The sequence below is a fragment of the Stegostoma tigrinum genome, chromosome 21 (assembly GCF_030684315.1).
Source record: "Stegostoma tigrinum isolate sSteTig4 chromosome 21, sSteTig4.hap1, whole genome shotgun sequence".
Lineage (NCBI taxonomy): Eukaryota > Metazoa > Chordata > Chondrichthyes > Orectolobiformes > Stegostomatidae > Stegostoma > Stegostoma tigrinum.
In genome coordinates this window covers 44,668,273-44,729,220 of record NC_081374.1, presented here as the reverse complement: position 1 = coordinate 44,729,220, position 60,948 = coordinate 44,668,273, and the positions used below count along the sequence as shown (strand labels likewise).

The following is a 60,948-nucleotide window of genomic DNA, read 5'->3' as shown; positions in this document are numbered from 1 at the left end:
TGTTTTGAAAACCTATTTGTGCGCGAGCTAGTTTCTATAATTTGCATGCAGTTCTTTATACTGTACTGTCTAAACTGCCATCTATTTGTCTAATTTTCATTATCCCCAAGAAATATGCGGGAGTTCACATGACTTAGTGTCTAGTGAATATCTGCTTTCAGTGCGATTTTCTTTCCGGCAAGCCAGCAAGTACAAGCGAATCAAAACTTTAAGATTAGACTGTTAAAGTAACTTTCCAAATAGTGTAAGGTTTCAACCCAGGTGTGTCGCCCTGAGCAGCTGTGAAACACAACAAATTTCACGGCCCTCCCTCCTGATTACGTAAAATCAGTTCTGATCCTATGGCTCCCTCTCTCGCACCCAGTCACAGCCTCTGGGGAATGAGAACAATGAAATGCCCCGGAAATGACAAGAAGGCAGAGCATGTTAGTACTCTCGCAGGGCAAGCCGACCAGGTGGTGCAGTTTATAGTCAAGTGGTGGGTACGCTGATCTTCTCAATACCCCACGAAATCCCTAAAATCGGGCACCAGAGGATTGTCTGAAACTCTGCCAACTTTACAATTAAGGTGAGCTTGGTTTGGAATTTATTTCAAACTAGAACTCTAGTCTGTATTTGGATTAACAGGAAATTAAGGGCAACTATTGGCTGCCTATCTACTTTTTAAAGGTGTGACCGTAAGAACTCAGTACACTGTTTAATAATCTGTGGGATATAAGAATAAAGGACTTTCAGGTTTTAAAAATCAGCGGCTTAGAGCGTTCAACTGTGCAGCATTGACTTTTTTTTGGTTTGTTCCTTGGCAGATCTGGTGAATCCAAGTGGGGAGGAGGGAGTAGGAAATATTTTCAAATAATGTGCTGATCGGTCTTGTCGAAAGCTTTGACGGCCATTCTGTAAATAGATTTTACTGAAAGTTTCCAGGATTTCCCATCGACACTGTTGGAATATTATCCAGGCCACGCACTTCCACTCCATAGAGTTTGCTGTAATGTACCCTTCAATACAAGCAGTTATCGTTAACGCAGAAATCAGTTAATGATTTACACGAAAAACAAAACACCAGGCTTTCACATTGAGCTGCAAGTAAAGTCGATTATTAAATGAAAATCCAAAACACAATGATGGAATATGTAGTGCAATCATAGCCGCTGATTTTTGCTGCCATTCAATTTTTTTTAAAGGAATTTCATCTTAGAAAAGCATTATGTTCTGTTAACAAATTTTATTACAAGCATGCTGAACTGTGGATCGATGTATAATTGAATCATCTATGTACTTTGAAATTGTATCTTGCTATTGAAATAATTTTGTACGTGAGTTTAAACTCTCTTAACCCGCAATCTGTGTGGCCAATGATTTTGATAGGTTTCTCATATAAGGAAACTGTATTTCAGGAGTGCCATGAAGTGGCTTAATGCCGAGTATCGGTGAAGGTAGTTTAGTTTCTTGAACCTGTAATATGAGTGGCATTATTGCAAACAATTGGGCTTGTCTTCAAACCACGGTTACCCAGAGCCAGTTAGAGCATGACATGTCAGAAACAAATGTGAGTTACCGTGACAACTACTTTAGAATTCACAAGCCGTTTTATCTCAATTGATCTATTCTTCAGCAAACAAAGTAAATGAACTTTACATAGCGTAGAAAAATTATTCTGCATTTGTTGTTGCAAGCCATGCTTCAGAACTGTGCACAAAGTGTGCAGCACAGATTAGTAACTGGTTTTATTTGAATACTGCTTGTGATTTTTCTGACTGCCCTATTTCTTTCCAAAGCAACTGTTACTTGTTGCCTGTGGGATTCTTGCAGTTGGTGCTGGGTTACCCCTTTCCACTATCCTTTAACAATATAAGAGTTTATAGTTGGAATTTTTTAAATAAATCATACTATCTTTAACATAGTTTACCTGTGAAATATCTTGCAATGTTTTTGTATTACAAATAGCAGCACCACTGCTAGAAAGAAATAAATTAGTATGGATGACCAAAAGCTTAGCAAAAGAAATATGGGGTAGATTGCAGCTTACCCAAGACCTGATGTCAGATATGCAGCTTAACAACATCGGAGCAGTGGAAAGATGGAGAGCAATGACTGAAGTTGAACTGGATGTCACCAGTGTACATACAGGACACAGTTTTACAGAGTGACACAGGCTCTGGCAAGATGTGATGCAGAATTGTACATCAAGTGCTGAAAAACCCATCTCCGTGTGAGATCATTTCATTTGACCTTTTCTGCTTTTCACAAGAAGTGTGGAAAGATTCTCGCTGGGTGATGGTGAGATGCCTATTGATGAGTATTGAGCACTTGTTTAACAACTTGTTAAAGCTACAGTCACCTCATTAATTTTTGGTGTCTCATCTTACCAAACTTGCCCAACAAGTTAGGTGTCAGGAAGATCTGACAAGGGAAACCGGGTTATGTGCCCAATGGATTCAGCTCCATGCTTGCCCAGATCACCTCCACGCTGTTTGCTGGTTGGCAAGGTCTCAGCGTGATATCAATGGGCATCAGCCTCTCAGACCCTTGCTCCATGGGGGAAAAAAAACTGACGATGCTGGAAATCTGAAACAAAATCAGAAATTGCTAGAAAAACTCAGCAGGTCTGGCAGCGTCTGTGGAGAGAAAAAGAGACCCAAAACTTCAGGTCCAGTGACCCTTCTTTTGGAATAGCTTTCTCTCCACAGATGCTACCAAACCTGATTTTTTTTTTCCAGCAATTTCTGATTTTTGTCTCTCCATAGACACTGGCATCTGGCACCCCATCAAAATCAGCCTGGTACTTCTACTCTGCACAGGAGTGCACTTTGGAAGCACAGACGTACGTTACAGTGTGTAGCAACAAGTCTGCAGCGGGGACACTCAGCACAAGGACAGGCTCAAAGCTCACAGACTGAACCAGGCTGCATCTCAGAGCTAATGGGAGCTGCAGACGCTGGAGAATCCAAGATAACACAGTATGGAGCTGGATGAACACAGCAGGCCAAGCAGCATCCCAGGAGCACAAAAGCTGACGTTTCGGCCCTAGGGTCTAGGCCCAAAATGTCAGCTTTTGTGCTCCTGAGATGCTGCTGGGCCTGCTGTGTTCATCCAGCCCCACACTTTGTTATCTTGCATCTCAGGGCTGTTCACTCGCTGTCCTAATGCTCACTCGCTTAGTGTCTACAAAGAAAAAGAACAAAGAACAAAGAAAATTACAGCACAAGAATAGGCCCTTCAGCCCAACAAGCCTGTGCTGATCTGGATCCTCTATCTAAGCCTGTCACCTATTTTCCAAGGATCTGTATCCCTCTGCTCCCTGCTCATTCACGTGTCTGTCTAGATACATCTGAAATGATGCTATCATACCCTCCTCTACCACCTCCGCTGGCCATGCGTTCCTGGCACCCATTACCCTCTGCGTAAAGAACTTTCCACGCATGTCTCCCTTAAACATTTGTCCCCTCACCTTGAAATCGTGACCCCTAGTAATTGAGTCCCCCATTCTGGGAAAAAGCTTCTTGCTATCCACCCTGTCTATACCTCTCATGATTTTGTAGACCTCAATCAGGTCCCCTCTCAACCTTCACTTTCTAATGTAAATAATCCTAATCTACTCAACCTCTCTTCATAGCTAGCACCCTCCATACCAGGCAACATCCTGGTGAACCTCCTCTGCACCCTCTCCTTTTGGTAATGTGGCGACCAGAACTGTACACAGAACTCCAAATGTGGCCGAACCAAAGTCCTATACAACTGTAACATGACCTGCCAACTCTTGTACTCAATACCCCGCCCAATGAAGGAAAGCATGCCATATGCCTTCTTGACCATTTTATCAACCTGCGTTGTCACCTTCAGGGTACGATGGACGTGCACACCCAGATCTCTCCGTTCACCAATTTTCCCCAGGGCTTTTCCATTTACTACATAGTTCCCTCTTGAACTGGATCTTCCAAAATGCATCACCTCACATTTGCCTGGATTGAACCCCATCTGCCATTTCTCTGCCCGACTCTCCAATCTATCTACGTACTGCTGCATTCTCCAACAGGCCACTTCACTGTGCTACTCCACCAATCTTAGTGTCATCTGCAAACTTGCTAATCAGACCATCTAGACCTTCCTCCAGATCATTTATGTATATCACAAACAGTGGTCCCAACACAGATCCCTGGTCACTTCTCCATTTTGAGAAACTTCCTTCCACTACAACTCTCTGTCTCCTGTTGTCTAGCCAGTTTTCTTTCCATCCAGCTAGCACAACCTGGACCCTGTCTGCTCACAGCATCCCTGCTTTGTCTTGCTGTGTCTGTTAGTGAAATCACACAATCAGGCAGCTTGCCTTGCTGGTGGGTGTCCTCAGTCTAGGCGGTGGACATTCTGTAGTACGGCAGTGTGCTGCATCAATCTCTCGCCAGCCCTGTTTGCCAGCAGCTTACACAGCAAACGCACTGTGTAGACAGTCAGCAGGCAGCCATGTCTTAAAGTCTTGGGGAGTAAACACCAAAGACCTTGTTTTTGCAGTTCAGAGTGTGAGCCATGGTCAGTCCATTGACTTTGTATTAGTGAGTCTCAGGGCTAGGGCTAACACAGTTGGAGAGATGTTTCGGCATCAGACAAGGGACTGGGTACATCTTGCCTGAAGCTTGTGTCATGTTGGCTGAGGAGGTGAGTCTGTCCAATTAAACTAAGCAAAGGTTGGAGTGGGGCACAGAAGGCCAGATCAAACCTGAGCCAGTCTACCTTCAGATGAATAGGGAGGAGGATGGCGGTGGAGAGTGCAGGCTTTGGGTAAGGGTGCAGTCAAATTATGAGGGGGCAGCAGAATTTGTGGGAGAGAGGTGATGCAGTAAAACATGGCAGGGAAGGGGTTAGGCCTGTGGGGCACTGTCACCTAGAGCCAGAAACGCACTGGCTTCAAGAGTGGGGCAGTGGGAAACACCTAGGACGGTCACCACATATGCTAGAGCTGGGTGGGGATGGTGGGACAGGCGCAGGCTTATATACGTAGGTTAGATGGGGACTTGGGGAAGTGTGAATGTTGTGGTGATTATGGGATGGGCTATAAGGAAGGGGTGGGATTTTTGAGGACTCTGGTACATTCAGGTTGAGGCTGGAAGTGCCTGCCTGAGGAGCACTTGCTGTCACCTTCTATCATGCTGGATAGTGCACATGCTCAATGGGGGATGTGGCGGTACGTGGCCTGACCTGTGAGGGAGGGCTGTAGTAAATACTGACCAGTGGACTTTCACAGGAAAGGAACATTGGCCCCAAGACACTACAATGTATGGCACTACAATGTATGGCACACAGGTGTCATGCTGCCCAGTCCCTGGCCATTCTACATCATTGACCCTCTCAGGATATGGCATCTCCCTGGTATCACCACTGCTAGACACCTCTTTGACAGCTTTATCCATTGAGCACAGACAAACATTAAGGATATTGAATGTGGAGGACAAATGTATCACTATGATCTATGGAGGTTAGGTGGAGCAACGCCAGGCATGTTTGTATCTGGAGGGGCTAGCCATGCTGAGGGGGTCTTCTTGGGAGATTCAAGTTGATCCTCTGTGGTGTGAACTCCCAAGGGTTGGAGGAAGGCCAGCAGGTTGGAGGTGGAGGGCCCTGCCACTTTTGCTGTTTCTCCTGTTCCTCCCTGTCCCTCACTGTGCCTGTGGTGAAGTCCCTGATTTCTGAAACCACAGGATCCTCTCCTACCTGGAGTTGAGCAGGACCATGGCCTTCAGCAGTCCTTCATGTACCAGCTCCTGGGGCATTTCTTCCTCAGCCAGCTGTGAAGCTATGGCGGGGCGGTGCTCAGTAGATTGTGTCCCTAGTCTGTATGGTATCTGTGTTTTTGCTGGAAGAGGTGCAGGATGCAGTCTTGTCAATGCTTCCTCCGAGGTGTCTGTACTCTCATCCTTCGAGGTTGAAGAGGTGGCTTCTCGGGGAGTTGGAAATTTCCCCACAGAGATAGTTGAGACATTGACAGTCCTGGCAAGACAGAGAGAAAGGTGTTACATCTAGTGTTTTGAAGTGTTGTGCAGTGGTTGAGACCAAGGGCAGTGTTTATTAGAGCGGCAGTGAAATGAAGAGCATTACATAATTACTTGGCGGGAGATGGATATTACTACAACACCACTCCTACGAGGACCAGGATTCTCTCCTCGTATGGAGTGAGGACATGGACTTGAGGCCACCCCCCAATCACAGAGGTGATTGCTGTGGTCAACCATTTGAAGATTGTACACATACCAAGAGGGTTGAAAGGGAATGGCCTCAGAATGGTCACTGTTAATCACATCAACAGTCACAAACAAAGAAGTTGTCATCTTTGACATTGATTAGGGTTTTCTGGTGTTGGAAACTGAATTGTTCGGAGTGAATCACAAGAAGACGGGGGGGAAAAGGCTGCAGAAATGTTCAGAACAGAGGAATTTTGGAGTCATCATCCACGATGGCTCAGTGGATAGCACTGCTGCCAGGGACATGGGCTACTGTCTGTGCGGAGTTTCCACGTTGGGATATTGTTCAGACGGTTGGCCTACTTCCACGCTGTAAGAATTCTATGAATCACAAAAAGCCAGCATTCAGGTTCAGCAAATAACAAGGAAGGCAAATGGAATGTATGCCTTTATCTGAAAGGGAATGGAGTATAAAATAAAGGAAGTCTTGTTAAAACTTTACAAGGCATAGGTCAGACCACACCTAGTATTGGTGGCAGCCCAGAAACCAGTCACTAGGCTGGTATGGAGGGGTTGCCTTATGATGATGTGTTGAATATAGAGTCATAGAATTAGACAGCACAGAAGACACTCTTCGGCCCATTGAGTCTACGCTAACATATCTACACTAGCCCCACCTTGCAGCACTTGTTGCATAGCCTTGAATATTATGATATTTCAAAAGACCATCCATATACTTTATACTTTTTAAGGTTATGGGGTTTCCTGCTTCCACTTATCCTCTCTGGCAGTGCATTCCAATTTCCCACCCCCCTCTGGGTGGAAATGTTTTTCCTCAAATTCCCTTTAAACCTCCTGCCCTTCACCTTAAAATTATGGCCCCTCATGCTGACTCTTCAACTAAGGAGAACAGCTGCTTTCTATTCACCCTGTCCCTACTGCTTAATCTTACCCACCTCTATGAAGTTCCTCCATCAACCTTCATTGCTTTAAAGAGTGCTACCTAAGCTTGCCCAGCTTCTCTTCAAAGCTTAAATGCTCCATCCAGGCAACATCCTGGTGAATCTCCTCTACACCCCCACCAGGGCAATCACATCCTTCCTATAATGTGCTGACCAAAACAGTACACAGTACTCCACCTGCGGCCGAGCCAAAGTTCTGTACAGAACTTCCTGCTGTTATAATCTATGTCAAGAGTGATAAAGGTATGTGGCCCATTTACCTTCTTAACCACCCTATTAACCTGACCAGCTTTTAGGGATCCCTGAAAAATGTCCCTAGATCCCACTGTTCCTGTGAGCTTCTTGGTATCCTACCATTCATGGAGTATTTTCTTGTCATGTTGCTTCTTCCAAAGTGTTTTCTCACAGCTTTCAGGGTTAAATTCTATCTGCCACAGATCAGTGTGTCTGACCAACCTGTCTATATCTTCCTGTAACCTGAGACCTTTTCCTCAATGTCAACTACACAGCCAATCTTTGTGCCATCCGCAAATGTACTTACTGTCAACCCTGCATTCTCATCAACCTTGTCCATATATACTGCAAGTGATAAAGGGACCCGGCATCAAATACTGTGGTATGCCACCATGCACCAGACTCCAGTCACCCAAATAGCCTTGCACCACCACCCTCTGTCTCCTGTCACTAAGCCAAATTTGGATCCAACTTGCCAAGCTACTGTGCATCTCACGTGTTTTTACCTTCTTTATAATTCTCAAAGGCTAAAGTCCATCTATATCAAATCACCACCCTCATCTCTGCACCTCATTACCTCCTCATGAAATTGAACCAAATTTGGTAGGCATGAGCCACATTGACTATTCCTGATCAAACCTTCCCTAACCTCATCCCGCCTCCTTGACCTGTCCATCCTCCCTGGACTGACCTATCCCCTCCCTACCTCCCCACCTATACTCTCCTCTCCACCTATCTTCTTTTCTCTCCATCTTCGGTCCGCCTCCCCCTCTCTCCCTATTTATTGCAGAACCCTCTCACCATCCCCCTTTTCTGATGAAGGGTCTAGGCCAGAAATGTCAGCTTTTGTGCTCCTCTGATGCTGCTTGGCCTGCTGTGTTCATCCAGCTCCACACTTTGTTATCAAAAATTCTACTGAGTTCATTTCAAGAAATCCTCTAAATCCTTTGACTACCGTAATTAATGTTAGGAAGTTGAAATTCCCTAAGTTTATTATTCCTACACATGTCAATGAATTGACTACATATCTGCTGGTGTCTTACCCACTGGCTTGGGCCTGAACTCAGGGAATTTAGAAGAAAGAATCATGAAGGATTCTTAAGGGACTTAGCTGTAGGTATGCAATAAAACTTGTTTTCCCTTGAGGAAGACTCCAGGAATAGAGGACATAATCTCAAATAAGGGGTCACTCTTTCAAGACAAAGATAAGGAATAAATTTGTGGTATGCATTCCTAATAAGCACAGCTCTGCGCAAGAACTACTTGAAATTATATTTGGTTAGTCTCATATTTGGTTGACGACACTAAGCCGATCACTCATCCGGAAGACAACAAGAATCTGTGGCTCCAAAATAATAATGAAAACAGAAATAGCTGGAGAAATTCAGCAGTTTTGGCAGTGTTTGTGGAGAGAAAGCAGAGCTAATGTTTTTAGTCCACTGACCCTCCTTCGGAACTGGAATAAATGTCACCAGATCTGCTGAGTTTCTGCATGATTTTTTGTTTTTGTTTCAGATTTCCAGCATCTGCAGTTATTTGTTTTATTTTAGCTCCAAAATACTACCTGCTTTAACACCAGAATGATGTTTATATTTGGTGTTTAACAAATTACAGTTCTTTCATTTTACACTGAACAGTAATTACTGTATAATGATCTGTTACACTTAATGTAAAATACTTTAGCTGTTGACTTTAAAATTAACAGAGTATGAAAGAATACATCTTTCAAATTTAAGATCACCTGATGGTTGGAACTTTTAATGATTTTCTTTAATTAACACCTGGGGTTCTCAATATTTACTTCGAGGAGGTCGGGCGTAATCAAGTTGCTGAATCCAGGTGATTTTAGGTTAGTTTATCAAACTTCCATTGATTCTGAACCTAGTTCATGTTTACAGCTTTGAAAAGCAAAATAGAAAGTTGTCATGGACTAGCTCAGCTTGCTGTGTTTCCAGCACTAGAATATTACTTTATCGTGATATGGATAGATATTAGAAAGCAGTTTTCAGTGCAGCGCCACTTTCTCCAGTTTTTTTTCCCAAATCCCCAAAATGTTCTCCCAGTATTATTGCCATTGAATGGAATCTTATTTAATATCAGATGCTTTGCATTAGAATCTCAATTTCTATCAACTGATCTCAATGAAACAAGTTAACCAGACCTTAAAAATAAAATGCTTGCTCAGTGTCTAGCAAAAATATTCAGTCTCACTTGCCCATTCTGACATCCAGAAAACAAACTCATAAAAAGGAAAATACTTCCACTCACTGAAACTGATAAAATATAATTTTTTGGGCAAAGTAAGCCAGAGGTAACATGTGGTAACATTGTTTTACACAGGGAGTTGTTGTGATGTGAAATGTACTGCCTTAAAGATCTATTTCTACTATCCTAAGTATAACATTCAAAGATGTACTGGATAAACACTCAAAGGAAAATCTAGGGCTTTAGAGAAAGAGAAGGGGGAAAGGAACCAGTTGAAGAGCTATATCAGAGATGGCAGAGGCACAGTGAACAAGGATTAGTCATCTGCTGTGTCTGTGTAAGTGGCTACGATCATTTTACTTCAGTGCAGTATTCTTGGTTGGGAATGTAGTGTATAGCAAAATCTGAGCATTTTGTTCATATTATCCCCGTGTGCTCTCTACTGTGAGATGTAAATTAAATCAGTAATGGCTGCTTGCAGCTGAGCATGTTTGTTTAACTCAAGTAATATACCACAGGGAGCATAGTCATTGCCCTAGCAGATTGTATTCTCAGTTTTGAGAATCTTTTCAAAGGTTTGTCCCAGGTCCAGTATTAATGGTTTCTGTGTAAAATAAGGTGACCAGAGCCCGTGTAGTGGGACTAGGAATGGTGTGGTCCCAGGCTTTAATTCAATACGAATAACTCCCTGTCAAACAATGGCATACTGTCGTGGTAGGGGAGAAGAATAACCTGTTTCTAGGTGTCCAGGAAACCTCCAACCATTTAATTTTAATTACATTTCCATCATTTGCTTTCTGTCCAATGTAAAGATTGCCTCAACAGCATACAGTATTATCACTGGATCAAGTTATAGAAATCAATTATTAAACATACATGTAGGGCTGAGGTTGGCATTAAACATGCTGCATATTTTACTTTGAGACTGACCTCAAGACAGCACCTCACCACCTACTGATTTATAAGACTACAAGAAATAGGAACAAGAGTAGACTGTTCAGTCCCTCAAGCCTGCTGCACCATTCAATAGAATCATGGCTAATGCAGTCTTCCTGACGTCCAATGTACTGCTCTTTCATCATAACCCTTGACTCTCTTGTTGATCAGAAAACTATCTCTGCCTTAAATGTACATGAGGACTCCACAACTCTCTGTGGAAAGGAATTCCAAAGGTACTCAGCCCTCTGAGAAAAGAGATTCCTCCTCATCCTAGTCTTGAAGATGGCACCCCTTTGTTCTGAGACTATGCCATTTGGTTCTAGACGCTGTCATGAGGGGAAGCATCCTGTCAACATTTACTGTGTCAAGGTCCTCAAGCCATAAGAAAATCCATCCACACCTGAGACCATAGCATATCATTCCTTGAATAAGGGGACCAGAATTGCTCGCAGTATTTCATATATGGCCTCACCTGAACCTTGTACAGTTGCAGGAAGACACCCCTACTCTTATACTTCAACCCTGTTAAAATCAGGGCCAACATTCCATTCACCTTCCTGGTCACCTGCTGCACCTGTGTGCTAGATTTCTGTGTTTTGTACATAACCTTCCCCGAGCCCCTTTTGTGTTGCAGCTATATACAGTTTCTGTCCATTTAAATAATAGTCTGTTCTCTCTTTCAAAATGAACTACTTCATATTTTTCCAAATTACGCTCCATTTGCCAACTTTTTGCTGACTTACTTACCCGATCAATATCTCTCTGAAACTCTGTCTCTCATGCAACTTTCCACCTATCTTTGTGTCATCTAAAAATTTGGTTACAGTATATTACCTTCCTTCCTCCGAGTCATTATTGTATGGGACATGAGCGAATATGTTAGTGTTTAGACTGTATTTTAAGTGGATTTGGTTAGTGCAACTGCATAACCGCACTTCCTTCTCCACCCACCTCCCCATTATCCCTGTTTTGCTCTTCCCAAATCTGTGGCTTCTAAACTGGTCAGGTAGTATCTGTGGCAACAGAAATGAAATGAATAGGTCAATGACTATTTATGAAAACTAGAGAAATCAAGATGTACTAGGTTTTAGGCAAAACAGAGGCAGAAAAGAGTGGGCTGGGGTTGGAGGGAGATTTGGTGGATGCAGTGAGGAACAAAAGCTTGTGATAGGGTGGAAGGCAGGAGATATTAAATGACGAAGCCTTCGCGGTGCAAAGCAATGGGGCATGACATAGAAAAATGAGTGTAGAGGTGATGAAATGAAAACAAAATCTTCTTTCAATTTTTACCCCTAAATGTAAAGCAATAAATAACTACAAACCATACTGTTGCACAAAAAATTGCTGGAAATAATTAGGTCATCGTATCAATTGAGCACATAGGAAAACCAGACTTTCACTCTCATTGTTCTCAGATTGAGGATAACCACACCAATTAAAAAGCCTCAGCACTGACTCAGCTTATTCTTCGGTTTCCTGGCAATGACTGATATAGGTTGGGCTTGAATGTTGGATGTTGCAAAACTAGCCTTAAATTAATTGAAACCAACACTTCTACTCTCTCCTATGATTTGGAGCAAAATGTTGCTCACGTCAAGATGCCCCTTACAGCTTGTATCACTCCTAAGGCTAGAGAATGTTGCATTAGAAAATCATTCCATACAGGTTAAAATGACTGCTCTGATTCATTTCAGGCAAAATATCCAAAAGCAGAAATGCTTCTAAGATAATGTTTTAATACCATGGCTAAGTGGTAGTAATCATGCCTCTGGGTCAGAACGTCAAATGTTCACACTTTGACACAGAGACTTCAGCACAATACTAATAGAACGTCTCACTGTTGGAGAGAGATTCCGTGCCTATACTAGCTACTCAATTAGTCACATTCTGCCTGAGAATACAGCAACATTTCAAGTATTTATCTAATTACCTTTTAAATCTGTTTCAACCATTCTTTCAGGCAATGCAGTCTATATCAACATAACTGATTGCAGAAGCATTTTTTTCCTTGTGTCACCTCCTAGCTCTTGTGAAAATTACATTAAATTCAAGTCTGCTGGTCAATAATCGTTCATCCTCTCAAAATAAATTTTCATTTGTTACATAACGAAAAACTTTCTGAGATTTTGAGAACTAAAGTCGCATTAATTTCTTTGTTTCCAAAGAACCATTCCAGTTTCTATATTTTCTTGGGGTTGGGGTTGGTTAGTTCTCTGGTGTTGCTCATGTGGGCCTCCATCTTAACATCACCCCATGCTTGTGAATGGTATTCCTAACCAATAGGCTTTCTCTAATAGAGAGGTGATTATGACTCCATACTTTCTTAGGGGAACAAATCATTTGTCAGCTGTAATATTTTAGTGAATTTCCTGTTAGCACTTTCTTGCTCTGTGATATCTAACCTGTTATTAAGTTGGTCAACAAAATGTGAGGCTGGATGAACACAGCAGGCCAAGCAGCATCTCAGGAGCACAAAAGCTGATGTTTCGGGCCTAGACCCTTCATCAGTAAGTTGGTCACTTTTTTTATTTATGTGTTTGTGGGATGTGGGTGAAGCTGCCTGGCCAGCATTGATTATTCACCCCTAGTTGCCCTTGAGAAGCTGGTGGTGAGCTGCCTTCTTGAACCGCTACAATTCACATGCTGTGGGTTGATCCACAATTCTCTCAGGGATGGAATTCCAGGATTTTGACCTGGCGACAGTGAAGGAATAGCGATATATTTCAAAGTTAAGATGGTGAGCAGTTTGGAGGCGATCGTGAATGTGGTGGTGTTCCCATATATCTGCTGCACTTGTTGTGGACAAAGTGGTCATGGGTTTGGAAGATGCTATCTGAGGATGTTTTGTGAATTTCTGCAGTGTGTACCGCTGACTGTTGGCGGTGGAGGGATTGTATTCTTGTGGACGTAGTTTCAATCAAGCGGGCTGCTTTATCCTGGATGGTGTCAAGCTTGTTGCGTGTTGTTGGGGCTGCACTCATCCAGGCAAGTGAAAGGTATACCATCACACTCCTGACTTGTACCTTGTAGATATTGGATAGGCTTTGAGGGGTCAGTGGGTGAGTTGCTCACTGCAGTGTTCCTATCCTCTGACCTGTTGTAACCACTGTGTTCATGTACTAGGTCCAGTTGCATTGGTCAATGATAACCTGTAGGATTTTGACAGTGGGGGGGATTCAGTGATGGCAACGCCATTGAATGTCAAGGGTTGGTGTTTAGATTGTCTCTTATTGGTGATGGTCATAGCCTGGCATTTATGTGGTGCACATGTTACTTGCCGCTTGTCAATCCAAGCCTGGATATTGTCCAGATCTTGTTGCATTTGAACACGAACTGCTTCAGTATATGAGGAATCATGAATGGTGCTGAGCTATACGCAAGTATCATCAAACATTCCCTCTTCTGACCTTTAATGATGGAGGGATGGTTATTGATGAAGTAGCTGAAGATGATTGGGCCTAGGGCACTACCCTGAGGTACTCTTGCAGAGATGTCCTGGAACTGAGATGACTGGCCTGCAGCAACCACAAAAATCTTTGTGTGTCGGTTGTGACTCCATTCCTGAGACCCATTGATAGCAGTTTTGTTAGGGCTGTTTGATGCTGCACTCAGTCAAATGCAGTCTTGACATCAAGGACTGTCACTGCCATCTCACCTCTGGAATTCAGCTCTTTTGTCCAAGGCTGTAATGAGGTCAGGAGCTGAGTTCCACCAGGGCCACCCAAACTGGGCGTCACTGAGCAGGTTATTTCTGAGCAGGTGCTGCTTGATAGTGCTGTTACTGACCCCTTACATCACTTTAGATGATCGAGGGTAGTTTGATGGGGCAGTAATTAGCCAGGTTGGATTTGTCCTACCTTTTACATACAGGACATACCTGGACAATTTTCCATATTGTTGGTAGATACCTGTGTTGTGTTGTGACTGTGCTGGAACAGCTTGCCTAGGGGAGCAGCAAGTTCTGAAGCGCAGGTCAGCAGTACTATTGCCAGAATGTTGTGAAGAGCTCATAGCCTTTGCAGTATCCAGAGTCTCCAGCCGTTTCTTGATATCTCGTGGAGTGAATCAAATTGGCTGAGGACTGGGATCTGTAATGCTGTGGACCACTGGAGGAGGCCAAAGTGGATCATCCACTTGACACATCTGGCTGAAGATTGCTGCGCATGCTTCAGCGTTATCTTTTGCGCTGATGTGTTGGCCTCCACCATCGTTGACGTTGGGGATATTTGTGAAGCTACCTCCTCCAGTGAGTTGTTTAATTTTCCCCTTCATTCATGTCTAGATGGTGGCAGGACTGCAGAGCTTAGATCTGATCCATTAGTGTGTGGGATCGCTTAGCTCTGTCTATCACTTGCTGTTTGGCGTGCAAGTGGTCCTGTTTGGCTTCACTAGGTTGACACCGCATCTTCAGGCATACCTGATGCTGCTCCTGGCATGCCCTCCTGCACTCTCCACCGAACCAGCACTGTTCCCTTGGCCTGGTGGTAATGGTTGAGTGGGGGATATGCCGGGCCATGAGTTTACAGATTGTGCTGGAGTACAATTCTGCTGCTGTCGATGGCCCACAGCGCCTCATGGATGCCCAGTATTAAGTTGCTACATCTGTGCAAAATCTGTCTCATTTAACACTGTGATAGTGCCACACAACACGAAGAAGGGTATTCTCAACGTGAAGGTGGGACTTTGTCTCCATGAGAACTGTGCGGGTGGCCACTTTTACTGATACTGCAGCTGGCAGATTAGTAACGATGAGGTCAAGTATGTTGTTCCCTCTTGTTGGTTCCCTCACCAGCTGCCGCAGACCCAGTCTAGCAGCTTTGTCCTTTAGGACCCGACCAGCTCGATCAGTAGCACTGCTGCCAAGCCACTCTTGGTTGTGGACATTGAAATACCCCACCCAGAGTATATTTTGTGCCCTTGCCATCCTCTGTGAATCTGCTAAGTGTTGTTCAGCATGGCGAAGTACCCGTTCATCAGCTGAGGGAGGATGGTATGTGGCAATCGGCAGGAGGTTTCCATGCCCGCTGACCTGAAGCCGCAAGACTTCGTGGGGTCTGGATCCCATGTTGAGGACTCCCAGGACATCTCCGTCCTGACTGTATACCACTGTGCCCCTGCCTCTATTTGGTGTGTCCTGCAGGTAGGACAGGAGATATGCACGGATGGTGATTATGGTGCCTGGGACATTGTAAGGTATGGTTCTGTGAGTATGACTGTGTCAGGCTGTTGCTTGACTAGTCTGTGAGACAGCTCTCCCAATTTTGGCCCTAGACCCCAGATGTTAGTGAGGAGGACTTTGCAGGGTCAACAGGGTTGTTTCTGCTGTTGTCATTTCCGGTGTCTAGATTGATGCCTGGTTTCATTTCTTTGAGAGTTTGGAGTGATTGGTACAACAGAAAATCGCTTGGTAGGCCATTTCAGAGGGCAACTGAGAGTCAATCCTATTCTGTGGGTATGGAGTCACATGTAGTTCATACCAGGTGAGGGTGGCAGTTTTCCTTCCCTGAAGAACATTAGTGAACCAGATGGGTTTTCCCAACAATGGTCATCGGTAAATTCTTATTTAAATTAAAATTCCACCATCTGTGTCAAGTTCCAAACCCAGGTCCTCAGATTACTGGTTGAATTTCTGGATTAATAGTCAATTGATAGCACCACTCGGCTATCACCTTCCTGTAATGAGGGTACAATTTTTAACTAAAACAAGAAAAAGGGTGTGTTTGGTCTCAGTGGGAGATTTCAATGTCGACTTGGGGAACCTGAGGTGAGGACACATTGTCACAGGATTGTGAAGGCTATTCAGGTCCTTAAGCCTGCCTTGTTGTTCAACACCATGATTGATTATCTTCTCAATGCCATTTTCCCAAGCGCTCTCTGAATCCTTTGATGTTATTAATATCTGGAAATCTACTGATCTTTGTCTTAAATGCTCTCAGTGTCTGGGGTAGAGCCTTCTGGGATAGAGAATTTCAAAGACTCACTAGCCTGTGAGTAAAGAAATTCCTCCAGAACTCAGTCCTGGTCAGGACACAGTGGATTTAGGAGGTAAATGCCATCACAGGTACCGTTTGAATCCTGGGGGAGATGTGGCATTGTGACAATGGTCACGATCCAGGGACCTGACTAATACCAACAATTCTATTTTGTGACATTTTAGCAAACGGTGTTTGAAAATTCACATATGCAATCATGCTTTACTCCTCCAACCTTTCCATTATTTCAAAGAACTCAATTAGGCTAGACAAAATTTAAATTACCCTGAACAAGTCTGTGCTGAATTTCATGTGTTAACCTGGAATTTCATTCAAAGGCAGTTAATTTTGATCTGGTTTATTGTCTTTAGAGATTTAGCCAGCGAGTTTTGAGAAGATTTGTAGCTCGGGTTGAGTTCCTGGGTTCCTGGATGTGAGTTTGCTCGCTGAGCTGGAAGGTTAGTTTTCAGACGTTTCGTTTATTCATAAGATGTACAAAAAATAAAACATTGATACACCTACCCAGTCATGCAAGCCGCTCTGGGTTACCCAGGGGGTACGTACACCAACTAAAGGAAAGAAACAAACAAACAAAGAACAAAAAAAAGCAAAGAAAATACCCCGGCAGTCGTCACCCGGCACAGTCTCCGTTGGCCCCCTGACCAGTTGGGGAAGGCGCCAGCTGGGCCCAGTTACCAGATTGGGTTCTTTTTTCTATTCTAGACAAGGGGTTTCATGTGGTGGTCTTTCCCCACTGCGCCTTGGCGGCGGCTGCCCCAGGCTTTAGTGTGTCCCTCAGCACGTAGTCCTGGATCTTGGAGTGCGCCAGTCTGCAACACTCGGTTGGGGTCAGTTCTTTCAGCTGGCAGACCAGCAAGTTGTGGGCAGACCAAAGAGCACCTTTCACTGCATTGATGGTCCTCCAGGTGCAGTTGATGTTGGTCTCAGTGTGCGTCCCGGGAAACAGCCCGTAGGGCACGGAGTCCCGCGTCACGGAGCTGCTCGGGATGAACCTCGACAAGTACCACTGCATCCCCCTCCAGACCTCCTGCGCATAGGCACACTCCAGAAGGAGGTGATTGACAGTCTCGTCCCCCCCGCAGCCACCTCGAGGGCAGCGTGCGGTGGCGCAGAGATTCCGGGCATGCATAAAGGATCTCACTGGCAGAGCCCCTCTCACCGCCAGCCAAGCAATGTCCTTGTGCTTGTTTGAAAGTTCTGGCAATGAGGCTTTCTGGCAAACGAATTTGGCAGTCTGCGTGGGGAACCACACGACGGGATCCACCCTCTCCTTTTCCCGAAGGGTCCTGAGGATACTACGTGCTGACCACTGCCTGATGGCCTTGTGATCAAAGGTGTTTCCCTTCAAAAATTTCTGCACGAAGGACAGGTGGTACGGGACGGTCCAACTACTCGGAGTGTTCCACGGCAACGAGGCCAGGCCCATCCTTCGCAACACCAGGGACAGGTAGAACCTCAGGAAGCAGTGACACTTGGTGTTTGCATACTGAGGATCTACGCACAGCTTGATGCAGCCGCACACAAAGGTAGCCGTCAGGGCGAGGGTGGCGTTCGGTACGCCCTATCCTCCGTTTTCCAGGTCTTTGTACATGGTGTCCCTGCGGACCCGGTCCATCCTCGACCCCCAAATGAAGTGGAAGATGGCCTGGGTGACCGCAGCGGCGCAGGTCCAGGGAATAGGCCAAGCCTGCGCCCCATGCAACAGTACCGAAAGCCCCTCGCACCTGACAACCAGGTTCTTGCCCGCGATGGAGAGGGACCGGAGCGTCCACCTGCCCAGCTTCTGCTTCAGTTTGGTGGTATGCTCCTCCCAAGTCTTAGTGCACACCCCAGCTCCACCAAACCAAACACCCAGCACCTTCAGGTAGTCTGTCCTGACGGCGAAGGGGATGAAGGAGCGGTCGTCCCAGATCCCGAAGAACATGACCCCGCTCTTACCCCTATTGACTTTGGCACCCAAGGCCAGTTCAATCTGGCTGCAGATGTCCAACAGCCTACTCACCGACCGACGATCGGTGCAGAAGACGGTGACGTCGTCTATGTACAGGGAGGTCTTGACCTGAAGGCCTCCGCTGCCTGGGATAGTCACACCCTTCAGGCTCACATCCTTCCTGATGGATACGGCGAAGGGCTCCACACAGCACACGAACAAGGCAGGAGAGAGCGGGCAGCCCTGCCTGACTCCAGGTCTAACAGGAAAACTGTCCGATTCCCACCCGTTGATCGAGACTGCGCTAACGATGTTGGTGTAGAGCAGCCGGATCCAATTGCGGATGCCCTCCCCGAACCCCAGTTTGGAGAGGACGTCCCTCATGTAAGCATGAGAGACCCTGTCGAAGGCCTTCTCCTGGTCCAGGCTGACGAGGCAGGTGTCCACCCGCCTGTCCTGCACGTAGGCGATCGTATCCCTGATGAACGCGAGGCTCTCAGCGATCTTCCTGCCCGGCACAGCACAGGTTTGGTCAGGGTGAATCACCGACTCCAGGACAGACCTGACCCAGTTGGCTATGACCTTGGCCAGGATTTTGTAGTCCATGTTCAATAGTGAAATGGGACGCCAATTCTTAATTTCTTCCCTCTCCCCCTTCCTCTTGTAAATGAGGGTGATGATGCCCTTCCTCATGGACTTGCACATTTCCCCTGCCCGAAGCGCACTATCGTACACCTCCAGCAGGTCCTGGCCGACCAGGTCCCACAGAGCGGAATACAGCTCGACCGGTAAGCCGTCGCTCCCGGGAGTCCTATTCCTCTCCAAGGACTGGAGGGCTCTGGTCAGCTCGTCCAGGGATATCGGCCGGTCCAGCCACTCCCTCGTGCCGTCATCTAAGACCTCTGTGATAGACGACAGGAACGACTCGGAGGCCGTGCTGTCCGTGGGCTTCATGTCGTACAGTCCGGCATAGAAGGATCTGCTGATCCTCAAAATGTCGGGCCGAAACGACGTCACCGAGCCGTCGTCCTCCTTCAGCTGGCTAAGCACAGAGCTCTCTTTGTGCACCTTCTGAAAGAAGAAAGGCGAGCACGTCTCGTCCTGCTCCACGGAGCGGTCCCTGGACCGGAAGATTATCCTGGAGGCCTCCGCGGCGAAGAGCGAGGCTTGCTGGCCCCTCACCTTGCGGAGGTCCTCCATGACATTGACCCCCATCAACTGCAGAAGGAGCAGGTTCTGCACCCTTTTCTGGAGTCGCGACAGCTTTCCCCGCCTCTCTCTTGCCTTCCAAACACCCTTGAGGACAAAGAACCTCTTGATGTTCTCCTTCACCGTCTCCCACCAGTCGCCCGGAGACTCAAAGAGGGGTTTCACGGTTCTCCAGCCGGCGTACTCCCTCTTAAGCTCCTCGACGTTCTCTGGGGTCAACAGAGTCGTGCTGAGCTTCCATGTCCCCTTGCCGGCCGACTGGTCGTCCTGTAAGTGACAGTCAGCCAGCAGGAGGCAGTGGTCTGAGAAGAACACCGGCTCGACGCCGGTGGACCTGACCGAGAACGCCCGTGACACAAACAGGAAGTCTATACTTGAGTGAATAAACCCGTCTGGCCGCAACCAGGTGTACCTCAGCTGCGCTCTGTCTGCAGGGGTGCTGAAGACATCGAGCAGCTTGGCGTCCTTTACCGTGCCCATCAGGAATCTGGACGTGACGTCCAGTTGACTCCCCCCCCCACCCGCTGTCCCCACGCCAGATCTTCCGTCTGCATCGATGATGCAGTTGAAGTTTCTGCCTAGGATGACCGGCCTGGACGTAGCCAGCAGGGGTGGAAGCCGCTGCAGGACGGCCAACTGCTCACTCTGTACCGCTGGGGCGTACACGTTGATCAGCCTCAGGGGACCGTTCCTGTAGGTGACGTCAGCCACTAGGAGGCGCCCCCCCCACCACCTCCTGAACTTGAGAGATGGTGAAGTTGCGCCCCCGCAGCAGAATAGCCAGGCCTGAGGAGCGACAGTCGTTACCCCCTGACCAGATCAAAGACCCACAGGCCCAGGTGCTGGACCATTTACCATACCTGCTGAGGTGCGGTATTCCGCACTCCTGCAGAAACAGGAGGTCTGCCTTGATGGTGGTCAGGTAGGCCAACGTGGACACACATCTCGCGGTTGACTTGACGCTGCGCACATTAATGCTCGCAACTCGTACCCCCATTGTGGGCAGTGACCGCAGTACCCTCCCCAAGTCCAAGGTCCAGCCCCTCCATCTGTCCCTTCATGCCCATTGCCCGAGCTAACTGCTGGACGCTCTCCGGGCTGAGGAAACCGTCCGTGCTGCCTTCCGGGTGGCATCCCCCCGTCAGGGGTGTGGAGGCAGGAGGGTCCGGCTCTGGGTCAGGCTGGGGACACGCTGTTTCCTCCTTCCCGCCTGGAAGTTCCGGGGTCCCTCCAGGGCCCCAGTGGCGTGTGGCTGGGTGTCGGAGGGAGCCTCAGAACACCTCCCGTCACCTGGAAGCGGGCTGCTGCTTTCCTTCTCCCTGGAGATCTTTAACTTCTGCTTCGGGTGGGCCCTCTCTGAATCCCTCTCGTCAGGGGAGCTCTTGTAGCCCCCCTGTAGCTGCCTCTTCCTGCCTGATGGTTGCGGTTCCTGGGCCCGCCGACGCACCTTCCTCCTCACTTTCCGGACCGTCGTCCACTCCCCTGGGTCGCCTGTCACCGCCTCCATCGACTCCGGGTTGTCGGTGGGGGGTGCGGAGCCTGCAGGGGTGCTTTGCTGGCCTCGAGCCCATCCTGCAGGGCTGGGCCCTCCTGCACGACCTGGCCCTCCTGCACATTAGTGGGGTCCTTGCTGGGCCCTGGTGCCTTCCTCTCCTCCGGGGGTGCTGGCCCCGCATTACCCCTGCCGGCGACCTGGGCGTAGGTGGCACCCCGCTGCGAGCATGCCCTATAGAGGTGGCCCGCTTCCCCGCAAAGGTTGCAGCTTCTCTCTTGTGGGCAATCCTTTGCAAGGTGTCCCTCCTCCCTGCAGATGGTGGCTTTGCAGTCGGCCGCCACGTGACCTGACCTACCACAGGCGTGGCAGACTTTAGGTTGCCCTGCATAGGTCAGGTAGCCCCTGCTCCCGCCGATCGCGAAGCTGGACGGTGGGTGTGCGACATTCCCGTCTGCGCCCACCCTCAGCGTCACCTTGACCTGCCTCTTACTGGTCCAGATGCCAAAGGGGTCCACGATGTCAGTTCAGTCCCCTTCCACCTTCGCGTACCTTCCGAGGAAGGTCAGGACATCAACTGCTGGCACATGTGGGTTGTACGTGTGTACAGTCACCATACGGCTCCTCTGCGCTGGCATCACAAACAGTGGGACAGCGGTCAATACAGAGAGGGGGCCCTCACCTCCTTTCTCCTTGAAAACTTCCAGGAAGTGCTCACAAAGCTTGGCACTCCTGAAGGTCACATCGTAAAAACCTCCTCCGGGGAAATCCTGCAGGCAGTAAATGTCCACAGCAGCGAACCCGCAACAGTCCAACAGGACCCTCTTCACGAAGAAGGTGTGGTCCACAGGTGCACCTTCATCCACCTTCTTTACGGAAACACGGATGGTGTTCCGGACCCCCTGACCTGGGGCACGAGCACTTGCCGCAGCCATCGTTGCGGGTTGGCTGCTCCCCTGAACCAGCGTTAGGCCGAAGCCAGCATTAAGATCCACCGGTCGCAAGGGTGCACATCCAACCTGACGTCCTCCTTTCACCTCCAAGTCAGCGCTCTCCTCCTCTCGTTCCACGAGAGAGTGGGTCTTTATTTTGTTCCAGATGTAAGCTGGTTCACTGAGCTTGAAGGTTTGTTCCCAGATGTTTCGTCACCATTCTAGGTAACATCATCAGTGAGCCTCTGACGAAGCGCTGGTGTTATGTCCCGCTTTCTATTTATCTGGTTAGTTTTCCTTGGGTTGGTGATGTCATTTCCTGTTCTTTTTCTCAGGGGATGGTAGATTGGCTCCAAATCAATGTGTTTGTTGATGGAATTCCGGTTGGAATGCTATGCTTCTAGGAATTCTCGTGCGTGTCTGTGTTTGGCTTGTCCTAGGATGGATGTGTTGTCCCAATCAAAGTGGTGTCCTTCCTCATCTGTACGTAAGGTTACGAGTGATATTTAGGCCGATGGGCATGTAATTGCTGTCTCCTTTTCACCAATAGGGATATAATATTTGCAACCCTGCAACTCTGACAGCACTCCTATATCTAAAGGATGACCAGCAGATCATCATCATTACTATTTCCAGAGAGTTCACTGGAAAGGATGATACTGGAGCCAATTTTTAACTTAATATTACAGCCATTCGCAGACTGAAACGATGAGATTGCACTTCACAACTCCATCACACCAACTTAAAAGTGTCTGATTTTTTTTGTGTGTTTAAGATATCTTCATATCAACCTGTTTAGAGATGTTATGATACACCTCTGAAAAAGGTAGACTGGAACCCAAGTCTCCTGGCTGTGAGGTAGGGGCACTATCGCTGTGCCACAAGAACCCATTGTGCATTTAAATATTCTAAAATTTGGATTTAAAATCTCACTATTTACAGTGGTGGGATTTGAATCCACCTCTCTCGACGTTAGTCTGAGGTTCTGAATTACTTATCCAGTGATTGTACTGCTATGTCACCTCCTCTTTTTTGTGTGTTGGGCGGGGTGGGGGGGTGGTTGCGAGGTCGGGTCACCCTTTCAAACACGCTTGTTGCCTGATTGAAAGATGCAGCTTATTGCTAACACCGTTGCCTTTCCTATCATCTCCATTTACTCACTTCCTCTCTGGGTCCGTCCCACACTCACTCATTGATGCCTTGGTCCCTTGCTGATCCTGGGCTTCTGGTGTGTGCACTGCCATTCCCCTGGTAATGCTGCTTGCAATGGACAGCTGCTGACCTTTAACATGCATTGCTTCCCTTTGGGAAGACTATGTGGTATTCTTGCCAGTTCCCCCACCAATGGACACAAACCCCATCAGCTGTCTAAAATACCACTCAACATGTGTCCACATCTCCCCTAAGTCAAGTCTGTGTTATGACCATTTTATGATAATCCTAAATGGCGTTTTGTACCTTCGTCTTACCAACTTGATACCATCCTTGGACCACAAATTGGACTTTGTTGTTTCAGCAAAATGGTACCAAACTCTCACCTGTGCTATGCAAGAAGGAAATATTCAGAGTAGGTTGGGTGTGCTGCCAGCCCATTAATGCTGACCCAACTCCAACACTGCCATTTTCAGACCCATTGCTCCAGTATGTAGCCTGTCTTTGTTACGTGCTGAAGATACATTCAGAAGCAGGAAGACCCACTCCCTCCCACCTCCCTAAACTGCTAGTTAAGGGATGATCATGCAGTTTAGTTGTTGATGTCTCTGTCTGTTTGAGTTTGTGGAAGTGAGTGATGGCTTAAAGAGTACCTTTGAACTTCAGGAAATTTACAGGAAGTGGTGCAGGAGGTGGAAAAAGCCTTGGTTGTGACAGTAAGCGAATGAATTATAGCAAGATACTCCTCTGCTTATAGTCCTTAGAGTCTTCCTGCAGATATCTCTTCACCTTTCAGTTTGGAATAATGTGAACAGAAGGAGCTGCTAGCAAAACTCTAGTCACTTCTCAAATCCAGACCTGAACATCAGATCAGGGTGATCCTTCCAGAATGAAGCTGTGATATCTCTACCGTCTCTCAGTCTGCCATCCAGATCAGAGACAACGGATGTTCTTCATGCAAGGACATACAAACTGTGATCCATTTGACAAGGGAAGCACTCTGTCAGGAAATTGGGTGGTGGACATTAACCATGAATTCATTGAGAGTTCCTATATAGAGGAACAGACTGAAACTGTGATTTTTGGATTTGGTGCATATGTTTAGTGTTTATCTTTGTAAATAAAAGTATACAAAGTGTGTAAGTAATTCACCATCAGTTTTCTGTCGTATTGCCTTAGTTACTAGAATAGTTTAAAAAAACAAAGGCCTCCCCCATCTGGGATTGAGAAGAGGAAAATTTTTTCCAAAGGTTGTTGGTCTGTAGAATTCTTTCCGTTCCTGAAGGTGAGGTAATTTAGTTTTGTTTAGGCTGACCAAGATAGATTCTTGATTGACAGGGGAGTTAGAGTAGAGAAGGTCGTAGAAGGGAAAATGGAATTGAGGCTAAAAGGACTCTTGGTCCTGTTACTAAACTGGATATTCATCGAACGCTGGTTCCCCATTCCTTAGCTGCTGCTCTCTCTTTGTTTATAAGAGCAAGGAAAATGCACCTGGGTCTATGATGCAATATATTTTGGGGATATGTCTGTCATAGTTCAGTAGCTGATAGTGAGGACAAACTGTGAAATGTGTGAGTATATCTTACATACTTAGCATTGCTGAAAGAGAGAGATTATGAATAAAATGGTGAATTTTAATTGGCAGAATTTTGGTGGGTGAATAAAGATGGTGGGGTGATTTGAACAATGCGAAGTAAGGACATATCATAAAATGATACATTCACTGGCTTTAGCTATTCAAATGGGGCTGTTGAACTGTTTGCAATACTACATTCTGGTGCTTGGAATTACATTGCTGGCATTAACAGCCCTGGAAGGTCTGTCCTCTGTTCACTTCTGGCACAATCTTTGCCTTTCTCAGCAATATGCACCCCATGTCCTATTCAAACTCTTCCTCAAACAGCCCAGCACCAGTTGCTGTTAGGAAGTATATCTTACAGTTAAGAGGTGCAGACTGAGTTTAAGTTTTAAGTAGGATGTGAGGCCCCTGTTGAGGTGTGCAGTCTCTTAGTCAGGTACTTAGCTCTCTGGTTGACTCCTCTTAATTCTGAATTGTCTCTCAGCAACCATCTGTCTCCTTACTAATCTGGTGCCCTCCCATTGTGAACTTAATTTAAACCGACAGCCCCTACTTTATCCATTTCCTTTTGACATAATTGGTTCCTCACTCTGGATGGTGAATAAAAACCAAAGGATCTACGGATGCTGTAAATCAGAAACAAAAATGGAAGTTGCTGGAAAAACTCAGCAGATCTGGCAGCATCAGTGAAGTAAAGAATCAGAGTTAATGCTTCGGATCTGGTGATCCTTCCTGTGTTCTGAGGAAGGGTCTAGGCCTGAAACGTCAGCTTTTGTGCTCCTGAGATGCTGCTGGGCCTGCTGTGTTCATTCAGCCTCACATTTCATTATCTACAGGTCATCCCTTCGCTGTTTAGTAAGCTTTTGACACTTTACACACTGCCTGACACTACTGGTCACCTGCAGAAACTTATCATCTGACACTCCACTCACACCAGTTCTATGACTTTTGATCTCTGTGTCTGCCTCCCTCTCACTGAACCTGACGAAGGAGCTGTGCTCCAAAAGCTTGTGATTTCAAGTAAACTAGGTGGACGAGAGCCTGGTGTCATGTGGCTTCTAACTTTGCTGGTACGGGAATGAGTCAGTGTGTCATTACAGGTATTTCTTGGCATCCAGTGTTAGTGTGCCATCAGTGCAAGTAACACTCTGATGACCTGAAGGTGTGTGAAAGCAACAAAGAGAAGTAAGCACCAAAAGATCTTGGTGCTAGAACACAATTCTGTTTGACCTGACTACAAATCTCAAAGGGTTCTGATGAAACATAGAAATGTAGAAGATAGAAGCAGGAGGAGGCCATTCGGCCCTAGAGTGTGCTCCACCATTCTTCATTATTATGGCTGATTGTCCATCTCAATAGCTTAATCTTGCTTCCTCCCCATAACCTTTGACCCCATTCACCCCAAATGCTACACATGGTCACCTCTTGAATACATTCAATGTTTTGACATCAGCTACTTCCTGTGGTAATGAATTCCACAGGCTCGGTGCTCTTTGGATGAAGAAATATCTCCTCATCTCTGCCCTAAATCATCTACCCTGAATCCTTGGACTGTGACCCTTGGTTCTGGGCACACCCACCATTGGGAACATCCTCCCTGCACCTACCCTGTCCAGTCCGGTTGGAATTTCCTAAGTCTCCGAGATTCTCCTTCATTCATCTGAACCCCAGCGAAAACAATCCCAACCTAGTCAATCTGTCCTCATACGTCAGACCCGCTATGCCCAGAAACAGCCTTGTAAACCTTTGCTGCCCTCCCATGAGAGCGACAGCATCCTTCTTCAGAAAAGGAGACCAAAATTGCACATGATATTCCAGGGGTGGTCTCACCAAGATCCTGTACCACTGCAACAACACATCCCTGCTCCTGCACTGAATTCACAATGAAGGCCAACATACCATTTCCCTTCTTTACTGCCTGCTGCACCTGCATGCTTACCTTCAGCAATTGACGACTCCCTGTCATTGCTGAACAAGCCCCTCGAATTGTCGTGAACAAGAGAGATCATATTGAGCAGCTTTGAAGGGCAGACAATTTTATCTGGCAGCTAATAGAATACTTCTACTCAAAATGTTGATCCAGATTTTAATGAATAAATAAGGGTCCTCCCGTTGTACTTCAAAGGAAGGATTTCTTCAGACTTTGCAAGTACAACAAGCATCAGTCTCCTGTGGATTAATTCTGTCTGTGTTCTTGTTATGTGCTCTGTTATGTTTAATATCACTCCTCAAACAGGTACAGGGTAATCATTAACTAACCATACAAACCACTTCTAATAGCAGATTTTCAGATTACCTTTAAGATGAATGCAGATAAATTAGCCCTGGGAAGGGTCACAAAATTGAAACAATGGTACATTTTGGGTAGGTAGCCAGGGATTAAAAATCAAAAGCACACTCTATGTGGGTGTTCACAATAGCTAACTTGATCATGGTTATCTTCAGTGCAATGAGTTTTATGCATATTTATTTTGCAGACCTAACTTTACAGTAGAGCGAGGAAAATTTCATAGATGTTCCAGAGACCAAGTGGCTAATATCATTTTTAACAAGTGTTTAAATATTTAAAGTTTAGATACTAACAAACCTTATTTTTTGTTCACTGAGTTAAATTCCTGCTCAAATATAACTAATTGCAATGTAAGTGTTAGAACATAGAACATAGAACAGTACAGCACAGAACAGGCCCTTCAGCCCACGATGTTGTGCCGACCATTGATCCTCATGTATGCACCCTTAAATTTCTGTGACCATATGCATGTCCAGCAGTCTCTTAAATGTCCCCAATGACTTTGCTTCCACAATTGCTGCTGGAAACGCATTCCATGCTCTCACAACTCTCTGTGTAAAGAACCCGCCTCTGACATCCCCTCTATACTTTGCTCCAACCAGCTTAAAACTATGACCCCTCGTGCTAGCCATTTCTGCCCTGGGAAATAGTCTCTGGCTATCAACTCTATCTATGCCTCTCATTATCTTGTATACCTCAATTAGGTCCCCTCTCCTCCTCCTTTTCTCCAAAGAAAAGAGACCGAGCTCAGTCAACCTCTCTTCATAAGATAAGCCCTCCAGTCCAGGCAGCATCCTGGTAAACCTCCTCTGAACCCTCTCCAAAGCATCCACATCTTTCCTATAATACGGCGACCAGAACTGGACGCAGTATTCCAAGTGCGGTCTAACCAAAGTTTTATAGAGCTGCAACAAGATCTCACGACTCTTAAACTCAATCCCCCTGTTAATATGCTTTCTTAACAACCCTGTCCACTTGGGTGGCCATTTTAAGGGATCTATGTATCTGCACACCAAGATCCCTCTGTTCCTCCACATTGCCAAGAATCCTATCTTTAATCCTGTACTCAGCTTTCAAATTCGACCTTCTAAAATGCATCACCTCGCATTTATCCAGGTTGAACTCCATCTGCCACCTCTCAGCCCATCTCTGCATCCTATCAATGTCCCGCTGCAGCCTACAACAGTCCTCTATACTGTCAACGACACCTCCAACCTTTGTGTCGTCTGCAAACTTGCTGACCCATCCTTCAATCCCCTCATCCAAGTCATTAATAAAAATTACAAACAGTAGAGGCCCAAGGACAGAGCCCTGTGGAACCCCACTCACCACTGACTTCGAGGCAGAATATTTTCCTTCTACTACCACTCGCTGCCTTCTGTTGGCCAGCCAATTCTGTATCCAGACAGCTAAGTTCCCCTGTATCCCATTCCTCCTGACCTTCTGAATGAGCCTACCATGGGGAACCTTATCAAATGCCTTGCTGAAGTCCATATACACGACATCCACAGCTCGACCCTCATCAACTTTTCTAGTCACATCCTCAAAGAATTATTTTTACTATAATTTAATCTAATTAATGTTGTATTGTAATCTCTATGTAAGAGTTGAAAGTGGCCTGTGAAAGGTAGTCTAATTGTAATGAACGGCACACCATCATTAGATCTTCTACAAGTAACAACTGTATTCTGTCTGTCTTTGACATTTACTTCGTTACTGGAGGCTGTAAACAATTAACCATTTTTTATATTTTACAGGATAAACTGGAAAACTGAAGAAAATTACGAGCTTCTGTTGACAAAAAGCTGTAAACGGAAGCAAAATGAGAGTCAGGATTGGGCCTACTGCAGTTTACATTTTATTTACTCAATGTTTTGCTGCCTTAGCTGTGAATTCTGCTGATGCAACAGGGCAAACGGTTTCTGCCATTAACAGTTCTTTTCACAATGAGGGTAATTCTTCTGGAGATCTTAATAAAACTGGCAGTGTTTCTGTAACTGAACCCAATCGGACAGGAGCACTGTCACCTACATTGAAACCAAACCCAACAAGTAACAGCACGACTGCCTTAGCCCCTGGGATTACTGTTGCCACATCAACTAAATCAATGCAGCCTTCTGCGCCTGATGGTTCTAAAACAAGAATAACAATATTTCAAACAACACCGCCTCACATTTCAAGCCACTACATGCCCGAGGCCTCTACGAGTGCAACATTTGTTTCAACAGCTACAGAGAGTGAAATTAATGCAACACAGCAAGTCTCAACATCAAAAACAACTGTACTGAAGCCAACACAAATAGAATTCACTGAAACAAATAAACAGCCAACCAGTGCTGGTGTCACTCAACCTAATACAGGTTCACTGTACTCGATCATAACAACGAGAACTTCAGGTAAGATTTGATAGAAATATAGTGGAATGAGAAACACTATTTTTGCACAGTGAGCAGTTGGGGTCTGGAAAGCACTGTCATGGAAGTGTGTTGGAGGCAGCTTTAGCTGGAGGACTCTAGGGCATTGGATGAGTGATTAAATAGAAACAGTGTGCAGGGTTATAGGAAAAGTCAGGAGATTGGCACCAATTTAAAATGCTCAGACTTGTTGCAGATATGAGGGGCACAATTGTAATTTTGTGATAGTTCAAAAGACATTGTTTGTTTCATTTGCTAATTTAAAGGATTTGTGGAAAAAATAATGGTTTTGACGTTCCAATTATAAAAGCAGTGAATATCCTCCAGTATGAAAAGGCAAAAGAAAGTTAATTACTATGCTTAATAAGACCATAAGACATAGGAGTGGGAGTAAGGCCATTCGGCCCATCAAGTCCACTCCGCCATTTAAGATGGGCATTTCAACACCACTTCCCTGTACTCTCCCCGTAGCCCTGGATTCCTTTTGAGATCAAGAATTTGTCGATCTCTGCCTTGAAGGCATCCAACGTCCCGGCCTCCACTGCACTCTGCAGCAATGAATTCCATAAGTCCACCACTGTCTGGCTGAAGAAATGTCATCTCATTTCAGTTTTAAATTTACCCCGTCTAATTTTAAGGCTGTGCCTAATCTCCCCGCCTAACAGAAACAACTTCCTAGCGTCCACCTCTTCTAAACCATACATTATCTTGTAAGTTTCTATTAGATCTCCCCACATCCGTCTAAACTCTAATGAGTACAATCCCAGGATCCTTAGCCATTCATCATGCATTAAACCTCCCATTCCAGGGATCATCTGTGTGAATCTCCGCTGGACACGCTCCAGGGCTAGTATGTCCTTCCTGAGGTGTGGGGCATATGTAATTAAATATTAACTATCCATAGTGTTGGAAAGCCTTGGATTCCTCTGTCGAAGGAATTTCAAGATTAAGGCTATGGCATAGGCAGGAAACAGCTGTTGAGCAAATAGCAAGAGAGAGAGAGACTCGAGAATAGAAGGGTAAACAGGTTTGTTAAAGAGCAGGTTTTGTGCCCTTTGCTAACGTGAAGAAGTGCTAAATAATTGAAGAGCTCTTCTTTAAATAAACCACAACTACTGTTGTGGACACACACAGAAGTTTTAATTTTCTACTCTTACACATTGATATATGAGAGTAAACCGGTTGATGTGGTGTATATGGATTTCAGCAAGGCGTTCGATAAGGTTCCCCACAATAGGCTATTGTACAAAATGCGGAGGAATGGAATTGTGGGAGATATAGCAGTTTGTATCGGAAATTGGCTTGCTGAAAGAAGACAGAGGGTGGTAGTTGATTGGAAATGTTCATCCTGGAGACCAGTTACTAGTGGTGTACCGCAAGGGTCGGTGTTGGGTCCACTGCTGTTTGTCATTTTTATAAATGACCTGGATGAGGGCGTAGAAGGATGGGTTAGTAAAATTGCAGACGACACTAAGGTCGGTGGAGTTGTGGATAGTGACGAAGTATGCTTAGGTTACAGAGAGACATAGATAAGCTGCAGAGCTGGGCTGAGAGGTGGCAAATGGAGTTTAATGCAGACAAGTGTGAGGTGATGCACTTTGGTAGGAGTAACCGGAAGGCAAAGTACTGGGCTAATGGTAAGATTCTTGGTAGTGTAGATGAGCAGAGAGATCTCGGTGTCCATGTACACAGATCCTTGAAAGTTGCTATCCAGGTTGACAGGGCTGTTAAGAAGGCATACAGTGTTTTAGCTTTTATTAATAGAGGGATCGAGTTCCGGAACCAAGAGGTTATGGTGAAGCTGTACAAAACTGGTGCGGCCGCACTTGGAGTATTGCGTACCGTTCTGGTCACCGCAGTATAAGAAGGATGTGGAAGCTTTGGAAAGGGTGCAGAGGAGATTTACTAGGATGTTGCCTGGTATGGAGGGAAGGTCTTACGAGGAAAGGCTGAGGGACTTGAGGCTGTTTTCGTTAGAGAGAAGAAGGTTGAGAGGTGACTTAATTGAGACATATAAAATAATCAGAGGGTTAGATAGGGTGGATAGGGAGAGCCTTTTTCCCAGGATGGTGATGGCGAGCTTGAGGGGGCTTAGCTTTAAATTGAGGGGTGAAAGATATAGGACAGATGTCAGAGGTGGTTTCTTTACTCAGAGAGTAGTAAGGTTATGGAATGCTTTGCCTGCAACGGTAGTAGATTCGCCAACTTTAGGTACATTTAAGTCATCATTGGATAAGCATATGGACGTACATGGAATAGTGTAGGTTAGATGGGCTTCAGATTGGAATGACAGGTCGAGGGCCGAAGGGCCTGTACAGTGCTGTAATGTTCTATGTTCTATGATAAGTTGTACTGATTCAGACGAGTAGATCTGATCATAAATATTGCCCTGCATGTTCATTTTATTGTGGAAAATGTGGTTAATCATTTATATTCAGCCTTGCCTGACCTCCTCAAATTAATTGAAACGATTGAATCAGCACCCAGGATGAAGGGAAGAAAAGTTACCAAAGCATAAGACTAAATGTGGTCAACAGCTAAATTAGAGAAGCATGAAGTAATCTCTAATGAAAATGTATCCCATATCACTAGTGTTCATGTTAGTTTTATTTTTTAGCAAAGATGACCAAAACTTCTAGTGTGAAAGTTGACAAATGTGGTTTTGATCACAATATATTAATTTGAATTAACTTTTAGAAAAACATACACCATAGCCCACCTGTATACCAGTCTGAACCATACAGTATTCAGACAGTTTGTACAGAAAATCTATGATCTGTCATCCAGGTGCATATGCTGAGATCTAGCCATGTACTTCAACACACAGTCTCTGCTACCATTTACTGAGTAAATATAGTACACCTCATTTGCCAGAAGCCAAAAACAGCTGTATGAAGTTCCGTAACAGCAGAAAATTCCAGGTTGGGGATACAAGCATTATTTTTCACGGGCACATACCCGTTTCTCCTTCAATATTCTAATCAAAGGGCCCATTAGATCATAAGACACAGGAGCAGAAATAGGCCAATTGGCCCTTTGAGTCAACTCTTGCCACTCAATAAGATCACAGCTGATCTGATGTTTCTCAACTTCACTTCCCTTCCTTTTCTCCCACAGCCCTTGATTCCCAATCTGATTAAAAATCTGTCTGTCCCAGCCTTGAATATTCTTAGTGACCCACCCTGTACAGCCCTCTGTGGTAAAGAATTCCACAGATTCCTTACACTCTGAGAGAAGAGATTTCTCCTCATCTCTATCATAAACAAGCAACCTTTTACTCTGAGGTTATGCCCTCTGGTCTTCCCACAAAGGGAAACAGCCTCTCAATGTGACCCAGCCAAGCCCCCTAGGAATCTTAAATGTTTCAGTCAGGTTACCTCTTATTCTTGGCCTCAAGGAGCCTAGGATTGCCACCTGGGTCAGTATAGTCTCAGCCATCTGGAGGAATGCCCAGCACAGTGGGAAGAAGATCATGACCTTCTCCATTCTGCCAGTAAGTGCCACCATCACTCTCTAATACCTGTCTCTCAAAAACTGTTCCTGCTCCTGTACCCACCTTGGCACATGGTCTATCACCGCTCCTATTCCAGTTAACATCTACCCTCGCTCTGTCACCCAACCCAAAACCAATATCCCTGCTTGCCTCTGTTTTGCCTACTCACTCACTCAGACGCCTCCCCACCTACATCAAAAGTAAACGCTGTTATGTTACCCCACTTGCACTTTCCATAATACCTGTCTTTGTCTCATTCCAAGTAGAAAACAGCAGCCAATTGGGCAAAAAGTGTCCTAACGCGTGTGGTCCAACATATAGCTTCCTACTCCTTATGTGGATGGCCACCCTGAGTGGCTGACTGCCTATGCTCAAGCCCCTGGACTGTATTTGGAGACCGCCCTTGACTCATTGTGCCAGGACCCTCTGAGCGAAGACTTGACAGAGGCCTGCAGACAAGCTTGACTTGTTTCCATGATAACATGGTGTAGAGCTGGATGAACACAGCAGGCCAAGCAGCAGCACAGGAGCAGGAAGGCTGATGTTTTGGGCCAAGACTCCTCTTCAGAAATTGCCTTTACAGAATAGCAAGGCTGGAACAGAAGTAATATGAAACAAACACAAAGCATGTTGGAGAAACTAATTAGTCTTCCAGCATCTGGAGAGAGAGAAAGCGTCAACATTTCGAGTCCAATATGATTCTTCTTCAGAGCTCAGTAGTAATATGAGCCTGGTATCTTTGGCCGAGAGGGAAAAGGACTAAAAGACAAGGCAAAACATGAATGCTGTGAGCATCCAAGCAAGTTCAGAGTGAGTGAGCACTTTAACAGGGAGTGAAAGAACCCAGAGATGATCCTTGCTCCTTGTGCAGCCTGGTCCAGTCCTTGAGCTGGGTATGTGTCCCTCAGCAGGCAGTGTCCATGCTGTAGTATTATATGATAGTTGCTGATGCAGCCTGAGGTGTAGCATTGAAGGCACAAGCATCTGTAAATTGATCAGAGATATGCCATGAGGGTTTTTGGAGGCTGGCACATGTCAAAACCTTGAGTCCCCCATCATTTCTGGTACGATATTTACATCCTCTTTTTGTGAAGACAGAAAAGCAAAGTATGAACTTAGTCCATCAGCCTGTACCCCATTATAAATTACCCTGTTTCTCATTGTAAGGGACCTGCATTAGTTTTTAACCTATCTTTTTCTGTTTATATATTTACAAAGACTTTTACAGTCAGCTCTTCTGTTTAACACAACTTTACTCTCCTCTATTTTCCTATTTTCAATCAATTTCTTGGTCCTCCTTTGGAAACAGTTTAGAAGTCAGCAATCCTCGGGTCTGTTACTTGTTTTGTTGCCAATTTGTATGCCTTTCTTTACCATCTAATACTATCTCTAACTTTCCTCATAATCCTGGTTTGGCTTCTTTTCTCTTTTAACTTTTGAACTAGACAGGACGAAACAATTTGTGTAGCTCACCCATTTGTTCCTTGAATTTTTTGTCACTGTAATTCCTTTCAGAAAACCTTTCCCAATTCATCATAGCCAACTCATGCCCAATATACCAGTGTAGTTTCCCTCATGAAGGTTCAGGACTCTCATCTCAGAATTAGCTACCTCACTCTCATGTTGATGAACTATTTTATTTATTATAGTTACACACCCCCAATAGATCTCTCACAACTACATTACCAGTTATTCCTTTCACAGTGCATAATATCCAGTCTAAGACTGCCTGTCCTCTGGTTGGTTCCTTTAAAGTATCAGTCCAGAAAATAGTCCTGTACACACTCTAGTCTTGTGACTAATCTCATTTGCCCAATCAATGTGTAGATTAAAGCCACCCATAATTACACATATTCCTTTACTCATGTATTTCCGATTTCCTGTTTGATGCCATTCCCAACATTACAGTCCTGGCATCTGGCGTCCAACTAGAGACACAGGTCCTAGCACGGGAAATGTGCATCGCTTCCCATACAGAGCAGGAGAAATAGACCACATCTTTGATCTCTCCTCCCATGACTTACCCTTTAAATCTTTTGGAAGATGCTTAATATTAAATATTACCAATTTCCCTAGGGCTCTTCTTTCCTGTGCCTTGTTGCTACAGAATACAACCCTTTGAAACTATAAACCATGTAAAGATTTTACAAACAATAAGTGATAAAAGCTGTAAATGTTTACATGATCTTATCTGTTGCTTACCAATCACCCCTCTCCCTTGGGTAAGACCACTCCGGTTACCCTGTGATGTCACTCTTTATTCTTCCCCAACAAGCAGGACTGTTTTCCCAGATTGCTTCACCATGATGCTGACTGCGAGGACATTTGTGGGGAAAGAAACCCAAATCAAAATCTATTGAAAACGAGTGAGATAATAAAGTGTAGAGCTGGATGAACACAGCAAGCCAAGCCACATCATAGGAGCAGAAAGGCTGACGTGTCAGGCCCAGATCCTTCTTCAGTGTCAGCTTTCATGCCCTGACATTGAAATAGGGGCAGATACTTTTTGAAACAGACACATAGGCACCACGGTGGCTTAGTGGTTAGCATTGCTGTCTCAAAGTGCCAGCGACCAAGTTTGATTCCAGCCTCTGGCAACTGTCTGCATGGAGTTTGCACATTCTCCTGTGTCTGCATAGGTTTCCTCTGGATGCTCTGTTTTCCTCTCACAGTCCAAAGATGAGCAGGATGGAGAGATTGGTTATACTAAATTGTCTGTAATGTTCAGGGAATGTGTGGGTTAGGTGGATTAGCCATGGGAAATGCAAGGTTATAGGGATACGGGAGGAGGGTGGGTCTGAGGGGATGCGTTTTAGGGGCTCAGTATGGACTTGATGGGTTGAATGGTCTGCTTCTGGCCTGAAGGGATTCTATGATTCTAGATACAGGACAAGAGAGAAAACATCAGATTCTGCTGTGAAGACCAAAGCGAAGACTGTATTATGTTAGCAACTAAACAACAGAATGCTGTGATGAGAGATGGTTTGCTGTTTGAAAAAAAGAGGATGGAACAAATGCAGATTCTGGAGATTTAAAGATCAAGGAATAACCAAAGTAGGCCTTGATGATGAAATTTTTTTGTGGAATATTAAGGCTGAATGGAATTATTTTAAGAGAATACTAGATCACATTTGAAGTATTGTGTTCAGTTCTAGGCACCATTTTTAAGGAAGGGTGTTAAAGACCTGAAGATAGTGTAAGGAAAATTTACTGGAATGATACCAGGAATCAGGGATTTTAGATACAAGGTTAAGAAATTTGGGTTTACTCTCCTCATAGCGGAGAAGGATTAAATGTGACCCTATTGAGGTGTTCAAAATTATGAATAATTTTGACAGGGCTCAGAAGGATATTCTGTTTCTATCAGTTGGCATGTCAGGAACTATCAGTCACAGTTTCAAGATTGCCAGCAAGACAGGTAGGAGTGAAATGAGGAGAAACTTCATTATTTAGAAATGCAATGGGGTTTGGAATGCAAATGCCCTGGGAGAGTGGTGGAGGTGGATTCCATAGGTGGTTTCAAAAGAGAGCTGGCCGTATCATTGTCTCAGAGATAGTAGAAACTGCAGACGCTGGAGAATCTGAGATAACAAGGTGTAGAGCTGGATGAACACAGCAGGCCAAGCAGCATCAGAGGAGCAGGAAAGCTAATGTTTTGGGCCTAAGCCTGAAGAAGCGTCCAGACTCGAAATGTCAGCCTTCCTGCTCCTCTGATGCTGCTTGGCCTGCTGTGTTCATCCAGCTCTACACCTTGTTATCTCTCTGGACATATAATTAAAAGTGATGATTTTGAACGGCTATGGAGTTGGGGCTAGAGAATGGGACTAGTTGGTAGCAGTTCTGGGAACTGGTACAGACACGATAGGATGAATGGCCTCCTTCTATGCTGCAAATTTCTGTGAGTCTACCATTCTGGAATATTTGATGTGGTAGTGAGGACTGAGCTTACTGGAAAGTGGGGAGTAACTCGGCACTTCCATCATTACACATCTGTTAGAAGTGTTGGTAGACAGAAAACTGAGTTGTAAAGTAAAAGTATCCTTTCTTTAGCTTGGTGTGTTCAGTTGCCTGTTAAGTAAATTTTAGCTTGTTTCTTACTGAAAAAGACTTAAAATGTGAGATCCTTTGGTAGTTTTTGTTGATCACTGAAAATTTCATCTAATTTTCCTTTTAGAAAATTGATCAGTCTTAATGGGAAGCATAATTCTGTCATTGCCTAGCCATTTAACAACTAAGGTAACCCTTGTACTAAAGCCTGTCATCATAATTTGTTAATTGCATTCCACAGCTTTATTCCTTATTTTGTGAAAGCAGTATATGCACTTGATTTTGAGTAGTGTTTATTTTGTTGTTGAACACCTAGGTAAACCAAATAAATTAATAATTTGTCACTTAAGAGAAAACAGGAAGATACTAATAGTTCCAATATTGTTTCTTCCAGGCACAATCATGCATCTGAAAAAACAAGAAATAATTCTGACTATCTGCTTGAGTACCATTCTTGGAGTTGTGATACTAACTATTGTTATGTATAATGTCACCAAATGCAAACGAAGGAGAGCCCAGTATTCGCATCGCCCTCTCTGTGCCACTTCAAATGAGGAGTCAGGTATGCATAGGAACACAAGACAAACAGAAACCACAAGAAATAATTAGCAGGTCAAAACTGAAAGGAACGTAGATCAGTTTTTTGTCTAATAAAACTAAATCAAGTAAAATAAAATTAATTGCTTTGAGCTCCTGGTAATAACCTTCGTTACAATTTGTGATCTTGTCCCAAGACCTTGCTGCCACGTTCTCTCACACACAGCAGTTTCCATAAGCACATTGGAACATGCATATCTCCTAGCCTGACCTAGAGTCTCCCAAATTAAAGATTAATCTCCACAACATTGGGGCAAGCCGCAGGAGAGAAATTCGAAAGGACATTAAAACGTTTTAAATGTATACTTTCGTTTCTTGATTATAAAAGTATGGGCAGGGTAATGAAAGGCTGTTTGGAAGTCAAAAACATCCAGTTAGATAACAGTCTTTCTAATTAATGTGAGAAAAGGTGTGTCAACCAGTGGAAATGGAGTAGGTGGATGCAGAAGATCAAACTTTCAGTAACGGATCATACAAAAGTTGGCAACACTCCATGGTTTGTCTGTATTTAATAACGAAACTCTAACCAGAGTAAGCCAAATACTCCAGACTACATTGAACAACAATTATGTTCTCCAGTCACCTACTAAGGAGGAAAATAAAAATAATAATAAAATTAGGTTCCATGAGAAAATACAGGAGAAATTAAAAGCGCTAAATCTGTCCACAGCAGTTGCAGGATGAATATACAACATCACTTTGTCATCATTCTACTCAAATTAACATTTTGCCTTGAAATTGTTCTCAAAAGCTTGTGATTAAAAGCATATCTCCATTATCATTGACAATACAGATTTCAGGCTAGGACTACCCTCTTCTTGGTAAACTGAAGTTTTAGCTCAGATTTTAAGTTACTGTAATTCACTCATCAATATTTACAGTAAGCATATTACACTAACAGGTTTTGGAACAAATTATCGGGTAAAATGCAACTGATCATTACCTCTTGAAAAATTATAAATCACTTTGTTCAGCGGCTAGGAAGATTATGCCCAATGTGGGCAATTGAGTTAGTTGAGTAAAATGTAGCAAAATCAGAAGAAATGAGATTCTTCACAGCTTGGCGGTGGGGGTGGGGGGGGTGGGGTGGGAACGCGATGAGGAAGAAGAAATCCAATGCTGGAACCAAGTTTTGTATGGCAAGACAAGGATCTTGCTAGTGAGCGACGGCAGGCCTATATGTGTTTTGTTAATACCAAAACTCATTTTATGTGGGGTTTTCAATTCGCCCATGCTTTGGATAGAAACTGCATGCAATCTTCTTGACATCAGAGTCAGAGCAGGTGCCTAGCAACTCCAATTTGTGGCTTCCTCCGGGTCTCCACCTTGGATAGCAGTCCCCCACACAGTCCATGGATAGGGACTGCCCACAACCCCAACCACGAGGTTGGCAAGAGACACGTACCAGGTTCACCGCAACACTGTTGTGCATCTCTAAACCACGTAGAATATGGTTCCCAACTTCAATGCTGCACTTAAAGCACAGCTGTGATCATTGCTATACTGTCCTATGTCAGTATTATCTCTGCAGTATGGAACCAGTAACAAATGTAGCTAACACACTGAGATATAGTCATTAGGTTAATGCAGATGCGGTAGCCTTCAGTCAGACCAATGGAGATGGCCTGCAGTTAGGCGATTTCAGTTCAAGGGCGTGGATACAGCCAGTGAATCAGTTGAGATGATCAGGATCACAAGTTTCGTATCTCTATATCTCAAGGAGAGGGCCACAGCCACACCTGTAGGTCCAGTGCAAACAGCTTGGGAGCTCTTGATAAGTCATTCAGAGAGCTGTCGGGGGCTGTTCAAACCTCAGTTGGGGCTATCTGTCTAAGTTGGTCGGGGGAGTGGGCTGTGGTCAGCAGAGTGGAAGTGAAGTAGGAGTTATCTGTGACCACTTCAGTGGTGAGGAAGTTGAGAAAATTAACTCTGGGGATTGAAAGTAGCCTGCTGGGATGCAGAGAGCACAATAATTACATATCATCAACTGCCCTGGCATCAGGGGATCAGTGTAGCACAATGGTTGGCATTACTAAGCTGTAGCGCTGAGGTCTATTATGGATATGATAAATACATAAATCAGAATTGGGTGCGAATGTGTGAAAGCTCAATATTGATGGAGTCAGCAGAGAGCGCAAAGAAGAAAGGAGGTTCATGGTAGGGGTTTGGAAGTTTGAATGCCAGCATGAGCCTGTGACTCACTGTGCTAAGTGTGATCTACACTGTCTTCCAGCCTCATGCAAACCATAGATGTGCAATGGAAATGGAAAGTATCTGTGAACACATTCAGAGGGTAGAACAAGTAATTTTATCCTGCCTGAGCATGTGAGCATTACTTGTGAGCAATTTGCATCCCTTTAAGGGGTAATTGGGTTTTTATACAGTCCGGGTTTAAGATATCTGTAAACATAATACCTTGCACATGAAATGCATGCAGTGTTCTAATGTGTGGGATACAAAATCCTGGCCAAGGGCAACCTTCACAATTTCATTGGCCATTACAAATTAATTACAGCCATTACAGATTGATGATGGCCGACTCTGTGAAGCTGCAGTAATCATTGGCAATCTTAAAAGCTTCACTGATGGTCCACGACTCACAAAGTCAATCCAAGGTTCCACAGGCAGCTCAGGAGCATGGAACTGATTCCTTCTCAACTTGAACTGTAAGTATTTAACAAAATGTCCTTTTAAACAACACTGACTTTCTTGCGTAACATAGGTGGGGGCAAAAGCAAGGTTTAAGTAATCTCCGGCACTATCATCATCTTTTGTCTTTGCAAGACATGATTTGAGCTGTTTAAATCAGAATAACACCCACTATATCAATGTTTTGAGGCATTTCATGCCTCCTTTGTTGGAGTCCTTCATGTCACCTGTGGAGGACTAGGCTAAACTGACATTTGTGTGTGTTATAAATCCTGGCTATTTGCATTACTAAGAACATGCTGTATTTCTAATATTCCCCACACAGGTTCATTGGAAGCGTGAACCACTGGATCCAGTCACAGCAGGGATTATGGTCACCATGGTCACCCTATGAAGTTGCAGAGAAATGGAGGGTACCAGATGTACTGGTATTCTCCTCATCTGTAGCTATCTCCAGAAGATCCCCTAAGGATATACAGGAAAGCTGGAGTCCACCATCCTCCATGCCATTTCCTTCAGATGAATTAGGCTTAGTGATGCCACAAACTGATGATGTCCCAAGCCACCATCACAAATCTATGCCGACTGCTGGAGAAGGACACGTGACCTGAAGGGACGTGACCGTTCTATCCCAGTGGCTGTCAAGGTGATGGTTGTGCTATGCAAAATAAAACTTTTCACTGTACTTTGGTACATGTGACAATAATAAATCAAATTTTAAAAAATTAAGGATACACTTTGTGGGATTTCATAACCCTCAATGTGCAAATATATCGAGGTTGTTACCAACATGATTTATGGTAGATCACACCATCTCCTTTCCCGAATGGAGGGCAGGCATTCCTCAGGTGCAGACTCTACACATGTCATTTGACACCATAGAGCAGTAAACTTCATCAGCAGAAAAGGATTTCATTACATCAATGTACAAGTCATCTTTTGATCATTGGTATATCTAGGCATCTTGGGAGCTCCCATTTACTTGAGATCTTCCATGTTCCTGCTTTGTTTCAAGGGCCAGAGTTAGGACAGTTACTGGGGATCAACCATTGATGATTGAACAACCCCCTGAATGAGGCTAAGCAGAAATATAATGCCACTTATTCTGCCACCAGGACCATCATAGAGCGGATATAGGTGCCCTTGAAATGACGGTCTGATGTTTGGATCAATCTGCTGCAGGGACCTTGCAGGACAGTCCAGTCACAGTGTGCTGCATAATCCTTGCACTCTGCATAATTAGATTTGGAAAACAGGGGATGTGATGGATGCTGAAGAGCTGGGAGAGATGTCTTCCAAAGACATTGAGCAGGAGGATCATCACCAGCACAATAGAATTGTATAGTGCCAGGCACAACAAATCCAGTAGGACTTGATAGATACCTAGTTCTAATAGATATTAACTGGGAGCAGTGATATTTCATTGCCTTTTGAGCAGCAACAAATTCACAGTCCCAATTTGTTTCTAGAAGCAAATGCAGATTTTCAGTGTTCGTCTGTTGCTTTTGATGTGTGAATAAAAGTGAATATTTTCAACAGAGCTTTTCCAGTACTTATTCAATGTTGGACCAACGATGAGAAGATATTACGTTACACTGGGCATTAGGCCAAGTGTAGTAGTCCCTTTAGGCTGCTGTAATAGAGAATGACTCTTAGGGATAGGTAGCCTATTAAACCTGTTTCTTGTAACTGCAGTTACCATCACAGTTGCTCAGACGAGTGATGTAAATAGCATTACATTTTTGAATATGCACTTGTGCTGCAGCCGTGCCATCTATGTGCCCTCAGAAGCTTTTCATTTTCAATACTTTCCCATTACATGCACTGAGAAGGGCACCTGTTGGCAGACACCACTTGATCTGCTGTATAGCTAGGCTTTAAAAATAATGCCAAAACCAGGAATACCAACTGGTTCTAGCAAATACAATTACCATTGCTGAACAGAAGATAGTGTAAGTGGGGCACCATAGAGACATGGCTCACAGCATATGAGGCAAGTTGCAGAGAACAGCATGAGAACACTCACTAGAGCTCCTGGTGAGAAGCTTCTTTTGAAATTCCCTGAAATTGACGCTTAGCCAATTTCTTTAGTAAAATTCAGACTTTTGTTTTCTGAAGAAAGTATTTATAATATTGCTGTAAAAACTTACTGAAGGAACATTATTCTGTTTTGATGCTGAGAAATCGCCGTGCTCAATGCAGCTAATGGAGTTTTTGGATTGCCCACCAGCAATGCTGGTGGTGAAGTTCAGAGTGCTTAGAACACAGTAATTAAGAACATACAGTCTTACAATTAAATTTCTCCTCTTGGATCCATAGAAATAATTTTGTGGTTATATCTTTATAACCAGTATAACTGGTTGAAGGGTTTACAGTACAAGCTGTGACCAGTTCAGTTTGAACTTGAAATGACAGAGTCCCTTCTGTGCCATAGGATACTGATTTGCTTCTTAAACGCAGCTGACTAACTGAAGCAGACATCCATGTTAGCCACTTAATTGACAAATCTCCAAGATGATTCAGGTCTCCAAAACTTAGACTAAAGTCTAGCCTTCCATGATGAGAGCTGGAGAAAAATCAAAGGCACTAAACTCACTAGAGATTAGTCTAATTCCGTTGTGTAAATGTCTATTTTTTTGTTATGCAGGGCGAAGCTACAATATTCCAGATGACACGTTGGTAATTTCAGGAGGTCTTTACGATGAATCACGTGTTTATAATCCCAACATGACTGTCCTTGAAGAAGATGATGAGTTTCACGGTGACTATCCTGCAGTTACTTCCAAGTACAGCCAATTCAGACTGGAATTTTTACCGGAAGAAAGGGAGGTCACAGGTCAAGGATCTTCCTTTAACACATTTCAACCACAAACATAGGTTCATTATAACCTATTGTGAAAATTCTGACTCACTCTTGTTTCATGTATAGGTTTCATTGATAATAAAATGAATGAATAATAGGTAGACTTTCATACTTTGGCCCTAAGCCTCCATAATTGAACTTCCGAACTAAGCATCTATTCTGCATTGTGTGCGCTTCTGTATTTGTACCCAAGACTCCCAAAAGATGCCTTGCAAAACTAGATAACTATGTGAATTCTGCTTGTACCACAACCATGTTCTAATTTGCAAATAGAAACATTAAGCTGTCAAACAGAAAAAACCTTATTTACCAGGCTTTTGAAGAAAATCTTAAAATGCAGAAGTATTTCTTTCTCAAGCTGTGCACTCAAGTATGTAAAGCAATATATCTAGGGAAATCATTTTCAAATGAATAAGAATCAGATGTAGAAAGTCTTAATTTTTATCAATTTTGTATCAATCTAATATATTTATTTCCAGCCGGAAAATCAAACATTGAAGTGTTTTAAAACTAGTAATATCTCAAATGCACCAAGATGTGTCCTCAATTAGTACTTAAATTTGGTTTTTTTTAGAAATTCTGATCACTGAACTGCTGTACTTCAGTGCGTATGCCCTAAAGCCAGATATTAAAAACCTGTCATTTGGGAGCTTGCAGCATTTATCCACATCAACATATTCCCCTCAGCAACTTCGCTGGTTCTCTGGTGGTTTGGTCACGGAATATCAAGAAGGAAGAATAACAAATTTGCTTGGGCCTGCACACTATTTGTACACAGAAAACAGTGACAGGGAGCAACAAGTGTCTTAAAGGAGAAAAGTGAAATGGAGAGGCTGAGGGATATAGGGAGGAAGGAAATTCTAGAGCTAGGATCCAGGAAATTGAAAACTAGTAGGAAAAGGGAGCAACAATTAAATAAAAACCAAAAGAACTGTGGATGCTGTAAATCAGGAACAAAAACAAAGTTGCTGGAAAAGCACAGCAGGTCTGGCAGCATCTATGAAGGAATAAACAGCGTTAACGTTTCAAGTCCGATGACCTTTCTCAGAACTGGATGTTTTCCAGCAACTTTGTTTTTGTGCAACAATTAAAATTGGTCATGTCACAAAAACACAGTAATAGAGAAATATTCATATCTCAGAAGATTGTGAACTGAGTGAACAATAAACAGTCTGCCTTGGAATAGGATTGATCGATTCTGATATAGTAAGCAAATTCTTCCCCAAAATGCTTTCCTGCTAATTGCACTTCTTATAGATCTGCTTAAAATTGGCTTAACAACAGGTACAATATGATGAGTTGCGATGATGTAAGAAAATGACTAGTTCCACAGGGGCCAGGTAACTGGTGCAATATTTATTTTTACAGAATAAGGGCTAAATTGTTGATTGTACTTAAAGATATAATGTTTAAGCATATCTCTGGTGTCTGAAACCTGTTGCAATCTATTTTAAAGTTGTATAGATTTATTTTTATAAACATACCAGGATGATAAATAATTTTATAATGACTTTCACCTAAGTACTTATTGAAGGTAAAGCTTTTTCACAATCTATCTCACAGCATTTCTGTTTGGTTAAATTTTTTTGCATCTCAGTCTGCTAAATTAACAACAAATGCTGCAATAAGAAAATGTATAAGCTTTTATAAGTATCTGAGTGTTAGCTATGCAATGCATTGGGAGATGCCTTTGAGATTGTTCTTAAAAGTTTTGAGGTGTTTTGTTGATAAAAGTGTTTTATTGATAAAGTTCACACAAAGCATACATATTTTTAGTGTGAAATTTCATTGCAAGCAGCATACAAAAGGACTTTCTGAGCTTTTGATGCTCAGGAAATGCTATTGACTACCTCCATCTGTTGTTTGTATAATCTTCATTCACAGATTCTCGGTGCACCTATCTATTCTTCATTAAGTAACTGACAGGAACTGTCACAAACACGCTATGTGGGATTAGGTATGTCGTACCGTGAAGCATGAGGAGTGGAGGGTCATTTCTGGATGGGGGAGAAAGAAGCTATCTTTGGCCAATTTCTGAACCACTATGAGGCCACAACAATTCATACACTGGGCCACATTAACTGCTTGCTCCCCATGATTCACAAAGAGAAATAAAACATTTACATTACCCTGAATGACCAGTTTAGTTCTTCAATCCTCCTCATGCTGGTACTTCACCTTGCAGAACATTGAAAGCAGATTGACTCGCAGGATATACTCCACCAGTACAGAATTAATACTCCACTTAGCTTATCCAGAAATGATTTTATTTTTCCAAGTAGCAAATGGTGCACGAATCCAGGTACCTTTTGACTGCAGAGAGAGTGTTTGTGTGAATAAGAAAACTAGTACCATATCCTAAAGCAGGATTGTAGAAGGTCTAAACTGGGGACTGCCCAATAATTTCAAAAGCTGTGTTGGAGGTCATGTTTATGCATAAATGGGGAGGTGAAGACAAAGCAAGTCATTTGGTACCGATGGAATGATACAAGATGTCAGAAATTTGAAGGAAACAATGACTGATACTAATAAATGCACTACTAGTTTTCACTCAGTGCTGGAAATATTTAATTAATCTCATCAGGCCAGTCAACGCAGCACAAGTAACCTGAAAGACTTAGATACTGCTGTAAGTATACTGCTTCATCGATGCTAACTTGCCTGAAAGAAGGGATAAATGAGACCATGAGTAAGTTTTAAAAAAAAATACCCTCACCATAGCTCGCATGGCATGCTATTCCACGTTTTAGATATCACTTTTAATGTCAATGTACATCACAAGCTGTTGCAAAGAACTTTAGTTAGAAAAATACGGATACTGAACCAAAAAAGGAGTTGGTAAGAGTGGCAACCAGTAGTTTACTCAAACAAATGGATTTCATGCAGAGTTTCAAAGGAGTAGAGAGATTGAGAGGGAGAAAGTTTAAGAAGAAAATTGCACAACATGTGGACTCCTCAATGAAGGGAAAAGGAGGAGAGTTGGAAAAGAACCCAGAGTCTGAGCTGTTGGGCTAAGTTAAATAGGACTGAAACTATGAAGGAATTTTAATATGTGGATAAGATTTTTATAAAAGTTGAAATGGTGAGGGATTGCCAGCCAGAGTAAATCGGCAACAGCAGGAGTGATAGGTGATCAGAACTCTATGGTTTAGAACATGAGCAGAAGAATGTGAGTGAGGACAAGCTCATACTCAGTGATGGATAGAAGTCCAACCGGCAGAACTTTGGAATAGTTACATCTGGACGTTACAAAGACATAGATAGGGAGTTTGGATGTACTGGGGCTGAGTCAGAAATAGAGTTGGGCTCTGCATCAGGATGGAAGTAACTGGTCCTCATGATAGAGGGGCTGAGACAGAATTTCAAAAGGGTCAAACTGGAAACCAAGGTTATAAAAATTCTGAGGTAATGATCAGGGAGGGAAAAGGATTCAGTGGAAAAGGGAATGGATGGGCCAAGACTAAATGGTGTTGTGGAGGAATGTTGAATATCAGATGAAAGACAATAGCAGAAGCAGAGGAAAGCTTGAAAAGTGTGGCATAGAGGTAGGCCTACTGTCGTCAGAATACATATCAAAGTTCATCCCATCGGGATGTTGGCATTGACATTTCCCAATGTAGTCCACAAGTGCCTGGCCATTCATTATAAGCAGGAACTCCTAACATATATTGCATGCCAATACTGAGCTACTGGTTGTTGGTGTTAAAGTCAGGTGACAGTGTTTCTTCTTTATCAGTATCCTACTCCATTTGGACTTCATGTTTCTGAAAGTTTTTGGTTATTTGAAAGGAGAAAAATACAAGGGTAGGGGTAGGATGAAGAAGGAGCAAAAGTAAGAGCTTTTAGCTTATTGAATCTTCAGTTTTGAACTGTGGAATGAGTGCAGAGTATCACACAAGATTCCATCTTCAACTACTGTTTATATCCCACTACTGGCTGTGACCTATGATATAAGCAGCACCTCCTCCTCCACTGGGATGATGATAGGTGCTGTTGCTTGACTTGTTGATTAGGCATTGCTGTGCCTGCTAGAGAAAGGCAAGTGTATCTGTTCATGTTTGGATTATATAAAGAACAAAGAACAGTAGACCACAGAAACAGGCCCTTTTGGTCCAACCAGTCTATGCCGACTATAATCCCAAACTAAATTAGTTACTACCTGCCTGCTCCTGGCCCATATCCCTCCAAACCTCCTAAACTCCGGTGAAAAAAATCCCAGCCTTTCTTTATAACTCAGATGTCCTATACTCAGCTGTATCCTGGTAAATCTCTTCTGACCCCTTTCCAGCTAAGTAATATCCTTCCTATAATTGGGTGACCAGAACTGGACACTGTGTTCCTGAAGAGGCCTCACCAGTATCCTGCACAAGCTCAACATGACTTCCTAACTCTTATACTCCAAAGGACTGAGCAATGAAGGCAAGCATGCCAAGTGCCTTTTTAACCATCCTGTCTATATGTAATGTGAACTTCCAAGAATGATCTGCTTCAACCCCTGGGTCCTTCTGGTGTCCAACATAAACATGCTGTATGCCTTCTTGACCACCATATCATTTTGTGTTGCCACTTGCCATTTGTGAGACATGTCTTTCCTCGCACATACTTGCTAATAAGTCTTTATTTTTCCAACTGTGCATAAATCGTATTCCTAAGAATCTTCTTTAATAACTTCACCTATTTAAGGCTCAATGTAATTTCTCAAATTATACCTGTTACCCTTGTTAAACGAAGAAAAACGTAAAGTGTTCTCTGGTCCTCTGGGACCTGTCCTGTTACTAAAGAGAATACAAAGGTTTCATACAAGGCTCCGCAATTTCCTCTCATGCCTCCAACAGCATTCTGGAATAGATCTCATCAGGTCCTGGGAACTTGCCTACGTTAATGCTTTCTAAACATTCAACACTTTCCTCTTTTTTATATTGACACAGCCCACAACATCAACATATCAAACTTGTGACTCACCATGTATCATGTCGTTCTCTTTCATGAGTAGTGAGCTAAAGTATTCATTAAGGACCTCAGCCACTTGCTGTGACTCCATGAATAAATTCCCTCTTTTGTCCTTGAGTGGACCTACCCATTCCCTAGATACCCTTTTACTCCTTATATATGTATGAAATGCCTTGGGATTTTTCTTAATCCTCTTTCCTAAAGGTATTTCATGGCCCTTTCAGCCCTCCTCATTCCTCATTTAAATTCTATCCTGCTCTCCTTGTATTCTTTGATTTCTTTGTCTGTCTTTAGTTTCCTAAGCCTTACATATGCCTCTTTTTTTATTTTTGACTAAGCTGTCAATTTCACTTGTCATCCAAGGGAAAATGCTAGTCCTGAACTCTAATTACCCAGCCTTTGAAGATTTGCAGATGCAAGATGTGAATTTACCCTCAAACAGCTGCCCAAATCTACATTCCCCAGTTCCTACCTATTATTATGTTAGTTAGCCTTCCCCCACTTCAGCACTTTCACCTGAGGACCACTCTTTTAACCTTATCCATGAACAACTTAAAACTTACAGAATTATGGTCACTATTCCTGGAATGCTCACCCACTGAAACTTCGATCATTGGGCCAGGCTCATTTCCCAAAATCAGTTCTAGTCTGGCCTCTTCCCTAGTTGGACTATTTACATTTCGTTTAAAAAAAAACCATCCTGGACGCACCTAACAAATTCTCCCCCATTCCAAGCGAACTCAGTGAGTCCCAGTCTATGTAGGGGAAGTTAAAATCACCCTCCACAATAACCTTGTTGTTTCTACATTTTCTGTAATCTGCACATTTTTTCTTCTGTCAACAGTTGGCTGTTGTGGGGCCTGTAATATAATCTTATCGAAGTGATCACACTCTTCTTATTCCTCAGCTATACCTACATGACTTTGCTGGATGAACTTATATTCCCTCAGTACAGCTGTGATAGTCTTTCTAATCAGTATTGCAACGCCCAACCTCTCTTACATCCCTGTCTATCACACTTAAAACACCTAAATCCCGGCATGTCAAACTGCCACCTTGTACCTCTCTCAATCAAGTCTCTATAATATCTACAACATCATTGTTATTTGTATTAATCCAAGCATTGTTGATAAGTTATTGTTGATGAGCTGGCAGTATGTGCAAACTCACAGCTGTGGCTGTGAGGGATACAAGGGGTGTGGTGGAGGAGTGAATGTCGAGTCTGAATTGTGTGAGGAGGTGTGGTGAATGGAGTTGAATGTGCGGCTAATGATTCACTTGTAAGGATATGCCTGTTAAAAGTATGTTTAATGATCTTGAACACTTGTGTAAGGTTTATCTCATGCACCATGGCCTTTAGTGCTGCATGGAAGAAGAATAGGTAAAGCTCTCTGCCCTGCAGAGCGATTTCCACTCCTCTTCTTGCTCAGGGATTCTTCAGCTGCAGCAGAATGCAATTTACTTTTAAGAGGTGCAGTCTGCCCAATGGTAGTGAAGCCACTTAGCGGCACACGTAGCACAGGTTTGCGTGCTACTAGGCAGCATGTAGCTAGCCAATTGCTTAGATCACAGCAACTGGAAAGAGAATAGTAACACATCAAAATCGCATTGTCCACTTTCCAACTAAATTCGCTTTTTACACATATATATTTCACTGAGATCATCTTTTGTTCTTCTAATTTACAGGGAATAGTCTGGTGCCATAGTTCTCCATGTTTGTATTAACATCCAAATATTTCTTGGAATGCAATAATTATTCATATTATAAGAAATGTTCCCTCTAATAGTTGTAGCTACACAGCAACCTAGAAATTGCTGTTTCACCCAGACGTACATCGGCCTTTTACAACCATTGCATCGTGAGCCGACAAAATAATCTAAAGTGCCACACACATGAGCAAATAAGCTGTGCACTAGGAAAATAGGGGTAATGTTGATCATAGATCGATTTAATGATATCCTTGTATTATAACCCTTACTGACTTCATTATTTTTATAATTTAGTGAACTGTGAGCTGAAAATGACCTTTGGACACTGGGCAGCAGCTTGCGTTTTAAAAAAAAGAACAAACAAGCTCTGATTTGTTTGTAAGTCCACACCTGGAAGTTAATTACTGGTTGGTTCTTGATCAAAAATTGGTTTAGAAAGTTTATCATTGGGAGACAGCATTATGTATAAACAGGTAGGAGATGTTGGCCATTAACAAGGCCAGTACCTGTGAATTGGTTTGAGCAAGCTGAGGAGAAACTTTTATGTTCCAGAAAATGGTAGATGTTGAATGGTAACTGGGAATTTGTCAGTCTGACAGGGAGAGGCCAGAGATTTGAAATGGATTTTGTGTTTTCCATGAAACGGACTTAGGCTGTTGAAGCTATAGGCATGAAGATTTGAAAGCTTTCTGCCTAAGGTCCCATTAGCAGACATTCAGAGAATGGAAAGTAAGTTATAAGTATTACTGAGCTCATTGAGAAAAACTGCAGAAAGTGTAACACTCTGCGACTTGGGGGCACTTCTGCAGGTAACATGGAAAGCCAGTGCACAGGTGTAGCAGTTAATGAGGAAGGCTAATGGAATAAAAAAAAACTCTATATGCTAGAGATCTGAACACACAAAAACAGCAATTGCTGGAGAAATTTAGCAAGTCTGGCAGCGTCCGTGGAGAGAAGACAGAATTAACATTTCAAGTCCGGCAACCCTTCTTCAGAAGAAGTTCCGTTTTGAAGGATGGTCACTGAATTCGAATTGTTAACTCTGCTTTCTCTGCACAGAGGCTCCTAGCCAGGCCAGTGGAATGTTGGCGTTTATTTTAAGCGTATTGGAGTAAAAGTGTACAGAAGAATTACTGCAACCATACAAGGTGCTGGTGAGACAACATCTGGAATGCTGTGAGCAGTTTTGGTCCCCTTATTAGAAAAAAGATTTTATTTAATTTGAGACAGTACAGAGAAGGTTGATTAGGATGTTCAGAGATAGAAAGAACTGCAAATGCTGGAATCAGAAACAACACAGTGCGTAGCTGAGGGAACACAGCAGGTCGGGCAGCATCAGAGGAGCAGGAAAGTTGACTTTTTGGGTCAGGTTCGGAATCTTTTCTGAAGAAGGGTCCCGACCCTAAATGTCAACTTTCCTGATCCTCTGATGCTGCCTGGCCTGATGTTAGAATGTTCCCTGCTTGGAGAGATTGTCTTATGAGTAAAAGGTAAACTAGTTGGGACTCTACCAATGGATTTTAGAAGAATGAGAGGTGATCTCACTAAAAACATACAGGATACTTAAAGATTTGACAAGATAAACGCTGAGAGGATGTCTCCCCTCATGGGAGAGTCTCGGACTGGAGGACATAGTCTTAGAATGAAGGGGTACCAATTTGAGGCTGAGATGATGAAAAATGTCTTCTTTAAGAGTGTTGTGATTCTTTGGAACTCCTTGCCACAGAGAGCTCTGAGAACAGAGTCTTTGTGTATATTTAAGGCCGAGACAGATCTTTGATTGGTGTGGGAATTAATAGTTACAGGGAAACGGCAGGAAAGTGGACAAGAAGAATGTTAGATCACCCATGATCCTATTAAATTATGGAGCAGGCTCGAGGGACCAAGTGGCTTACTGCTGTTTTTATTTCTTATGGTTATGAGCTTAGGCACATAGGAGTGTGAGGGACCATGAGAATGGATAAAGGACATTAGGCTACATGGATCAATGTGGGTAATACATTGGGCGTGTACGGTGGTGAGGGGATGCAATGGATAAAGGTTGCAATGTTGTTCCATACCTCTCCCCTTTTACAGTGGTAAGGTACTCTTTTGGATTGGTCCTGGAGTAGTTTTTATGTTTCCATGACAATAAAAATGCTTTTCTAAAAGATTAGTTGAAGAAATCTTAACAGTATTTTTGTACAAGTTTTTTTGCAAAATAAACAGTATCATCAATAAATTGATAACATTTTTTGTGTTAGGATGCCTCCTGCGAAAGAGAGAAAACCTCTGGGGTGGAAAATCACAGAGATTCACAACCCTCTTCGTCTCAGTACTAAATGACTTGCCTCTTATGCTGATAATGTGCCTCTGTGCTCTAGGTCCCCTAGCCAGCATAAATGACCTTTTGGTATCTAACCATCAAGCCTCTTATGTATCTTATGTGTTTCAATGAAGTTGCCTATCATTCTTCAAAACTCCAAATAGTATATCCATGATCCCCGAGGCCCAAATAACACAAGTGGCTGAATGGCCAACTCCTTTTTCTGTTCCCTATGTTGTTTAATTAGACTAGATTCCTTACAGTGTGGAAACAGGCCATTCAGCCCAACAAGTCCACACCGCCCTTTTGGAGCATCCCACCCAGACAAATCCCCCTATAACCTCACACCCCTGAACACTACGGGCAATTTAGCATGGCAGATCCACCTAACCTGCACATCTTTGGGCTGTGGGAGGAAACTGGAGCACCCGGAGGAAACCCACACAGACACAGGGAGAATATGCAAACTCCGCACAGACAGTTGCCCGAGACTGGACTTGAACCCGGGTCCCTGGCGCTGTGAGGCTGCAGTGCTAACCACTGAGCCACCGTACCATCCACCCATTGCCTCCTCAATGATCAGTGCATTCAATCCCAGTACTATATTTGCCTCAGACCGCTGACCAACTTTGAACAGCGGCCCCTAGACATGACTAACCAGGCTCCAGTCTTGTCTTCTACACAGCTCCCTGGCTGACGATATTTGATATTCCTAATTGCTTGTGACAAGACTGACCACTGCCCATTCTCCAGACTCTATTCAACTATATCCCCTTACCGCATCTGGCAGGTATCAGATTGATGTCTTGGTGTGTCTAAGCAGCAAGATATCACCACTCCATTATCCCACATACAAACATTGCCACCACTTCAGACATATCTCCATTGACAAGCAGCCTGTCTGCGCTAAAGAGAATCTTTAAAAAGCAGTACTGATAGTTTTTAGGGTCTGGCTGAAGCAACAATATGCTAACAGGTATTGCATGACAAGGCATGAATGCTGTGAGCTTGCAAGGTTGGCATTATGTGAACAAGTGCAAAGAGAACAAGTAAGCAACATGGCCCCCATCCATAAGCTGGGTGCTTGTACCTGTGTATGAAGTGTTCCTGTCAGCTGCGTTTCAATGCTAATTGTTTGTGCACCCTGCTATGTAAGTTTATGCTTTCTGGGGAGAATTCCGGGAGAAATCGGCTTGCTTCCCACAAATGAGAAGAAGATTGTGTAGGATCCAGTTTTCAAGAAGGAAAGAGGCTAAGTAAGTCTAATAGGAAGAACAGGTGGGGCAGGTTAATGAACATGATGGCACTGATGTTTCGAAGTTTATTTATTTCAGTGCAAGCAGATTAGGTAAAGCAGATGAGTTTACAGCCTGTATTAGTACATGGAACAATGATGTTGCAGCCATTACAGACAGAAGGGCAGGACCGACATCTCAACAGCCTAAAGTTTAGAGAGGGATGTAAGAAGATAGGAGGCTTGTATTGCTAAATAAGGTGAATGTCACAGCTGCACTAAGAGGGGACATTTTGGGGGGCTTATCCAATTAGGTCATATGGGTCGAACTCAGGAATAAGAAATGTGCAATTATTATGATGGGTTTACACTATAGACCTCCCAATAGCCAGCAGGAGACAGAGAAACACATATGTAGGCAAATCATGCAAGATGAGAGGGTTTAAACTAGTATGGCAGGGGGGTGGGAACCTGAGCTGTATACCAGAGGTGAGCGTTGATGCAGGTGAGGCAGTAGCAAGAGGTAGACCAGCTAGTGGGAAGGATTTTCCTGGGAAGGAACCAAGGGATCGGTTAAAGTGTGTTTGCTTTAATGCAAGGAGTATCAGGAATAAAAGTGATGAACTTAGAGCATGGATCAGTACCTGGTGCTATGATGTTGTGGCCATAACAGAGACATGGGTTTCTCATGGGCAGGAATGGTTGCTGGATGTTCCAGGGTTTAGAACATTTAAAAAGAATAGGGAGGGGGGAAAAAGAGGAGGGGGTGTAGCACTACTAATCAGAGAGAGTATCACAGCTACAGAAGCTTCCATTGTCGAGGAAGATCTGCCTACTGAGTCAGTATGGGTGGAAATTAGGAACAGCAAGGGAGTAGTCACCTCGTTAGGGGTTTACTACAGGCCCCCCAATAGCAGCAGGGAGATTGTAGAAAGCATAGGTCGACAGATTTTGGAAAAGTGTGGACGCAGTAGGGTTGTTGTAATGGGTGACTTTAACTTTCCTAATATTGATTGGAACCTCCTTCGAGCAGAAGATTTGAATGGAGCTGTTTTTGTAAGGTGTGTTCAGGAGGGTTTCCTAACGCAGTACGTTGACAGGCCGACGAGGGGAGAGGCCATTCTAGACTTGGTGCTCGGAAACGAGCCGGGGCAGGTATCAGATCTTGTGGTGGGAGAGCATTTTGGTGATAGTGACGATAACACTCTCTCATTCTACATAGCTATGGAGAAGGAGAGGATTAGGCAGAATGGGAGGATATTTAATTGGGGAAGAGGAAACTATGATGCGATTAGACACGAGTTAGGAAGCATGGACTGGGAGCAGTTGTTCCATGGTAAGGGAACTATAGACATGTGGAGATGGTTTAAGGAACAGTTGTTGGGAGTGATGAGTAAATATGTCCCTCTGAGACAGGCAAGAAGGGGTAAGATAAAGGAACCTTGGATGACGAGAGCGGTGGAGCTTCTAGTGAAAAGGAAGAAGGTAGCTTACATAAGGTGGAGGAAGCTAGGGTCAAGTTCAGCTAGAGAGGATTACATGCAGGCAAGGAAGGAGCTCAAAAATGGTCTGAGGAGAGCCAGGAGGGGGCACGAGAAAGGCTTGGCAGAAGGAATCCGGGAAAACACAAAGGCATTTTACACTTACGTGAGGAATAAGAGAATGGTCAAAGAAAGAGTAGGGCCGATCAGGGATAGCATAGGGAACTTGTGTGTGGAGCCTGAGGAGGTAGGGGAAGCCCTAAATGAGTTTTTTGCTTCTGTCTTTACGAAAGAATCGAACTGTGTAGTGAATGAAACCTTTGAAGAGCAGGTGTGCATGCTGGAATGGATAGAGATAGAGGAAGCTGATGTACTGAAAATTTTGTCAAACATTAAGATTGACAAGTCGCCAGGCCCGGATCAGATTTGTCCTCGGCTGCTTTGGGAAGCGAGAAATGCAATTGCTTCGCCACTTGCGAAGATCTTTGCATCCTCGCTCTCCACTGGAGTCGTACCTGAGGACTGGAGAGAGGCAAATGTAATTCCTCTCTTCAAGAAAGGAAATAGGGAAATCCCCGGCAATTATAGACCGGTAAGTCTCACGTCTGTCGTCTGCAAGGTGTTAGAAAGGATTCTGAGGGATAAGATTTATGACCATCTGGAAGAGCATGGCTTGATCAAATACAGTCAACACGGCTTTGTGAGGGGTAGGTCATGCCTTACAAACCTTATCGAGTTTTTTGAGGATGTGACTAGTAAGGTTGATGAGGGTCGAGCTGTGGATGTGGTGTATATGGACTTCAGTAAGGCATTTGATAAGGTTCCCCATGGAAGGCTCATTCAGAAGGTCAGGAGGAATGGGATACAGGGGAACTTAGCTGCTTGGATACAGAATTGGCTGGCCAACAGAAGACAGCGTGTGGTAGTAGAAGGAAAATATTCTGCCTGGAAGTCAGTGGTGAGTGGGGTTCCACAGGGCTCTGTCCTTGGGCCTCTACTGTTTGTAATTTTTATTAATGACTTGGACGAGGGAATTGAAGGATGGGTCAGCAAGTTTGCAGACGACACAAAGGTCGGAGGTGTCGTTGACAGTGTAGAGGGCTGTTGTAGGCTGCAGCGGGACATTGACAGGATGCAGAGATGGGCTGAGAGGTGGCAGATGGAGTTCAACCTGGATAAATGCGAGGTGATGCATTTTGGAAGGTCGAATTTGAAAGCTGAGTACAGGATTAAGGATAGGATTCTTGGCAGCGTGGAGGAACAGAGGGATCTTGGTGTGCAGATACATAGATCCCTTAAAATGGCCACCCAAGTGGACAGGGTTGTTAAGAAAGCATATGGTGTTTTGGCTTTCATTAACAGGGGGATTGAGTTTAAGAGTCGTGAGATCTTGTTGCAGCTCTATAAAACTTTGGTTAGACCGCACTTGGAATACTGCGTCCAGTTCTGGGCGCCCTATTATAGGAAAGATGTGGATGCTTTGGAGAGGGTTCAGAGGAGGTTTACCAGGATGCTGCCTGGACTGGAGGGCTTATCTTATGAAGAGAGGTTGACTGAGCTCGGTCTCTTTTCATTGGAGAAAAGGAGGAGGAGAGGGGACCTAATTGAGGTATACAAGATAATGAGAGGCATAGATAGAGTCGATAGCCAGAGACTATTTCCCAGGGCAGAAATGGCTAGCACGAGGGGTCATAGTTTTAAGCTGGTTGGTGGAAAGTATAGAGGGGATGTCAGAGGCAGGTTCTTTACGCAGAGAGTTGTGAGAGCATGGAATGCGTTGCCAGCAGCAGTTGTGGAAGCAAGGTCATTGGGGTCATTTAAGAGACTGCTGGACATGCATATGGTCACAGAAATTTGAGGGTGCATCCATGAGGATCAATGGTCGGCACAACATTGTGGGCTGAAGGGCCTGTTCTGTGCTGTACTGTTCTATGTTCTATGTTCTATGTAAAAACAATGGTGTTGCTGTCATGAGTAATTTTAACTACACCAATATTGAGTGGACTTCCTTAGTGCTAGGGACTTTGATGGGGCAGAACTTGTTAGGTGCATCCAGGAGCATTCTTGACACAACATTTATATAGTTCAACTAGGAAAGGAGCAATATTAGGCCTTGAATTGGGAAATGAGTTTGGCCAAGTGATTGAAGTTTCAGTGCAGGAGAATTTGGGGAACAGTGATCTTAATTCCATACCTTTTAAGACAATTGTGGATGAGCATAAGACTAGTCCTCAGGTGAAACTGATGAATTTTTTGAAGGGATGGCATGGAGGCTCAGTGGTTGACACTGATGCATGTCAGTGCCAGGGACCCGGGTTCAGTTCAACCCTCAGGCAACTGTCTCTATGGAGTTTGACATTCCCCCCGTGTCTGCGTGGGTTTCCTCCAGGTAATCTGGTTTCTTCCCACAGTCCAAAGATGTGCAGGGTAAGTGGATTGACCATGTTAAATTGTCCATAGTGTCCAGGGACATGTAAGTAGATTAGTTGTGGGAAATGTGGTGTTACAGGGATAGGGTAGGTGGGTGGCTGAGTCTGGGTGGGATGCTTTTCGGAGAGTTGGTGTGAACTTGTTGGGCTGAATGGCCTGTTTCCACTCTGCGAGCATTCTATGAATTCTAAGTCTAATTACAATAGTATTATGCGGGTACTGGAGAAATTAAATGAGGGAGTGTGCGCTGTTGCTTGAATGTGTAAACAGATTAGGAAAGACAGATGAGTTTAGAGCCTTGAACGCCAGTTGATTGGAGTTCAGGACCAGTATTTTCTGTGAGGATTAAAAGACAAGGATAGCAGATTCAGGAAGCCTAGATGATAACAAGAGATATTGGAATTTTAAGTCGAACACAAGAAGTAAGTATATTTAAAGTTCAGGAAACTGAAATCAGACAAGACCCTTGAGGAATATAAAAGGAAGCAGGGAAGAACTTAAACAAAGAAACAGAAGCGCTAAAAGGCGTCACGAAATATCTTTGGTGAGTAGGATTAGGGAGAATCCCATGGCATTATATAGGTATATTAGGAAAAAGCGGGTAGCTGGGGAAAAGATAGGTCCACTGAAGGACTGAAGGAGGGAACATATGTATGAAGCTAGAGAGGTGGGTGAGATCCTTAATGAGTATTTCACATCGGTATTTGCCAAGGAGAAGGACACAGATGATGGTAAGATTGGGGAGAATAGGGAGGAGTGTTCGGTGTTTTGAGAAACATTAAAGGTAAGTCTCCAAGACCTGATGGGATCGATTCCAGAATACCGAGGAAGGTAAGGGGGAGATTGCTATAAGCTCTTCAGCCACAGATGAAGCCCCAAAAGACTGAAGAATAGCTAATATTATTACTTTGTTTAAGAAAGGCATCAGAAATAATCCAGGAGATTATAGAATGGTTAACTATTACACCAGAAGTAGGGAAACAATTGGAGAAGATTCTTGGGGACAGGATTTACTCACATTTGGAAAAAGAATGGTATTATTAGTGATAGTCAGCATGGCTTCATGTCAGGGATGTCTTGTCCCATAAATTTGATTTTTTGAGGCAGTGATGAAGATGATTAATGAGGGAAGGGCAGTGGCTGTTGTCTCCATGGACTTTCCTAATGCATTTGTTGAGGTGGGCCGGTACAGAAGATTAAATCATATGGGATCCACAGCAGACAGAGTATCTTTCTGACTGGAGGTCTGTGACCTGAGGTGTTAGAACATATAGAACATTACAGCACAGTACAGGCCCTTTGGCCCTCGATGTTGTGCCAACCTGTCATACCGATCTGAAGCCCATCTAACCTACACTATTCCATGTATGTCCATATGCTTGTCCAATGACGACTTAAATGTACCTAAAGTTGGCAAATCTACCATTGCAGGCAAAGCGTTCCATTCCCTTACTACTCCCTGAGTAAAGAAACTACCTCTGACATCTGTCCTATATCTTTCACCCCTCAATTTAAAGCTATGCCCCCTTGTGCTCGCTGTCACCATCCTAGGAAAAAGGGTCTCCCTATCCACCCTATCTAACCCTCTGATTATTTTATATGTCTCAATTAAGTCATCTCTCAACATTCTCTCTAACGCAAACAGCCTCAAGTCCCTCAGCCTTTCCTCGTAAGACCTTCCGTCCATACCAGGCAACATCCTAGTAAATCTCCTCTGCTCCCTTTCCAAAGCTTCCACATCCTTCTTATAACGCAGTGACCAGAACTGTACGCAATACTCCAAGTGCGGCCGCACCAGAGTTTTGTACAGCTGCAGCATAACCTCTTGGTTCCGGAAGTCGATCCCTCTATTAATAAAAGCTAAAACACTGTATGTCTTCTTGACAGCCCTGCCAACCTGGGTGGCAACTTGCAAGGATCTGTGTACATGGACACCAAGATCTCTCTGCTCATCTACACTACCAAGAATCTTACCATTAGCCCTGTACTTTGCCTTCTGGTTACTCCTACCAAAGTGCATCACATCACACTTATCTGCATTAAACTCCATTTGCCACCTCTCAGCCCAGCTCTGCAGCTTATCTATGTCTTTCTGCAACCTACAGCATCCTTCGTCACTATCCACAACTCCACCGACCTTAGTGTTGTCTGCAAATTTACTAACCCATCCTTCTACGCCCTCATCCAAGTCATTTATAAAAATGACAAACAGCAGAGGACCCAACACAGACCCTTGCAGTACACCACTAGTAACTGGTCTCCAGGATGAACATTTCCCATCAACTACCACCCTCTGTATTTTTTCAGCAAGCCAATTTCCGATCCAAACTGCTATATCCCCCACAATTCCATTCCTCCGCATTTTGTACAATAGCCTACTGCGGGGAACCTTATTGAACGCCTTGCTGAAATCCATATACACCACATCAACTGGTTTACTCTCATCTACCTGTTTGGTCACCTTCTCAAGTATCAGTGCTGGGACCTCTGTTGTTTGAAATATATATAATTGATTTGGATGAAAGTGTAGGTGGTCTGACAAGGAAGTTCTCAGATGATATGAAGATTGACAGAGTTTTAGCTAGTGAGGGAGGTTGTCAAAGGATATAGCAGGATGTAGATCATTTGTAAAGTTGGGTAGAGAAATGGCAAAGGGATTTTAACCCAGAGAAATGTGAGGTGATGATCAAATGAGAGAGGAAAGTGTACAATAAATGGAGGGACCCTTAGGAGCATTGATATAAAGTAGGATCCTGAATGCAAGTCCATAGCTCCCTGAAAGTGGTAACACTAGTGGATAAGGCATACGGTATGCTTGTCTTCATTAGGCAGCGTACTGAGTATAAAAGTTAGCAATTCATGTTGCAGGTGTATTAAATTTTAGTTAGGCTCCATTTGGAGCATTGTGTACAATTCTGATCGCCACACTACAGGAAGAATGAGGAGGCTTTGGAGAGGGTTAAAAAGAGGTTTACCAGGATGTTGCCTGGGTTGGAGCATATTAGCTATAAAGGAGGAGTTGGACAACTTTAATTGTTTTCACTAGAGTGTTGGGGGCTGAGGGGTGACCTAATAGAAGTGTATAAAATTATGAGAGTCAATGATAGGTGGATAGTTGGAGTCTTTTCCCAGGGTGGAAATTTCAATTATGAAGGTTCATAGAATTAAGATTAAAGAAGATGTGTGAGGATGGTAGGTGCCTGGAATGCACTACCAAGAGAAGTGGTTGACACTTACACAAAAGCAATGTTTAAGAGTCATCTGGACAGTTACATGTACAGGCAAGGATGCGGACTATGTGCAGGCAGATGGGATTAGTTTAGAATGGCATCATGGTTGGCACAGACACGGTGGGCCAAAGGCTGTGCTGTACTGTTCTGTGTCTTGCAAGTGGATCAAGGAGGTGCAATAGGAAATCATAAGACCATAAGACATAGGAATGGAAGTAAGGCCATTCAGTCCATCAAGTCCACTCCGCCATTTAATCATGGCTGATGGGCATTTCAACTCCACTTACCCGCACTCTCCCCGTACCCTTTAATTCCTTGCGAGATCAAGAAATTATCAATCTCTGCCTTGAAGACATTTAACGTCCCGGCCTTCATTGCTCTCCGCGGCAACGAATTCCACAGGCCCACCACTCTCTGGCTGAAGAGATATCTCCTCATTTCCATTCTAAATTTAC

At 44.0% G+C, this 60,948-nt stretch overlaps 1 protein-coding gene across 2 annotated transcripts; it reads left to right on the top strand.

Moving 5' to 3' along the window:
• The first annotated feature begins 369 nt into the window (after positions 1-369).
• si:ch211-105j21.9 (sialomucin core protein 24-like) lies at positions 370-44,918 on the top strand. Of its 2 annotated transcripts, XM_059653483.1 has the most exons (4): positions 375-568; positions 28,848-29,486; positions 37,439-37,606; positions 42,938-44,918. In XM_059653483.1, the coding sequence occupies exons 2-4, from the start codon at positions 28,913-28,915 to the stop codon at positions 43,165-43,167; spliced, it is 972 nt and encodes a 323-aa protein (XP_059509466.1). In that variant the 5' UTR covers positions 375-568; positions 28,848-28,912; the 3' UTR covers positions 43,168-44,918. The 2 variants fall into 2 exon arrangements, with proteins under 2 accessions (XP_059509467.1, XP_059509466.1); XM_059653484.1 differs by lacking the exon at positions 37,439-37,606 and having other exon boundaries at positions 370-568.
• Positions 44,919-60,948: the final 16,030 nt, after the last annotated feature.

Coding starts and splice junctions, on each gene's coding strand:
- si:ch211-105j21.9 (XM_059653483.1), top strand. CDS start 28,913: ATGAGAGTCAGGATTGGGCCTACTGCAGTTTACATTTTATTTACTCAA. Junction 29,487..37,438: donor CATAACAACGAGAACTTCAG/GTAAGATTTGAT, acceptor TGTTTCTTCCAG/GCACAATCATGCATCTGAAA. Junction 37,607..42,937: donor CACTTCAAATGAGGAGTCAG/GTATGCATAGGA, acceptor TTTGTTATGCAG/GGCGAAGCTACAATATTCCA.